We start from the raw sequence: 72,089 nt of genomic DNA, 5'->3' as shown, positions 1-72,089 counted from the left end.
CCCAGCGTATTTCAACACTATCCTTCTGGAACCTACACCGCTGGCTTTTGCCGGGGGTCTCTCTGTTGGCGGACACTCTCTGTGGGAAGAGAACACAATGGCGGGTTGATGGGAATTTCTATTTGGACAAGTGTGACTCTATTAAAATCACACTATGCAGACTCTCACCTTTTCACAGGGCACTTGTGTAATCACATATGTGTTCATTTTGACAAAACGAAAAATGTTCTTCCTTTGTACTTTTCCATTTGGGTGCCCCATGCTGGCTAGTAATGCCAACTTGTAGCAAAGGAAAAGCCCCGAGATAATGTTAAATTCAACGGTACAGTATTTATTTACACCAAGCTTAGTAGTAAACCTTGGTGCTATTTTTTTTTTCTTCATCTTTCTTATAGAATCTAGACTTATTTTGTCTCTATTTTCATAGTCCTTTTTAGACTGTTACTTCAAATCAGTCTTTTCCCTTCTGGATACATTTAATTTCTCCTGCATGGAGCCCATCCCCATGTGGCCACTCAGAAGCCAGGGCAGGCCAAGGGGAGAAGAGCACTGAGTTCGTTTGTAGCATTGGCTTTGAAGCAACGACTTCCAGTGACTATGCTTTCAGGAAGTGTGCACTATACTTCTGGGGGCCCAGTGCCAGTTGAAGAGCTTAAAGACCCAGTTGAAGGTGTCTTGCTAAGTAAGTTTCTGCTTTCCTGGAAAAGCAAGTTTTAAATAGTAAATGATTTTAAAGAAGCTCGTTAGGAAAGGCATATTTTACCTCCTTTTTCTGTCATCGTTATAATAGAGGATTCAATCAAGTTTAATTTATTCAGCCAGGTGCCTATGGACGCTGCCTCGTTTGTTTGGCTTTGTTTTCACAAAATCCCTTGTCAACTATGTTCCCAGCGTCAGTGAGCTAATCCTTCCCCTCTGTCAGATCCATGGTAGACAAAGGCCACTAACACAAAGTCTCCACAATGAGAACGGCAGAGGATCTATTAATCTGTCAGTTGCCTGTGAATTATGGCCGAGATATTTGCCCAACATATGGCACAAGGTTATCACGTTGTAAAAGCCACTCATTTGAAGCCAAACATCCATGCATGCACACAGACACTCATAACTAGTGGATAAAAACATTATGGCCAAGGACAAGTCTTCTTGGGGATTTGAAGCTACCACTAAATAACAGTAGAGTTAATCTATTGGGGGTGTTTTATTTTCTATAGTATAAAAATAAATTTGAGATGAAATAAAATCACAGCAGCTTTCAGGGATAATGTAGATAAACAGCCGCATTTAGTTCTAATCCACAGTTAGGACTGAGGGGCATGGTCCTCTGACAGGAAAGAGTTCTATAACCAGAGTCCATCTCATCCGCGAGGACACTTCAATGGGAAGAAACAATGGGATATCATGGAGGTGGGTGCCACCTGACCTTCAGTCAGGGCCAGGAAATTTAGTTCTCACCTTCGCAGATGCAGAATCTTAATCAGTAGCCCAAACAGGACTCAGATACTAACTCACTAACAAAGCTCAAAGATAGGAATATATAAAAGAGAATGCCACATTATTCATTTCCAATGAAAAATACAACTGCCCAACTTTACAGGTATTGAATCAGCCTAATCAAAGAATTCCCCCCCTGCCAGTAAAAGAGACCCATAGCAGAACATTCCTGTGTGAGCCAAAGCTTACGGTGGGCATGAGCCTTGGGGGACGGTGGTTGCTGGGTAGAGGAGAGAAGTGGCCACAGTGGAGCTGATACAATGGGAGTAGCGTTAACCACTTTCAGAGTCCCGGAATAGGTTTTTTTTGGTTTTGTTTTTGTTTTTGTTTTTGTTTTAATTTTTTTCTTTAACGTTTATTTACTTTTGAGAGAGAGAGAGAGACATAGCGTGAGCGGGGAAGGGTCAGAGAGAGAGAGGGAGACGCAGAATCCGAAGCAGGCTCCGGGCTCCGAGCTGTCAGCCCAGAGCCTGACGTGGGGCTCCAACTCACAAGCTGTGAGATCATGACCTGAGCCGAAGTCGGACGCTCAACCAACTGAGCCACCCAGGCGCCCCCCAGAATTGGTTTTGAACTCCCACGGGGAGTCAGGTATAGTCCAAAGCTGGTCAAAAGGTATAGGGAGGTTTTATGAGAAACTCTATGTGATTCTGACAAAAGGCCATTCAGAGTTAGAAAAGAGGCCCTGTGTTCGCTTCCTGGGGCTATGTAACAAAGTACCACAAACTGGGTGGCTTAAGAAAACACAAATTTATTTTCTCACAATTCTGGAGGCTAGAAATTCAAAATCAGGGCATTGGCAGGGGTGGTTCCTTTTGAGACACGGTGGAACGATCTGTTCCACGCCTCTCTCCTTGCTGCTGGTGACAGGTGGCAATCCTTGGCGTCCCTTGGCTTATAGATGCGTCACTCCAATCTCTGTGCCTCCTTCTTTACACAGTGTTCTCCCTGACCACACTCTAGTCAGGCTCCCAACTTTCTTCTCAACAGGGCCTCAACTTCCCAGTTCCATGTCCTTCTGTGGGTCACCGCATTTTAGCCAGAATTTTCACTCTCAACATCTGATTGGGTCTGTCATCCTCCGTCACACCCCCAGGTGATATCTGCCTCCACTGGGCCACCTGCAGCAAGAATCCTGTTAAGTTAGCCTAGCAAAAAATTCCCTCCTTACCTCTGATGTTTTTTCCTAGTAATTGTCCATCCACTGACCCCCACCCTGCTCCCTGGCTATAAATTCCCACTTTGCCTTGTGTTCCGGGTCAAGATTAATCTCTCTCCTGCCAAAACCCTATTGCAGTGGTCTCTACACCTACTGCCATAATACCCCGGAATGAAATCTCCCTTCCTATTATTAACAAGTATCATGACTAACATTTTCTTATAAGGACACCAGTTATATTAGATTACTGGCTCACACTACTCCAGTGTGACCCCATCTTAACTAATTATATCTGCAATGCCCTTATTTCCAAATAAGATCACGTTTTAATGGGTGCCTGGGTGACTCAGTCACTTAAGCATTGGACTCTCTCTCTCTCTTTTTTTTAGAGACTCTTTTTCGTTTGTTTATTTATTTATTTTGAGAGAAACAGAGCGCAAGTTGGGCAGGGGCAGAGAGAGAGGGAGAGAATCCCAAGTAGACTCTGCACTCAGTACAAAGCCCAATGCAGGGCTCAAACCCACGAAGCTGTCAGATCATGACCTGAGCTGTAAGCAAGAGTCGGACGCTTAACTGACTGAGCCATCCAGGTGCCCCAGAATTGGACTCTTGATCTCAGCTCAGGTCTTGATCTCAGGGTCATGAGTTCACACCCTGTGTTGGGCTGTGTGCTGGGTGTAAAGCCTACTTTAAAAAATGCATTTTGAGGTGCTGGGGGATTAGGACCTCAACATATCTTTTTTTTTTTAAATACACTCCATGCCCAATGTGGGTTTTGAACTCAACAACCCTGAGATCAAGAGTCACATGCTCTACTGACTGAGGCAGCCAGGCACTCCCTAAACATGTCTTTTTCAATTCAACCCATAGCCATTCAACCCATAACAGGAAGCCTCACTGCTGTACACATAAAACATAATGTAATAGACATTCTAATGTCACCTCATACACTTTTTCCCCCTCTTCTGGTAGTATTCCTTGCTCGTTTCCTCCCGTGGGACAGTATTATCGCCCAGCCCTTTACACCTGTGACTCCATACCCCCGGCTGCACAGGACTGAGATGTCACTCAAGCAGGGCAAGTTATGTCCTCCCTCAGATTTTTCTACGTAGAGCTAATAGAGGGAAAGCCCTTACTCTCTGGGATGTGGGGTTTGTGCATGAAACCCCAGACCTGCTGCCCCTATGTCCCCAAATACACGGAGAGAACTTGTCTGCAGGAGGTGAAAATGAAGCCAAGAGGAAGAAAAGAGCTGAGACGAGGGACAGAGAGCCAAGGCCAGATAGCTTAGAGGTTCTTGCTTCTAGCTTTTCCCAGCGCTCAGCCCCAGCTCTTCCAGGGTCACGACACTAATCATGCCCGCTTTGTGTTCGGACAAGTTGGAGTTGGTTCTGTGACTTGGAAGGAAAGGAGTCCTAGGAGATTCATGCAGCATAGTGAAGATAAAAGAGACAGAGCATTAAGGGAACCTTGAGGGCTTTACCTTGTGGGAACCCCCTGAGAGCCCCCAAGGAGGATGACATCCTCCCAGAGGAGCAGTGGGGCTGGGTGGAGAAGAGAAGTGGACTCTGAAAAATACTTGGTGACACTTTGGGGGGCTGAGGCATGTATCTCTATAGAGGAGCCACTCAATCAGGAATTTTGGTGTTAAAGCTCTGCTGGACTTTGTTATGCCCCCGGGGACCTGAAGAGATTTCCATTAGAAATGAGAAGACTATCAAAAGACTAGTTGACATGGAGTGCCTGGCTGTCTCAGTCAGTTGAGCATCCAGCTCTTGGTTTTGGATCAGGTCATGATCTCATGGTTGTGAGACCGAGCCCTGCATTGGGCTACGTGCTGGGCACGGAGTCTGCTTAAGATTCTCTCTCTCCCTCTGCCCCTCACTCATGCATGCACTTTCTCTCTCTCTCTCTCTTTCTAAAAAAAAAAAAAAAAAAAAAAAAAAAAAAAAAATTTGAAAAAACAATGAAAAAGAAAGAAAGAAAAGAAAAAGACTAGTTGACGAGTCTAGAATCCTAGCAAGGTGGACCTACACAAGCTATGTGACATAAATATTTACTGGTTTCAGGCTCTGATGTCTGTTTTCACAGTGTAATATGCCTATCAGGAAGATATTAATTTATTCATCATTCAACAAATATTTATTAAGGGCCTATTATGTTTCAGGTGCATTGTAAGGATGAGTAGTGGTACACAAAAGACGTAATTTCTGCTCCCATGGAGCTTTCAGTCTATGGGGGAACATATATTCAACAACAAATAAATACTCTAGTAAATGTATAACTACCAATTATAGTATTATAAACGAAAGTTATGGGATGAAATTATGAGAGACCTATACTACTTTTTTAAGATTTTATTTTAATTTTTTTAACTGATAATTTATTAAAAAGGTTGATTTAAGTATCTGCAATGGTGACTTCAACCTCGACTCCTGACTCAATACTGATGGAAGTAATCTGTTTGACAATCTCAGAAGGACTGTGCAAATCAATGAGTCGCTTGTGGATCCTCATCTAAAAACGATCCCAAGTCTTAGAACCTTCACCACAAGGAGTTTTGCTTGTAGTGATTCTCAGAATCTTGGTAGGCATCCAAACTGGTCCTTTCACTCTGAGATTCTTTTCTTTTGTGCCTCTGATAAAGTCAACACATACCTTCTCCAAAGATTTTATGTTGTGACTGGTTAGAGTAATTCTAATTCAGTGAATCTCCACCTTTGGTTCCACAGGTGTCTTCCTGGTGTCTTTAAAAGCCATGGCTGCGGCCTGGCTTCCTGACCGACTTGTTCCTTGGCCAGAGTGAACAGCTGTGAGTCAGCAGAGATTTTATTTTTAAGTAATCTCTACACCCAATGTGGGGCTCAAACTCACAACCCTGAGATCAAGAGTCGCATGCTCTACCAATTGGGCGAGCCAGATACCCCAAGAAACCTACTTTACATCAGAAGGTTTAAAAAGGCCTGAGGAGAGAGTATCAAGACTCGCAGGTTGAGTAGAAGTTTGTCAGACAACAAATGTATGGGGAGAGGAATGAAAGGCAAGGCAAGGGAAGGAAAGAGAATTCCATGCAAGGGAAATAGTAGATGCAAAGACCCTATAGCCAGAAAGAGCTTGACTAGAAAGGAAGGCAAAGTATAGCTGAAGTGTAATAAGAGAGGGAAGAGAGTGGCTTGAAAAGAACCCAGAGACATAGACAACAGGCCTATGTAAGGGTTCCAGATTCTATCCTAACTTCCACTATAGGACAGAAAACCTTTCCACAACAGAAAGCCACTGAAAAGCTTTAATTAATGTTCCAAATTATGTTAAAAGAAAAAAAGAATTAATTGAAGAAGGACAAGAGAGAAAAGAGAGAGCAGTTAGGAGGTGATTTGCAGTAGTTCAGAGGAGAGGAGATGGCAGCTTGGAGTAGGTGGTGGTAGAGAGGTCTGGATTTGAGCTACACATGGGAGGTAGAACTGAGGGCACCAGGCCTGGTGTGGGCACAGTCGGTGCTGGAGAGGGAGCCATCAAGAATGACTTTCAGGTTACTGGCCTGAGCTTCAGGCAGTTGGTATTGCCATTAACTGAACTGAGAAATAATGAAGAAGGATGTTGCAAGGAGAAGGGCAAGGAAGATCAAAGAGTGGTTTTGGTTTTAACGTGTTAGGTAGAAGATGCCTGTAGCACTTCCAAGTGGAGATACTAAGTGCCAGTCAGATATGTGAGTCTCCCATGATATATGAAAGATGGGAGCTGGTGGTATATAAATCTGTGAACCACTTGAAAAACAATAGGATGAGACTACCTAAGAAGGGGGCCTAGGGACTGAGATCAGAGGAACTCCTTACACTTAATTGTTTGGTACAAGCCAATGTGTTAACAGTGGAGACTGAAAAGCTACCACCAGGCAGTGGCAGAAACACCAAGAGCGTAGTGCCACAGATTCCAAAAAGAGAATGTTAGAAGGAGCCACTGGTCACATGTATCAGTGGCTGAGAAGTCCAGTAGGATGAGGATGGAAATGTGTATTGGCAAACAGAAGGACTTTCGATGGACCTCATCGAGAGTTTCCCCAATGGAGCCTTGAGGGCATAAGCTAGACTGGATGGGATGAAAAGTGAATGGGAGGTGGGCAATGGAGTCAGAATGGGTAGACAATGCTTTCAAAATCTGTATTTACTGTGGGGAGTAGAACAATGGGACAGAAACTCTAAAGGGAATGTGAGGTCGAGAAGGGCAGATTTAAAGATGGGAGTTACTACCACATATGTGACTACAGATGGGGATAATTTCAATTGAGTAAGGGAATAAGATACAAGAGACTGAAGAGGACACACTCTCCTTCCGGGCTAAGGTGGGCAACATCTACCTCCAGTTTCACTCTACTTTTATTGCTGATCCACAACCTTCCCTCTTCACTGACTCCTTCAGATTGACATAAGAATGCTTCACTTGCATTAATATTTTTCATTTTCTTTATTTAAACTGTGAGTCAGGATCTTCAAAGGAGACAGCATATCTTTACATTCATTCCATTGCATGTTGATTTTATAGTTTAGCTCCTTGGAAAGTATTTCCATCTTTCTTAGGTACTATATTGACAAAAAATGTTCTGTCCCAATGTACCAACTCTATTCCATAGGTGATTGCCTAAGTGGCATGATTGGAATAACCTAGTAAAGTTTATTCTTGCCCCAGAGTATCACTCAGTAAGAATTAATAATAATTAATTTAAGGATAGGACTTACCTTTAAAAATATCTTAATTTCATAGATATTACCTCATTTAATCTTCATAAGATTTGTAAGGTAGATTTTGTTATCTCCATTTAGAAATGAAGAAACTGACACTACGAGATGTTTAGTGATTTGCAAGATTTCAGAGTTAATAAATGGCAGATCTTGGGTAGTCTACACCCAAAGTTTTAAGAAAAGCTCTAGTTGGATCTTTACATATATAGACCTTTACATACATGAGACCTATATAGATCTCATGGACCTTGAGATTGATGTACAAGGTGAGATAATCCACAGATGTTCCGGCCACATTCCTCAGCCCTGAGCCACTAGGAGCAGGAGTAGGGAGGGAAAATGGAAGCAAGAAAGCACAAATCTAAAGTTCAGCTGGCTCAGTCAGAAGAGCCTGTGACTCTTGATCTCAGGGTTTTGAGTTCAAGCCCCATGTTGGGTGTAGGCATTACGTAAATAAATAATTATTTTTTTTTAATCTGCTCTGAAAGGCACTTTCACGTGCCCTGAATTCATCACTTGGGAATCTTTCATGGATCAACTGTCATTTCACATAATTCAGCTCATGTCCTCACAAGTCAAAATGAGACTGAGAAACAACTTGGTTCCTGTGGACAATCAGACTGAACTCATGCATTTATTAACTGCAATTAACCAGGACAGGCTTATGTTATTCCTCTTCTTGTTCCAGCACATAGGGCGGAGGGTAGAATAAAAATCTTCTGCAACTTAATTTTCTGAGAATGGGGTTTGAAGTTGGGATGAGAAAATGGATATGAAACCTCCTTGAAAATGATACCACAACATTGCTGCGTGATGCAGTCTTGGTGGTGTTGGAAGGGATCTGGCAGCTCATTGTACGATCTCAGAGTTAGGACCTTGTGAGCCAGTGACTCTGTCTCCTACAGAAGGTGACGGGGATGTTGTGGCTCCTGCATCCCCCAGCTGCAGAGCTCCACTTGCCAAATGACCCACTCCCTCTTCCACCACACCAAGACGATTCGAACAGAAAGCGGTAAAAACAGCCCGGAGGCCCAAGTTGATTCTTCCTTGTTTGTAGTAAGTGAACAAATGTTTGGGGAAATGTCCACTGTGTAGGTAAGCTGTAGGACGACTCCACACTTAGTGATAGGTAAACCAAGAAGAGGCGTTCCTTTCCCAGGAAATTGCCCTGATAAACTAGACAAAATGAAGGTTTGTAATGCAGCTTGATTAAAGGATCAATATTTGGATTCAAAAGGAGCAGAGTACAATCTCATTTCCATCACTTACTAGCTGTGAGACTTTAACTTCATTTCTCTTAAGTTTATTTTGCTCGGTGATAAGATGGGTATGATAATAATAATGCTTAGCTCACGGGGATAAGTAAAGAGATAAAGCGGATGAAAGGGATGATGTAGATGAAAGGTGCCTGGGGCCTTCCGTAATAGGGGCTAATATCAAACATTAATTCCCTCCCTCCTTCACCCCTAGTTTAGCCACCATCTACAGGTGCAATTTAAACACCCTGAGGAAAGGTTGAGGAATCAAGTGAGGTGTTGAAAACAGTTTCTCCAGAGCGGATAAAGCGCACTGGTCTGGAGAACTGGGACGTAGTGGGTGTACTGGGGGCTTGGTGCCCTTGGGGCTGTAGAAAGCCATATGCTTGCTGGTTTAGTAAGGTTTAGACTAGAGGCCATGAAGCTTGTGTCACCAATCATTTCTGACACATTAAATAAAGTCTGTCATATTGGCTTCTAAGTTCAAGGTTTTAATTCACCTTGGAGGGCAAAGCATTTTGCAGCTCGATTCATTGCCTAGTTGTGTTCTCTTTCCTGAACTCATGTGCTTCTCATTTCTCGGAACCAGTTTATCAAGACTAAAGACTAATGCCTGTGCTGTTAGCTCCTCTGGAGAAAACAAAACCATTAACGATAGTTAACATATTAATTGCAGAAAGAGCTTCTTTAAGTTTCTGTTGGCAACAAGTTACCGGTCTAATAGAGTAAGTGAAGTGCATCCAGACTCAATTGAAAACCTGGCCAGGCAGGATTTTTAATCTTCATACTTCAGGTTTTCGTTATTACAGTTGCCAAAACGCCAAGCTTGTAATTTACAAGTAGTACCCATGTGTCACTTAGAAAGAAACCCAAACCTAAAAATAGAAATGAAACTCAGGAAAACACCAACCCAGATAAATAAATCTTATGTCAAATGTAGAAAGCTTGTAGACCTGTGCTCAAGGTTACACCAATTGTTTAAATTTCAATGGATTAAAGCAAGTGCATTGACCAGTCGGCATGGTGATGCCCAGGGGAACGTGACAATTTTTTTTCATGTTTCAGAAAATCTTTCCACATCATTTCTTGCTTTTTTTTTCTTCTGTCTGATTATTCAGTTCTTCAGTAACAGACTCTTTTTCTATAACAACCAGGTTAATACTTCTATTGGGACTTAATTTTACCTAAAGCATTGCACATACAGGACCAAGGCCATTGACCATCCCCATGTAGACCTTTGTTACCTTGCCACACATTGCATCCCTAACCCCAACTAGTCGTTGGAAATGTGTGTCCCATTGTTAAGGATAGGACAGAAGTGAGATGTATAGTTGTTAACCATTGACTCCAAGCCTAAAATTTTGGACTTCTTTTACTCCCATACCCCAGCCAGTAACCGAATCCTGCTAATATTTTCTTAATCTTTTTTTTTTTTTTTTTTTTTTTTATCCATCCTTCCTTTCTCTGGTGTGATGGTTAGTTTTATGTGTCAACTTGGCTAGGCTGTGGTACCCAGTTATTTAATCAAACACTAATCTAAGTTTGTGTTGCCGTGAAGATATTTTGTAGATGTGGTTAACCTCTACAATCAGTTGACTTAAGTAAAGATTATCTTTGATAATGTGGGTGGACTTCATCCAATCAGGTTAATTAAAAAAAAATTTTTTTTGATGTTTATTTTTGAGAGAGAGAAAGAGTGTAAGTGGGGGGAAGGACAGCGAGAGAGGGAGACACAGAATCTGAAGCAGGCCCCAGGCTCTGAGCTGACACCACTCTCATGAACCTGAGATCATGACCTGAGCTGAAGTTGGACACTTAACTGACTGAATCACACAGGCACCCCTTATCTAATCACTTTAAAGTGTAGGAGAGGGAAAAAATTTTCCCAACCCTCTTAGGGCTTGTATATGGGAGCTGCAAATTAAACTGACAAAAGACAGGTTAACAGGAGGGAAAAAATGGGGTTTAATTACCCACTCGATGTGCATATAGCACAATGATGAGACCTCACTGATGAGTAATTCATAGGAGTGGTTAGAATTTGGGGCTTATATACCATGATGGGGGTGAAGAGGATTGGGAGAAAGGCAGTTATGGGGAAAAAAATGACTTTTTGGAAAGATAAATGTGTTTTCAGAAGAATAAACAGGAGATAATGTTTGTCTCTACAGGTATGAGTAGTCTTTCTGTCTTCTTCAGGGCCATAAAAAATCTCCTCTGTACAAGGGGTTTGTGGTAGGTTTTTATTCACATTTTCCCTTCTGGGAATAGATCTGCCCTGAAGAGGAATTCATGGTAGCTTTTTATTTCCCAAAAGTTGCTGGTGTTAGATAGGGGGAACTCTGAGAAAGCTTTTTCTTTGTCTCTCGAATCTCAAGTATCTTCAGCTTATGATCATCTTTATACCAACTCTAGGATTCCAAATGGGTCCCCACAGAAGACTGTAAGAGCAAAAACTGAAGTTTCCCAGAAAGGAAGTAATTCTGCCTCAAGACTGCAGTGTCAACCGCCACGTAAGTTCTGAGTCTCCAGCCCGCCTGCCCTACAAACTTCAGACTTGTCAGCCCCGCACGTGCTGGGCCAATGCCTTAAAATAACTATCTGTCTCCTTCTCTAAAGGTACATAAGTGAGAGAGAGAGAGAGAGAGAGAGAGAGAGAGGGAAAGAGAGAGGTCTCGGTCCTCTGTCGCTATCATTTCTATCATCTATCTATCTATCTATCATCTGTATCTCATCTCCTATTGCTTCTGTTTCTATGAAGAACCCTGAAAGATACACATTGCCACTATCCTTAGTCAAAGACTATTGGAAACTGATCTAGTCTCTGTATTTGAAGTGTTTCTCTGCTCCAAGTCTTACAAATCAACTTTAAGTTCCTCTTCCTTTGGCTACTCCCCAAAGCCTGCAGGACATGGCCCAACTCACAAAGGAGGTAATCTAGTCACTCAGCATTTTGGTGCACCCTACCGATCCAGCCTCATCTCCCAGCATGATCTTTTGTTCTAGAAAGCTAGTTTCCTGGTTCCTGAGTATGCTATGGACATTGTCATCCTCTCCCTATCTCCATTTTTTATCACCCATTGTCCCATCCCCTCATCTTTGCTTGTACATGTCCTACCATTCTTCTAAGGGCCAGATTTTCTGGCAAATCTTTCACTGCTTGTATTAGTTTCCACTTGATCTTGTAATAAATTACCATAAACATAGTGGCTTAAAACAACACAGATTTATTCTTTTATAGATCTGGAGGTCAGAAGTCAAAAATCAGTTTCTCTGGGCTAAGATCAAGGTGTCAACAGGGCTTATTCTTTCTGGAGGTTCTGAGGAGGAATCTATTAACTTGCCTTTTTCAGCTTCTTGTGGCCACCTATATTCCTTGGCTTGTGGTCCCTTCTTCCATCTTCAAAGTGCATCACTCCAAGCTCTGCTTCTGTTGTTGTCACATGGCCTTCTCACTCTCTCCTATAGTAAAATCTCCTTCTGCCTCTGTCTTATGAGGACACTTGTGATGACACATAGGGCCCAACCAGATAACCCAGAATAATCACTCTGTCTTTTTTTTTTTTTTTAAAGTAAACTCTATTACCAATGTGGGGCCTGAACTCATAACCCCGAGATCAAGAGCCACATGCTTCACTGACTGAACTAGCCAGGCACCCCTAATCTCTCATCTTAAAGTCCATAATTTAATCTCATCTACAAAGTTCCTTTTGCCATATATAGTATCATTCACAGGTTCTTTGGCATAGGATATCTCTGAGGACCATTATTCAGCCTATCTATCCTTTCTACTTCCTTAACTCCAGCCAGCATGGCTGATTGTTGCTGTCTCTCCAACATCCTCCACTTCTTTGTATCCCTGTTTTCTCTCCCATCTAGCCTAGTAACTTATTGTCTCTAGAACTCCTGAATCCTGCCAGAAGGGGAAAATTAGGCAACTACAGATCATCACCACTGCCAATTTATGATGTCCCAACTCAGCTGAATCCTCAATCTCCTCAACAACCCTTTGAAAGCACTCTCTCCACTCCACCCAGTGATGGCTCCCTCACCATTCTTCTCAATCTACTCAAGTACAGGACTTTGGCTCTTACACAGACTAACTGGCTTCCATTTCATGGAGAGAAATCAAGGTCATTAAGCAACAGATACTTGATTTCACCCATTCCTAAACATGTGGCTTCGTTTTCCAGCGTGGCTTCAACCATTCCACAAGTCTCAGAGAGTGAGATATCATTCTCCTGCTGCAGACTCACTCATCCACCTTTGCTCCTGATTCAAGTCCCTGTTGTTTTCCCCAGGACCTTACTTTATCAGACATCCTCTCTCTTTATCTCCAGGTTCTTCTTCTCAACTCACTGGTCCTTGGATGTTAGCCTATGAGCATGATCAAGTTATTCACACACCAAAACAAAACAAAACAAAACAAAGCATATAAACAAAAAGCTTCCCTTGACTTTTCATCCCCCTCTAGCTTCTACTCCTCCTTCCCCTTCTCAGATCAGATCTGATTATCTTATGCTCTAAACCTGTTCATTTCCCAGTTCTTGTGACCATCATTCAAATTAGAAACAGGGGACTTATTCTAGACTTTGTGCTCTCCTTCATATACATCCAGTCAATAACCAAGTACTTGTTTTCCCTCCTTGGAATCTCCCAAATCTTTCCTTTTTTTGTTCATTCCTATCCAGTTATGGCCCTTAACTGAATTTTGCCTAAACTACAGTGTTAAAATCTTAAGTGATCAGCCCGCCTCCAGTCTTATTTCTTTTAATCCATCCTCCACACCGCACCTAGAATTGGATACTTAAAAACATAAATCTAATCATGTCACTCCCCTGCTTAAATGCTTTTAATGGTTCCCATTGCCTACAGCCTAAGTCCAAACTGTTTATTAACATGGCTCACAGGCCCTCCATAACCTGACCAGACTTATTCCCCATAAATCCCAATCATGCACTTGACGCTGTAATAATTCTGCGTGTTCCTTCAACATGGCATGCTTTTTTCCACTTACGGGCTTTTGCTTGTGCTGGTCTGCAGTGTGGAAAGCCCTGCCCATGTTTGCTCACCTGTCAACCTCATATCCATCCTTCCAGATCCACTCAAGCAACATGCTTTCTCTGAACACCAGGCTGGACTAAATGCTCCGGCCTCGTGTGCCCTTAGGACCTTGCACATACTTTATCATGTTATGCTGAAATCTATTAACCTATCTGTTTCCTTACAAACTCCTTAACCTGAGGGCACAGACCATCTGAACTCATATAGTAATAACAGCAAGTATATGTCATGTAATATTGAACTTGTATTACTTTATTTTGAGTGGGTATTTACTTTTTATGTCACTGTTATGTCTCCCTCACGGGGCTGGAAGCCCATTAAGAGTAGGAAGTATATTGTATAACACTGTGTACCCTTACCATATAGCAGATTATATGCATGAAGGTATTTATTAATGATTATTGTGGTGAACGTGATGAAAAATAACTCAAGCATACACTTTGTTGATTGTGGGTCAGCTCTATCATCCCTGTGTAATAACAACAGCCCATTTCTGGCCAAATCTAATTACAACAAATTCCAACAAGATTTCTAAATCCTTATACTGATAGTTAATATAATACATGTAGATTTTTGTTGTTGTTGTTGTCGTTGTTGTAATTATAAAACTGTCTGGCTAAGAGGCAGATATATTAACAAAAATAGTTTCCCTTAGTGGGCAATTCCTCAGGTGAGGAACACCATATTTTATGAGGCATATGTAGTCAGTCCTGTTTGACCACATTCCTGGTGTAGTCCCCTTAAGTCCTTTTCCCCATCCCAGATAAATTCATCCTTTTTCAAATCACTCCCAGCACTAGCTAGTCCTCTTTTGCTATCTTATAAATTCAAGGGAATTTGGAGGAGCCAAGGCAAATTCTTTATTTTTCCACCACAGTACAATCAGCTTTATTAAAGCGTGATATGGATAAAATGAGGATGTCTTTCAAAGGAAAAGAAAGAGCAAAGCCATCATAAAGAGGCAATATGTAACCTGAGGGAATGACCTAAAAGCCTGTTGTCTTCACTCCTTATGGCTGTTTTGGCTGTTTTTATGTTAACATCTAGGGTGTGTTTGAGCACACCTCTTTGCCCCAATTGTTTTACCTTTTATCCTCATACTACACTACTTCCCTTGAGCTTATGCTACCTGATTCTTGCAGTGTCCTCTCTTCACCCAACCACTTGGAGTTGTCTTCCGGTAAAGACAGCTCTGATTCTACATTTGGATTTTAAAAAATCATTAACGATTATGAGTAATTTGACAAAAATTTATTGGATATCTGTTTTTCACAAGGCACTATGAACATTCAAAGATGAATCAGGTGTGGCTGAGCATAGCAGTCCTCAACTCTTGGTGTGAATCAGAATGACCGATGCAGGTTTTTTGTTTTTTTTTTTTTTAACGTTTATTTATTTTTGAGACAGAGAAAGACAGAGCGTGAACGGGGGAGGGTCAGAGAGAGGGAGACACAGAATCCAAAACAGGCTCCAGGCTCCAGGCTCCAGGCTCCAGGCGCCGAGCGCCGAGCTGTCAGCACAGAGCCCGACGTGGGGCTCAAACTCACGGACCGCGAGATTGTGACCTGAGCCAAAGTCAGCTGCTCAACCGACTGAGCCACCCAGGCGCCCCCCCCCCCCAGATGCAGGTTTTAAAACATGCAGTTAACTAGATATCAACTGCAGAAATTCTGATTCAATTGGTTCGTGGTATGAACATTTTTTAAAAGTTCATAGGTATTGTCGATACCGACATTAGACAAGGACACTATAAGTAAAGAAAACTACAGTGAAGCATCCCTTATGAACATTGATGCAAAAATTCTCAACAAAACTCTAGAAAACTAAATTCAGCAGCATATTCAAAAGTATTATGCACCATGATCTAGTGGGGTTTATTCCTGGAATGCAAGGATGGTTCAAAATCGTTTTAAAAAACAAAACAAAGGGGCACCTGGGTGGCTCAGTCAGTTGAGCATCTGACTTCCACTCAGGCCATGATCTCATGGTTCATATGCTCAAGCCCCACATTGGCCTCACTGCTGTTAGCACAGAGCCTGCTTGGGATCCTCTGTTCCCCTCTCTCTTTGCCCCTCTCCCACTTACACACTGTATCTCAAAAATAAACAAACATTTGTTTAAAATAAATAAAGGGACGCCTGGGTGGCTCAGTTGGTTAGGCGACCAACTTTGGCTCAAGTCATGATCTTGCCATTCATGGGTTTGAGCCCCATATCAGGCTCTGCACTGACAGTGTGGAGCTGGGAGCTTGCTTCAGATTCTGTGTCTCCCTCTCTCTCTGCCCCTCCCCTGCTTGAGCACACTCTCATGCTCTCATTCTCTCTCTCTCTCAAAAATAAATAAATATTAACATTTTAAAAATTTATAAATAAATAAATAGCAAAACAAAACACATGATTATCTCAATTGATGCAGAAAAAGCATTTTGATAAAGTTCAACTGTTTTTTTAATGATAAAACACTCAACAAACTAGGAATAGAAGGCAATTACCTCAACATAATGACAGCCATATGTGAAAAACCCACAGTGAGCATCATACTCAATGCAACAAAAGACTGAATGTTTTTCCTCTAAGATCAGGAGCAAGGCAAGGATGCCCCACTTTTGCCATTTCCATTCAACATGGCACGGGAAGATCTAGCTAGAGCAAATAGGCAAGAAAAATAAAAAACATCCAAATTGGAAAGGGAAGAAGTATAATTATCTCTATTTGTAGATATAGGGAAGAAAAAGATTTCCCTTGCCCCTCCTAGGGTTCCTAGCTGCATTTGAAAATTGAATGAACAAAGATTAAGGGGAGAAAGCATACAAACTTATTTGTTATGCAACATGAGAACTTTCATAAGAAGACCCAAAAAAACAGTTAAATCTGAATATTTTATGCTAAGTTTGATGAAGAATGGACAGTCATGAAGAAATATGATAGGTCAAAGAATACACGGTAAGTGTAGTAAACTTAGCAAGGTCTGCTTGTTCAGATTCTTCTTAGCATCTCTTTATCTTTGGAAATAAGGATGTTCCTTTCCTCTGGTAATAGGAATGGCATCTCTCACATGAGAGTTTTATGATCTCTTTCAGGGGAGAAGGATGGGAAGAAGACCAGAGTGACCTTCCTGCTTCTGCCATTCTATCAAATTCCTTTAGCTTGAAATATTCAATGTGCCAAAGTGCCATATTTGGGGCAGTGGGCCTTAAATTTCATCATAGATTATATGATCTTATATGTAGAAAAGTCTCCACAAAAAGAGTTATTTATTAGTTAGAGCTAATAAATGAACTCAGCAAAGCAGCAGTATACAAAGTCAACCTGCAAAAATCAGTTGCATTTCTATACACTAACAATAAACAATCTGAAAAGGAAATTACAAAAATATTTCCACTTATAATAGCATCAAAAAGAAAAAATACTTATCAGGGCACCTACGTGGTTCAGTTGGTTAAGTGTCATACTTCAGCTCAGATCATGATCTCACAGTTTGTGAGTCTGAGCCCTGTATTGGGCTCTCTGCTATCAGCATAGAGCCTGCCTCTGATCCTCTGTCTCCCTCTCTCTGCCCCTCCCCTGCTTGTACATGCATGTGCTTTTTCTTTCTCTTAAAAAAATCAACACTAAAAAAAATAATAAAGTACTCATGAACTAAGTTAATCAGTGAAGTGAAAGACCTGTAATAAAAACTGCAAAACATTGTTGAAAGAAATTAAAGAAGATATAAATAAATAGAAATACATCCCATGTTCATGGATTGGAAGACTTAATATTGTTAAGATGTCAATACTACCAAAGTGATCTACAAATTCAATGCAATCCCGACTAAAATCCCAATTTTTCAGAAATAGAAAAACCCATCCTAAAACTCATCTGAAATCATAAAGGACCCCAAATAGCTAAACCAATCTTGAAACCTTGAAAGCTGAAGGACCCAAATTTCCTGATTCCAAAATTTACTACAAGGTTACAGTAATCAAAACAGTGTAGTACTGGCATAAAGACAGACATATAGACCAGTGAAATAGAAATGACAGCACAGAAATGAACCCTCACGTATTGGGTCAACTGATTTTTGACAAGAGTGTCAAGACCATTCAATAGGAAAATGACAACCTTTACAACAAATGGTGCTGGGAAAACTAGATATCCACATGCAAAAGAATTAAGTTGGACCCTTTCCTAACACCATATGCAGAAAACTCAAAATGGATCAAAAATTTAAATTTAAGAGGCGCCTGGGTGGCTCAGTCAGTTGAGCATCCGACTTCAGCTCAGGTCATGATCTCGCAGTCTGTGAGTTTGAGCCCCGCGTCAGGTCCTGTGCTGACAGCTCAGAGCTTGGAGCCTGCTTCGGATTCTGTGTCTCCCTCTCTCTGCCCCACCCCTGCTCATGCTCTGTCTCTCTCACTGTCAAAAATGAATAAATGTTAAGAAAAATGTTTTTTTAAATTAAATTTAAGACCTAAACCTATAAAACTCTTAGGAAGAAAACATAGGGCAAATCTTCATGACATTGGGTTTAGCAATGGTTTCTTGGCTATGACAAAGAAGGCATAGGCAACAAAAGAAGACATAGGCAAATTGGACTTCATAAAAAATTAAAACATTTTCTGTATCAAAAGACAATATCAACAGAGTAAAAAGGCAACCTTGAGAATAGGAGAAAATATTTGCAAATCATGTATCTGATAAAGGATTAATATAATATATAAGGAATCTCTAAAACTCAGCAACAAAAAACAAACAACCTGATTCTAAAGAATTTAAATAGATATTTTTCCAAAGAAGATACACAGGTGGTCAATAAGCACATGAAAAGATGCTCAGTTTCACTAATCTTCAGGAAAATGCAAATCAAAACTACAATGAGATACCAACTCACATCCATTACAATGGCTACTATCAAAAAGGCAGAAAATAACAAATGTTGGTTAAGACTTGGAGAAATTGGAAATCTCATGCACTGTTGTTGAGATTGTAAAATAATATAGTTGGATAATAGTATAGTCGTTCCTCAAAGAATTAAAAACAGAATTACCATATGGTTTAGCAATTCTACTTTTGGGTGTATACCCCCCAAAATTGAAAACGGGATCTTTTTTTTTTTTTAAGTTTTATTTATTTATTTTGAGAGAGAGTGAGAGATAGAAGAGAGAGAGAAAATGAGTGGGGGAAGGCAAAGAGAGGAGAGAGAATTCCAAGCCAGCTCCACACCAGCAGTACAGAGCTCCACTTGGGGCTTGAACTCACAAACTGTGAGATCATGATCTGAGCTGAAACCAAGAGTTGAATACTTAACCTACTGAGCCACCCAGGTGCCTGGAAAACAGGGTCTTGAAGAGATAGTTGTATACCATCTTCATAGCAGCACTCTTCACAATTGCTAAAACACAAAGCAACCCAAATATCTGTTGATAAGCTAAATGTGGTATATACATACAATAGAATATTGTTCAGCCTTACAAAGGAAGAAAAATTTCACATATTCTACAACATGAATGAACTTTGAGGATATTACACATGTTAAATAAGGCAGTCACAAAAAGATAAATACTGTATGATTCTACTTGCATGAGATACCTAGAGTAGTCAAAATCATAGAGACAGAAAATAGAATGGTGGTTCCCAGGGGCTGGGGGGAGGGGAGAATGGAAAGTTATTTGTCAATGGGTTGAGTTTCAGTTTTACAACACAAAAAGAGTTACAGAGATTGATAGTGATGATTTGTACAACATAATAAAGGTATTTATTATCATTCAATTGTACACTTACAAGCATTAACATAACACTCGTTATGTTATATGTATTTTGCCACAATAAAAATATTGGCAAAAAGAACTTCACAGGTGATTTTCATGCCCTCCAAGGACTAAAACTATTAGACTTAATTCTCATCATATAGAGATCCAGGCTGCACACGAATCACTGAAATATAAAGCAGAAATTGATGTGTGTCTTAAGATGTACTGGCAACATATTAGAGGAATTGAGAGGAGGAAAATACTATTTTCTGTTAATGGAATCCGGGCAAAGTCCATAGAAGAGTACAGGACAATGAATCTGGAATTCGAACTCAAAAGACCCGGTTTCCTTGCACCTCCACCACTTACTATGACATGTGACACTGATTAAGCCTCATAACTGCTCAGGCCCATTTTCTCATCAGTAAATGAGGAGGACTGACATCTATGTCACAGGATTATCATGAAGACTTTAAACAATGAAGAGAGATGAAACATGCACAAAGAGTGATACTAGATCAGAGCTGGCAATCAATAAATGATAATTATGTCTGAACCTGAGCTGGCATTGAGTCAGGCCTTGAAGGATGGGTAGGATTTAAACATTCAGAGATGAGGGGGGAAGAGAATTTGGATAGAAAAAATAAAGAGCATTTATGGCCTGTATGGTTTTATAGCTATTTATATGCACACATCATAAAAAATATTTTGGAAGCTTTAAAGCCAAACAGGATATGGCTCTTGAGTTCAAGAAGCTAACAGTTACCTCAGTAATTTGTCAAACTAATATAGGCACTTTTTCTTTTTTCTTTTTTTAATTTTTAATGTTTATTTTTGAGAGAGAGAGAGAGAGAGACAGAGAGAGACAGAGAGACAGAGTGCCAAGTGCGGGAGAGGCAGAGAGAGGGGGAGGCACAGAATCCAAAGCAGACTGAGCAGTCAGCACAGAGCCCGATGTAGGGCTCAAACCCATGAACTGCAAAATCGTGACCTGAGCCCAAGTCAGATGCTTAACCGACTGAGCCATCCAGGGATCCCAACACTTTTTCTTTTCATATTCCTAATGTGCTACATGTGTTTTAATAGGTGTTTTTCTACCTTAACATTTTACATTATAAAAGTAATTGATGCTCATAAAAGTCCAAAAAGGAAAAAGTTATATAAAAATAATATAAAATAAAAAATACATAAAATAAAAATCACTCCTCCCACTTTCTTTCTAATTTCTGTCTTCAGAGGTAACTGTGATTAACATTGTGGTATGTCTCCAATCATTTTTTATGCATGTACAAACACATGACATCTATATCTATAAATGTCTCTATATATGTACATGTATATACATATACACTCTATATATTCTTTTTTGGTCTTCAAATGAAATCATACTTAGCCTACTGTTCTGGAAATTTCTTTTTATCCACATAACAGAGTGTTAATATCTTTCTATGCCAGTATGTATAAAGCAACCTCATTCTATGTAATAGCAGCATAGAATTCCATTTTATGAATGTTCCCTCATTAATTTAACCAGTCCTCTATTGATGCATTTGGATTATTTCCATTGCAAATAATACTGGAATGAATAACTTTTTTTTAATGTTTATTTAATTTTGAGAGAGAAAGAGACAGAGAGAAAGGGACAGAGCATGAATAGGGGAGGGTCAGAGAGAGAGGGAGACACAGAATCAGAAGCAGGCTTCAGGCTCCGAGCCGTCAGCACAGAACCGGTCGCAGCCCAAACCCATGAACCTTAAGATCACAACCTGAATCTCATGGTTCATGAGTTCAAGGCCCTCAGAGGCTCTGTGCTGACGGCTCGGAGACTGATGCCTGCTTCAGATTCTGTCTCCCTCTTTCTCTGCTCCTCCCCCACTCACACTCTGTCTCTGTCTCAAAAATAAATTCACATTTAAAAATTAAAAAAAAAAAAAAAAAAGAGCTGGATACCCAACAAACTGGGCCACCCAGGCACCCCTGCATTCTATTTATTTTTTTTATTTTTTATTTTTTAAAGTTTTTATTTATCTTTGAGACAGAGACAGAGCATGAGCGGGGGAGGGGCAGAGAGAGAGGGAGACACAGAATCTGAAGCAAGCTCCAGGCTCTGAGCTGTCAGCACAGAGCCTGACGCGGGGCTTGAACTCACAGACTGTGAGATCATGACCTGAGCTGAAGTTGGATGCTTAACTGACTGAGCCACCCAGGCGCCCCTCTATTTTTTTAATTTTATTTTGAGATACAGAGAGAGAGGGAGAGAGAAAGAATTCCAAGCAGGCTCCATACTGTCAGTGCTGAGCCAGATGCGGGACTCAAACTCACAAATTGTGAGATCACGACCTGAGCCAAAACCAAGAGTCAGACGCTTAACAGAGCCACCCAGGCACCCCAAGAATTCAAATTCTTAAAAATATATATTAAAATTTTTAAAATTAACTATAAGCAAAATATTAAATTCTTCTAGATTCCTGGATGTTTTGTTCCCAAAGCTCTTAGAAATGGCAGCCCAGCATGTTTCTCTGACTTTCTGTACCATGTGTCTGCTTTCTCTCTTACCTGTTGATGATGTGGCATGCTGACCTTCAGTAATGATTTAAATTATTAGAACAGAGGTTTTCCCAGGAAGTGGACTCTATGGCAGGAGGATCAATTTCTTATTGACATTTAGAAAAACAAATTTTCATAGAAGAAAAATATATTGATTAAACTGATTGCAATCTAATCATGTAGTATTCGACTCTTGAATACTTTTGGCATGCAACTGCTTCTAACTCAGTGTAGGTACTTCCAAATCCATAGGGCTTAAACATGATTTCTCTTGGTCTCCAATACCTGACACTTGCTTTTTCCTTTAACAGGATTCATGTATGACTTTTATTCAATCACAGACATGACTCTTGTAATCATGTCTTTCCCCACCACCCCAAGTACCATCTCTAAGAACTTATTCCTGATATTGCCCCTGGTTCAGTACTCTTTCCACTCTCCAATTCTCCATCTTAATCCTGATGATAATTCAACTTTACTTCCTCAAAGACACTTTTTCTCACTTCCAGTTTAGATCAGATTCTCTTGCCATACATGATAGGCTCACAGTACTTTTTTTCCTTTTATTTCTCACAGTTCATAATTATATTTGTGTGGTTATTTGGAAAGGCTGCCTCCCACATTCCATGAGCGACAGTTTCTGGTTTCTGCATTAGCTTATCATTTTATTGTCAGAGACTGATATTTAGTAGAGACTCAGTATTTGTTGAATGAATGAATGAATGAATGAAGTCCAAGCTCAAATCCCATCCTCTCCAAAAAGACATTCCTAACCTCTACAGCCACAGTGATAAATCCCTCTCATGATTTTGAGGCACTTATTGATGGTACCACTCATTTTCCCCATGAAATCATAGATTCATAGAGTTCTATAGGAATTTAGAGGTAGCAATCTTTATATTGTAAATAATGCAATTCATTGAAATAAAATTTTTGCTTTTATTTTTGTGAATACCATCATTAGTGATGGAGGGTTGACTTCTGAAATATTTTGAACAATCTTTGGATTATTTGTATGTGTAGAGATTTTTTCTCATGTTTAGCACAAATCTGTTTTGTGATTTTCACAACAAATTTGGTTCCTAGGCATAAACAAATGAGATCATTCGTTCTTCTAAAGATGGTCCTTCAGATAGTCAAAGATTGCTCTCTTGCACAATCAAAACACAACTCCTCCTTCAATTATTGCTATTATGCTGTGGTTTTCAGCCTCTTTCATCAGCCTGATTTATTCTCTTATGAATTTATTCGAGTTTGTCAATGTCCTTCTTAAAATAAAATTAATTTTGTTACCAGTAATTTTATTTTTTCAAAGGTTGCTATTCAAATGTCATGAGATAGTATAAGACTTTAAAATGTCTATAAATTTAGAGGTTCCTTTTTCTAAAAATAAATTTGTGACAATTCGTTAGGTCTTTAAGTTCAAAAATTTGAAAAGTTAATTTTAATTAAGTAACAGACACCTTTTCCTAGAAGCTGTCAAATGGTTGTTGGAAGATTGCTTAGATCACATAACCAGTTCTATTCTTATAGCTTAAAATTATCTGACTTGCTCTGACCACTTGCTAGTTGAACTTAAAAAGATTTTAAACAAATAAGTAACCAAATACTGTGCTTGTTTTGGTGTGAGGAAAAAATTTAGTCCTATGGCTATTATCTGCTAAGGAACCAAACCCAAGGTTTAATAATAATAATCAGCTCTTTCTTGCGCTCAACAAAATGTTTTGATGTGGTTGGTACCAGCCTCTGATGAGGGTATTAGCCTTCATTTGAAAAACAATCATTAGTTGGAGTTAGCATTAGAAACGTTACTAAATTGCTGATAATATCCGTCATTACCAGGTAAAAATTGACATTTTCAGTCCCTTACATATGATTTATCATCAATGCAAAGAATATTATAAGAAATTGTAAAGTTGCTCGATAGTTAAGTCTCAAAAGAAGGCAATAAATGTTACCAAAGAAAAAGTAGCAAATAGAATGATACAGAAATAAGTCAGAAGAGGTAAGGAGGGCTTGAGCTCCTCTACTTCTGAAATGGTTTTACTATCTGGCACATAGTTATGATCTTTAAATGTTTGCTAAATGAATAAAAATGTTCAGGCACTAGGGATAATTCTACAGTGGGGACAATATACTATAAGGAAGGTGGCTGGCTTAACCAGAGTATCTGGTAACTTATTTTCAATTTCAATTTTTCTATATTTTCAGTTTCATTATTTTTGAGAACTCAGTGTGAGTTTAACATAGTACTATAGTCGTTAAAAAAATACTCAAATACTTTTTAACATTGTGTAATTCAATCTAGTATAATCCAAATTTATGTATTATATTTTTCACTAGTTACTTTTAATATAAAAAAAAGAAGGAAGAGAAAAAGTTTTAAACGTTCAAAGATGGGATGTTCCTTGAATAAATTGCGCTAGAGCCATATGTACAAATTTGTAGAAATTAATTTATTGACGTAAAAAGATGTTCATGATATTGAGTAAAGAAGAACTAGTTACAAAATAATATTTAAGGAATAACAACAAAATACACAAGAGTGAGAGACTGGAAGGGGATACAGTAACATGTCAGACAGCTCTGGGTAGTGGTTTTTTATTTCTTTTCCTTTTTCTCTTTCTTCCTTTCCTCATTTCTCTCCTTTCCTTCCTTCCTTCCTTCCTTCCTTCCTTCCTTCCTTCCTTCCTTCCTTCCTTCCTCCTTTCCTTTCCTTTCCTTTCCTTTCCTTTCCTTTCCTTTCCTTTCCTTTCCTTTCCTTTCCTTTTGTTCCTTCCTCCTGCTCTCTCTCTTTCTTTCTTTTGAAAAATTCACTTGGGCTATTTATATAACAGTATTTTAAAGTAGCCCATAAATGAGCTCTTGGCCCAGGATAGAGACAGCCATAACAACATGTTCAAGTAACAAAATGAACAAAAGAACCTTTGGAATGCACCTGGTTGTTAAAAAATAACATGTTCTTTTCCTTTTTTTTTTTTTTAAGATTCTAAGAAACTCAACTTTTTCTTTAAGGACTTTTTTGCTACCTTTCCTACAAAAACTACCAGATTACTTCTTGACCTCTACTTTGAGACCTCTACTTTGAGGAAGTCTTGCTGTACAATATTGACTTAGTAGCTCTGATGCTTACAGGTACTTTTTTACCTGAACATTATATCCTAAATACTGTAATTCCTGTATTGCTTACACATTTAAATCTATTCCATCCCTGAATTACAGTATATATTCTTTACATAAACTTTCAAGAGAAAAGGCATTCATGATACAATTTTATATTATCTGTCTATATAAAATATATGGATATATCCTATAAGCAATAATTGAAGTTTGAAAAATATTATCACACTTGCAATTTTCATACTTGCAAAGAGCATGTGCTAATTTGAAATTATTTTCAGAAGATCTGTCATAAACCAAATAAGTACGTGAGACAACCCAGGACAACTTCCTAAAATTTTCTTCAAAACGAAGGTAGGTGTTTATGTTGCGGGTCCAACTTGTTACCAATGAAAGCCTAGCAACAGCTAGTAAGCCTACTCCATTTTATTTATTATGATAGGAACAGGCGTCATAGACATCATGTTAATTGAGGTGAGCACTATAACTTCCAAACTCATTTTAGGTTAAATACAAAAATTCTACACTAAAGTAAAGCTGTTTTGATTTGAGATAAATCTATAATAAATTTGGAAATGTCCATGTGTTTATTACTTTACAAGCAATTATTCAGAGTCCGTTATCTGCTGTGCTCTGTTTTAGGCACTGGAGTACAAAAATGAATGTAGTATAAAATTCTTGCCCTGAGGGAGCTCACATTTTAGTGAGGGTGTTGTTTTTTTCTCTTTTGCAGGTATTTAATATATGGTTTTCATATACAGATACAGAAATATTGTGTTACAGGACCCAAAGAAAAAGAAGAAACATTAGTTGCAGACTCTAGAAGTGGGTTTGTCCTGCATGTATTATGAATTGGTTGTTGAATTAAATTAGTGGTTCAGAAGTATCTATTTAAATCCATATTGTTGACATTACAGTGAAAGCAGTGAAACTTGTCAGCAGATGATTAAGTTTTATGGTTGATGTCCACACTTTTGTAGCTTGGGAACAATATCAAGTTTCTGGGAAAAACATCCTTCCTCTCTCCCCACCCTCCCTCTATCATATTAAATCAGGGTCTCAGCCTATTGGTGTTAGTTGTATTCTCCAAATAAAGATGTATCAAAATCATTCTTTTTTCATTTTCCACTTTATATGAGAAGAGTTACTTCAGGTTTTTTTTTTTTTTCTTTCCTCCTGGGACAGGAAGCGTTTAGATTGTTGGTTTATTATATATTCCACCAGGGAAAATCTGCACTTCCTTGGCTACTTTTTCCCTTCCCAAGACCACCAGTTAGTGGTATTATTTCTGGTTGAATGGAACACCCTTTACAAGCAGCTGGAGGAGGTGTGCATGTTCCTAGATTACTGGCTTTCCACTGACTAGTCTTTTAGGAAAGCTACACTGTTCCCACGGAAATTAACAACCATTCAACTCGGACTGGGTTGAAATCTTAAGGCCAAAGTTGGGGGGGGGGTGGGAAATTGGATCTTTATGGGTTGGGTTACTGCTTGAGGAGGGCAGGCGGGAGTTTGTGAATGGATAAAATGTCAAAATGGGACTTTATTAAACGACTCATTAAAACTGCACGAAAAATGAGCCTCCTCTGGTCCCAAAGGATTAAAAAAAAAAAGCTTCAAAAACCCAACTTCAAACAAAATTTAGGAAATGTAGGAGGCATAAATTCCATCTGGGTGCTTGCAAGACCACCTCCCATGTCGCCTCAAGCCAAAAACTGGGCATAGGTGTGAGAATTTTGCAAAAACAGCTTCCAAAACTATTTTTCGATGCGAAATGGTGCGCCCCAAGAACTTCAGGGTGGAAAGCAAGTCAAGCAGCCGAACGTTCTCCCTAGACTGCTAACCTTTCCGCCTTTCCCACCCCGCCACTCCCCCTTCGCCGCAGCCTCCAGCCAGGGGGCGTTTGTTTACGTGACGTCAGCCGTAGTAAGCAGTCCCCGCCCCCGTTTCCCTCTGGCCGCCTCGTTTCCCGCGCCGCGGCGCTTCTCCCCTTAAAAGGACAATAGAGGCCCCGGGAGCGCGCGCGGCCGCCGGGCCTTCTCCCCTCCCAGCCCTCAACGCGCGCGCGCCCGTATGCAAATAAGTTCGATTCAGGAGAATTTTGCACCAGGAGACGCGCGTGCGCAGAGGGAAAGCGGAATCTACACCTTCCCGGCCAGCGGTAGCAACTGCAGAACTGCAGGAGACAATCTTTCTAGACAAGGCAGTTGAGGAGGAGGGAGCGATTAGAAGGGGGGGGGGGCTGGCTTGGCGTGCACTCCAGACCTCGGGAACGTTATTGTGCGTGGAACGGCTGATTTTGGAAGGTGAGTGACTCTAACCAGTACTCTGGTGCAAAACTGTCTCACGAGGCTTTGATTTCAGAGTGTTTTTTTTTTTCTCTTTTCACCTCCCCCCCACCCCCCAGTCCTTCCACACACACAAGCACACATACGCACGCACAGGAAGTTTTGTCTTGGAGATGGCATTGCTGGGAGCAATGTTCTCGTGATCTTCAGACCCCGGGTTCTTTTGTATACATGTTTAGTTTGCCTTTTCTAATTGGGTAGGGTAGTGGAGGCAAACCGAAAGTCTTGGGGTGGGGGAAGTGAGTGGAGGCTGCAAACGACTGAGGAGTCGCCGGAGTTGAGGGATCCACGTTGAAGGTGACAATGACTTTTCTTAGCCGTAGTGTTCTCTGGCGAAAAGGAGGCGGGTGGCTGGAAGGCCCAAGAGGAAAACGACTTGCTGGCAATCGCGAAGGGGCCCCGGGCCGGTGCATCCGCGTGGGCGCGCGCCTCGGGAGTGGTCGGGCGCCGTGGTTGAACCTCGTGGTTTAGTTTCGTTGCAGCCCCCCTGCGCCTGTTTGAGAAGGGTGGACAATGAGCGCCGTAGGCTCGGAAACTTAAGTTGCCGTCTACTTGCGAGCTGGCGGGCGTGAGAGGGTTTAAATCGGCCTTTTGGGTCAGCGCCGGGGGTGGCCGGAGTGCACGCGGCGTGGCGTTGTTTGCCGAACTCCGGAGGGATGCGGATGCGACAATGAGAGCAACACGCGGCCGCTCTGAAGCAGCCCGGCTCCCAAACGCCTCCCCCCCCCCCACCCCCCGGACCGCGCCCAGGCAGCGCGGGGGGCCAGTGTGTCTGTGGAGCCTCAAGTTTTGCTCGCAATTTAGTCACCTGTAGCGTAGATGTGGGCGCCACGGTGAGGGCTTTCTGAGGCGACTGTGTGCGGCTTAAGATGGCCAGTCATAGCCAAGTTGACTTGGGGATGGAGGCAACGGCGTTGTCTGCGCCGAAGGAGTGAGAGAACTCCGGAGGGCACTGCTTTTTGTGCTCTACATGACAGACCACGTGCTTGGGGCTGCGACCCTGGTTTTCGCCGGAGGTCTGTGTGAGTGTCCAGATCCGGGCCGGCAGCGAGATGCGGGCGCTGTCGGGGCCGGCCGGCAGGACAATGTGATTTGCTGATGATGGCGTCTTGCCAGTTTAAAAAGCAGAGTGAAAGTCGCCAACTCTCCGCTGATGCGGGGCGGGCAATCGGCGTTTCTCATCAAGGACACTGCAAAACTTTGATTAAATGGGCCTGCTGCTGAGGGGAGGACGGGGGGAGAGGCTCCGGACTCTCGGGGCGCGGGGTCTGGACCTCTCCCCGGGGTGATCGTCAAGTGTCTCGCCTCTGAGAAACAATCCGACATCCCTGATGCTGCACGTAGGCAGCGCCCGGCTGGACAGAAAACAAAGAGCTGCATGTGCCCGTGCGGGCCCCGCCGGCGCTCGGGGCGGCCGCCGGGCGGAGGGCCGTGTGGGCCGGGCCCCCCTAACTTCGGGCGAGTTTCGAGAGGGGCTTTTGTCCCTCAGCCCCTCGCAGGGAAACTTTGGCGGCCGTGCTCGCATGAGGTGCCATGCTGGTGCGCGGAGAGGCGGCGTGCTCCGCGCTCCGGGCGGGCGGGGAGGCGGCTGCCTCGGGGCCCCCGCGCTTCAGCACGGGCGTCGAGGGCCGCGACAGCCGAGGGGCCGGGAGAGCGTGGCCCCGACTTCTTGGCCCGTTACCCGTGGTCCGGAGTTTGTGTCTGGGAGGTCTGTGGATTCGCCTTTGAAGTCGAACTGTTGCCATGTTTGAATTACGTCAGGGCAAAGCCATGAGGAGGAACAAGCCCCGGCAGCGCGGCGTGCGGGAGGCGCGGCCTGCGGGAGGCGCCGGGCGGGCGGGCGTGCGCGGGGGCCCGTTGTTCCGGCGCAGGTGAGGGAGGAGGCGGCGAGGGACGCGGGTCACCTCCTGCCGCCCTCGCCCAGGCGAGCGGCTCTCCGCAGGAACTTTCTTTCCGACCCAAGTTGTTCTATTTACCAACAAACCCACCGGGGAGCGTTTCTATTTGCTGCCGTGGTGCCTCTCTCGGCCGTCATCGCTTGCCCGAGGGGGAAGCGCGTTGGGGGGGGGGAGCGGCGAGGGCCGCAGGAGGACTGGGGAGAGGCATTTTGCTGCTTTCGTGGAAGCCGGCGCATGCGGCGAGCACCCCCCAAACCCTCGTAGCCGAGCCGTGGCTCGCGCTTTCAGGGGACCCAGCCCCGACGACACACGAAAAAACCACCGTGGGGAAGTTTCGGGGCTCCCCGTTGTCCTACAAAGGGAAGTGAGGACTGTGGCTGAATTGTGCGTGCCGCTGTTTTCTTTGTGTGTTTACGTGTGGGAGGGGGATCCGGGAGGGGCGAGGTTTGTTTTGGTAGCGGGTGGGGTTGGTTTATTGGGGTGGGAGGGCGGTGCAGAGTTTGTTCTGGTAACGAGACCTAGTAGATTTCTTTGTTTTTATTTTCTCCGTCTAACCTTAGGTAACTACAGACAACTGGGAAGACTAGGAATTAGTGACTAGAACAACACGGATCCTGTGCGAGACAGTTTTACCCCAGCAATACTCCCCCTGCCCCCACACCTCGGGTTGTCCTAAGGAAGATTAAAAAGAAAAAAACTTTTTTCTTTTTAATTTTAGTAATTAAAAATATGAGTTTGACCTTGTCATTAGAAGTACACTGAAAGCACCTGTTTTTGTACTGGAGTTTGCCAGACTTGAAAAGCCTTTTAATAATGTATGTCGCAAAACCGAACACGTTTTTTTAGTTGCTCAATCTAAATTAAATTAAAGTCTGGGAGTTTGTTTCCGTAGGAGTTGGAGAAAAGCCTGATGGCATTTAAAATATTTATATAATGATTTGGGGAAGGGGAAAATCGCCCCTTTGCCCTAAAGGTATGCCGGCTCAATGTTTGGTGATTGTTCACTGCTTTATCTTAGGATGACCTTGAAGAAGCTAGCACGTGGAGAATTGGGCCTTGGAGATTTTATATGGGGGTTGGGAAGGAAGCTGCGGGGGGGGGGGGCGGTGACAGGGTAAAAGGCTGGATGTCCCTGCTAGCTTCTTCCTAGTTCCTATAAACTGGGGTTGACCTTCTGGTTACCCCTCTTAGATTTTCTTTTCAAGCCAATCTTTTTTTTTTTTTTTTTTTTTTTTTTTTTGGTATGTGGCCCCAGGCATAGCTCAAAAATTATGCTGGTTTGACACATGGATGCTTCTTTGGTATTTGGGGTTTGCCTGCAGTCTAGACATCCGATAAGCAGCACTGTATCTGCTGCTGCTTTCCAGATTTCTCCTGCATTTGGATCATGTTTAAGGGTTAGAATCTAAAAGTGGTCGTTACCAGAAAATAGTATCTTTAGATGCCACACCCAGACCAAAAATCTGTACAGATTGTGCTTCTCATTGTTTTGTTACTAAACAGACATGTTTCTCCCATGTTTTGGTGACCAAAGTACAAATACTTCAAGGCAACTTTTAATACTGTAGTAACAGTACATATCTGCAGTGGATAGAAAGAACATGTCAAGAAAGTGAAAAACTTTGTATGGCTTTCCCTTTGGGCATTTATTTCTCTGTGATTATTTAAGATGCATAAGAGATGTTTTGTAAGCACACTAAGATTCGTTCATTTGTTTTTCTTAATCAGTATTTTATACCTGGGTTTACAGCTAGAATTTCAATATCCTGGGAAATTTCAAATACAATAGAGCTTAATTTTTGTTTTAAATATCACATGATATGTGCAACGGAGATTTGGTTTATCAAGGTGAATGAGTTGAGAGTGGGAAAGACCAATAGACAAGGTCTACTGTTTTCCTTCTTGCATTACTTTTTGCGGGAGTTTGGTGATGAAAAGTTCAATAGGTAGTATATTTTAGAACCCTGGTGGGCAGCAGGCCTCAAGACTGCTGTTGCATAGTTTTCTTAACTGTAGATCTGGAACCTGGATGGCTCGTTTTTTTTCCCCCGAGTTGTAACGAGGCCCTAGAAAAAGCTGGCTCATGGGGCTCAGACTCTAGCAGATTTATGTGAAAAAGCAATTTGATAATGATTTTCCATGTAAAATCAGTTTTTCACCGGTGAAAGCTTAAGCTTAATTTGAAATCTAAACCAACTTCATAAGCTTTATTAGGACAAGTTAGTTAATTTACCATGCCAACACATAGTAGGTTGCTTCAAAAATACAACTTTTTTTCTTCCTTACTGGTGCTGGGAATATAATTGGCTGAGAAAGAAGGGAACACCTTCGTTGAAGTACTAGTTAGTTTGGAAGTCTTGAGTTAAAATGCCTAGGTTGCAAGGCTGTGCTCATGTTAAATAAGTCACTTTGTGGTCATCTGCAAAATAGCAATACCTACTTCATAAGGTTGTAAATAATTAAGCAGGTAATATGCTTGGTAAATACTGGCTGTTCTCACAACTTGGGAATAGACATTTTACAGGAGACAAAACTGAGGCCTGGGGCCAGTGACATTGCTGGGGGAAATATTCAGTAAATGTTGAGTGGAAAGAATGAGTATCTTTGGCCCTCTTCCCCACCTTCAGAAACTGGTTCTGGGAAGACATTATTCTGATTCAACCATTTTACATCAAAAACTTGTGGAAATGGAGAGGATGCCGTTTTCTGTTTTCCTGATTTCTCTTGTCCACAAGAGACCTGGATTTCCCATACTTAATTTTGACTCTGGGAGGTTATAAATTGAAAATATTTCATTGTCTTTTAGCTCTTCAGTTTCTGTTTTAGTTGAGTCTGCAACTAAGATTTTCTGTATTATGGAAATGATCTGGGAATGCATCTAGTCCAAGAGAAGGCAGTTTGTTTTCAAGGGAGGTTTTCTTTTTGCACCAGAAGTACGAAAGTTGCAGTTAATCTAAAATGATGCGTTTCTAGCTTTGTATTGTTTCCACCTATTATAAGTTTGATTTGTTTTAATGTTATTTTAATTTGGTTCATGTTAATGTATGGTGAGTTTAAACAGCTCTCGTTTTGAGATTTATTTTGCCCCTGATCTTTTCCTCCCCACCACATACTTTCTTCAAATAAGCAATAAGTATTTTTCTACCAGTTGTTATGAAAGCATTGAGTTATTTATTATTAATCTTCTCTAATTAAAGTAATTCACTTGGTTTACATTTCCTGTAAAGCTTTGAACCTCACAATTTTTTTTATACAAAAGTCTCTAGACTAAATGTTAAAGAAAAATGACTCCATTAAATTAAAAACACTAGTTTTTAAATACACCTCTTTATTGTGGACACTGTTTCCCATTCTGTGCATTAAATATACTATTCAGATCTGTTTTGCCTATCCCAGTCTTCAGGTATTAACAAATTCTGCCAGTGTCTGTATACCATGTACAGTCAGCACCTGGTTGTAATATAAGACTTAGTTCCTGCCTTGCAACAGTTTACCATTGAGTAGAGGAGATAATAGAGCAAACAAGTATGTGAAAATCTTGTGTTAGGTGTTACAATACACATATAGACAGATTTTGTTAAAAATTGTTAATTCCTGAGTTAAGGGGATGAGGGAGAAACCATCTCAGGTAAAACAACCTGAGTAGAGATGTGGCTAGTTAATAAAGTTCTTTTGACAATCCTGGAATATCAGGATTCCAAGTTCGGAGCAGCTGGTAGGCAGGGCCAGATCCTGAAAAGCTTTGCATTTCTTGCCAAGAAGTTTAGATATTATCCTGAAGCCCATGTTGATACTTTGGAAGAGATGATTGTTTGAGCTTTAGGAAGGGATCCCCTGTTTGAAGGTTCTGAGGAAGTCGGTTATGAGGCTCCAGCACCACGATGAAGGACAAATAGGCAGCAGGGACAGAAGGGACATGCACCCGAGAAGTGAAGGAAGAAACAGAATTTTTAAGGATTTCATAGTGGACATGTTGAGGGTCATGCAGAAGATGAGAAGGGAGAGCCCAGTTGACTTCCAGATTTTTTGTGTGACTGTATATGTGATGACCAAGGTTAGGTGAACACTGGAGGAACATGTTTGGGAGAGAAGATTATGTAATTAATTTAGAGTGTTTAAAGGTTGGGACTTGCCAGTCCTTGTGTTGGTGCTTTACAGATCGTACTCAGAAGAGTTGGGATTTATCCTTATTTTATAGGTGAGGAAATGGAAGGGTCAGACAGCTTAAGGAAATTTTCTGCGGTTTGGGTCAGACCAGATATGTATGGCTACACTCCCTTTCTTAATATTTTTCTCAAGTTCAGAAAGGAGAACAGCTTCACAGAACGAATATAGTCCAATTTCATGATGTTAAAATCTCCTAGAAAAGACCCAGGTTTCTCTTCGCATAAACCGGAACTTAAAGCCTTCAGAAATCAGGATTCTACCCTTAGTTTAATTTGTTGGACATATCCTGGGATAGTGTTTATATATTTTTAAAAAATGTTTATTTATTTATTTTGAGAGAGAGAGAGAGAGAGAGAGAGAGAGAGAGAGAGTGTGAGTGTGGGAGAGGTAGAGAGACAGGAAGGGAGAATCCCAAGCAGGCCCCGTGCTGTCAGTGAAGAGCCTGATGCGGGGATTGATTCCACGAACTGTGAAATCATGACCTGAGCCGAAATCAATAATTGGACACCTAACTGACTGAGCCACCCTGGTGCCTTGAGTTTATATTTCTGTGTGTAAGTCTTTTAAGTTCAAGGGAATAAGTGGTATATAGACACTGGTGTTTTCATATTCTTGATTCACAGCATCCCTGGAAAGTGGAAGTGAGATTTCACCCTAATATTGCAGAGGGGCAAATAAAATTAGAAGTGACTTCCTAGTCAGTTGTAAAGACAAATGCAGAATTAGACTCCCAACTTGACTCATTATAGTGCTTTTTTCACCAGACTCAACAGTAGTTACATTTCTTAACTGATTATTTGCTTAATCATCTAAGAGAAGATTAATACTATCTCCCCAACCTTTACAGTTTTTTCATCCACCGGAATCACTCTTAATCTAGAATCGGCATACCCAGTGTTTTTTCACACTATCAAAATGGGAGGACCTAGTATTTTTTTACACTGTCTGAAACTCCAGAGACCTGGATTTGTGATTTTTTTTTTTATTTTTAACCTATGCTATTTCAGTTGAAGACTTTATTTCTGAGTTTGACCTCTTTCCTGTAGGATGAGTTCTACATTCTTCTGCTAAGTGTGGGTTTCGTAGACAGCCATAATAAATACTTTACCGTATAATTTCTCAGAGACTAGGTGCATTTTTGGAGAAGCCATTGGCAAACAGGTGGGGTCTACCATCCTTTCTCAGTTTTCCTCTAGGCAAGTTAAAATTTGTCCCTTAAAAGTGAGTAAAGTAAATTCAGAACTTCTGATGCTGGGATGTGGACTAGTGTCTGGAAACAGGTAAGAGGAAATAATCGTGTTCAATAGCTCCATGACTTTCCTTAAGCGCTGATGACACAGGTCTTATTGTTAGGGCACATTGCAACCAAGTGGCCTAGCAGCAGAACACAAAACACACTTAGTCCTGGTTGACTCTTTATGTGAAGTGTTGCTCCAGTTACACTGTTAGTGTTTACTGGATCCTGTACTTACAGGTGATTAAAGATAGCATACCACTGACTAAAAATGGTGTCGCGGGTGGCATTAAAAATTACAGCAACTAAGGGTTGCTCATAACTTTTGATCATGGGTGTTTTTTCGTGTTTATATCTCTTCCTTTCCCATCATCCTGTCATTTAAAGTTCAGCTCTAAAGAAATGCCATCTCCTTCACTTCAAAGTTGTCTTTGGTTGCTTGGTTCCTTTTGTCTTTGTTCACTGCTGCTTCCTTCCCACTTTACAAATCTTTTGCTTGTCTCTTTGCAGCTTCCTTCCCATTCTACTCTATGTCTATTCTGTACTCTCTGCTGTGGACTATGTTTCCCACTGGGTATCTCTCCATCTGTATGTCTTTGAGGAAGTTTGTTTAAGCTCTCTGAGCTGTTTCAGCTACTACCACTTTGGTTAAGTCAAGGTGTGCGATGATAACTAAGGTTTTGGGGCATGGTGCTAGAAGGGAGTAGTAAAGTGAAAGTAATCTTCATTCTTGCTTCCCTCAGAGGCAACCACTAGTTATTCGTTTTTAAAAATATATTTTAGAAAGTCAGTTTATGTACTTAAAGTCCCATTTAAAAAACCCATTATGGGATTGTACTGTATAGTTGTTACTCAACTTGCTTACTATTACAGACAAGATATCTTGGATAGTTCCCATGCTGCACATGTTACATATCTATTGCATTCTTTTTTCTTTTTTTAACTTTTTTTAAATGTTTATTTTTGAGAGAGGCAGAGACAGAGACAGAGCACAAGTGGGGGAGGGGCACAGAGAGAGGGAGACACAGAATCCAAAGCAGACTCCAGGCTCTGAGCTGTCAGCACAGAGCCCGACGCGGGGCTCGAACCCACCGACCGTGAGATCATGACCTGAACCGAAGTCGGACGCTTAACCGACTGAGCCACCCAGGCGCCCCTTGCGTTTTGAGTTTTGAAAGGTATTTTTGAAAGTAAGAAAAACTTTACATCCTGAAAGGAATCTAGAAAGTGGAATTGGGAAGTTATATTTAGGAGGAACTATTGGTGTCCTTCAAAGTGTACCAAAAAAGGTGAGCCTATTGGATGTTGTATTTATCATAACAAAATAAATCTGTTTTCCTTGATGTTAAATTATCACCCTTGTAAGATTTAAAAGATAAGACAATACTCTGCAGAATTAAGTTCTTCACCTCCCTGTCTCCAATTCCATATTTAAAAGGGTACTTAAAAACTTTAAAATTTGCATTTTACTACTCTTCATACTGTTTCCTTGTTAAAAAAAGTTTTATTTATTTACGTAATCTCTACACCCAACATGGGGCTCGAACTCCTGACCCTATGATCAAGAGTTGCACGCTCTTCTGACTGAGCCACTCAGGTCCCCCTCTTGATACTGTTTCCTGATTAAAGTCAGGCTTAAAGTGAATTTAGTGTTGTTAAAAGATCATCTTTAAACTTAGAATTAAAGGGGCACCTGGGTGGCTCAGTCGGTTAAGCGTCCGACTTCGGCTCAGGTCATGATCTCGCCGTCTGTGAGTTCAAGCCCCACGTCAGGCTCTGTGCTGACCGCTCAGAGCCTGGAGCTTGTTTCAGATTCTGTGTCTCCCTCTCTCTCTGACCCTCCCCCGTTCATGCTCTGTCTCTCTCTGTCTCAAAAATAAATAAACGTTAAAAAAAAAATTAAAAAAAAAAGAAAACATGTTTAAAAAAAATAAATAAACTTAGAATTAAATATTATACCTTCAATATTAGCTATTGCTGTGAAGATTCGTTTTGTTTCCATTTATATTACATTGCACTTAGTAAACCTATGTGTGTTGAATTAAGTGTAAAATATATCATCCCTGCTCTTTGGCTTCATAATCTCTTTAGAATTGGTCCTTTTTTTTCTCCTTTATCATTTTTTTAAAATATATATTGTCAAATTGGTTTCCAAAAAATATGCGACGCTTCACAAATTTGCGTGTCATCCTTGTGCAGGGCCCGTGCTAATCTTCTCTGTATTGTTCCAGTTTTAGTATATGTGCTGCCGAATCACACTAGAATTGGTCCTTTCGATGGGGCTGCTGGCTGGCTCAGTCAATTGGCAAGAGCATGAGTTCAAGCCCCCCATGTAGGGCCTACAGATTACTTTATAAAAAAATAAAGAATAGATTTGCTCCTTTTTTTTTTTTAAACAGTTTGCCCCCACACTTTCCTTGTTTTAACACTAAGGTTGCATTCCCCATCCTTTCGTTAATTTGATCATTAGATTTATATGAAATGTACAGCTTTAAAGTGAAAAAAAAACCCAACCAATTAATCATATTTTAGAATTAATTATTGCATTTTCAAAAATTCACTTTTTGTTGTCTATGTTACAATATTTGCCCATATAATTACAGTTATTTCTCTTCTAGTTTTTGCTGACTTAACAATTTAATCTTGTTAACTTTGGGAGATTGAATTAATTTGGACAGAACAGTAATTTAGCTGGTTGATTCGTGTTTGTTACAGTTTTTTTTTTAATATTGAGAGTGTGCATGCAAGCAGGAGAGGGGGCAGAGAATCCCAAGCAGGCTCTGCCCTGTCAGTGCACAGCCCCATGATGTGGATCTTGAACCCACAAACCATGAGATCATGATCTGAGTTGAAATCAGGAGTCAGATGCTTACCTGATTGAGCCACCCAGGTGCCCCTGACTGTTTTTTAAAATTTGTGGTTGTTTGCTGATAGCAGCCAAAGAAATAATGTTAATGAAAGTGCCTTGTAAAACATGAAATGTTGTATAAACAACTTTTTTTAAAAAACAGCTTTTTAAAAAAGTTGAATCAGCACGTTTATTGAGTACCTACTAAGTGACTGGCATTATTCTAGATGTTGAGGTTGCAAAGATATATAAAGACAGGAGAATTCGTAACCCAGTCTGTTTTCATTTCTGTTTTTAAAGTTTATTCATTTATTTTGAGAGAGACAGAGACACAGGGTAGAATCCGAAGCAGGCTCTGAACTGTCAGCACAGAGCCTGATTTGGGGCTCAAACCCATGAACCCATGAGATCATGACCTGAGCTGAAACCCACGAGTCAGACACCCAACTGAGCTACCCAGGTGCCCTAGTCTATTTTCTTTTCTTTCTTTTCATCTTTTCTTATTAATTAATTAATTTAGAGAGATTAGGTCTTTTTTTAAAGATTTTTTATTTTTATCATTATTTTTAATATAATTCATTGTCAAATTGGCTTCCATACAACACCCAGTGCTCATCCTAACAAGTGCCCTCCTCAGTGCCATCACCCATTTTCCCTCTCCCCCACCCCCCTATCCACCCTCAGTTTCTTCTCTGTATTTAAGAGTCTCTTGTGGTTTGCCTCCCTCCCTCTCTGTTTATAACTTTCTTTCCCCTTCCCTTCCCCCATGGATTTCTGTTAAGTTTCTCAAGACACACATGAGTGAAAACTTATGATATCTGTCCTTCTCTTATTGACTTAATTCACTCAGCATAATACCTTCCAGTTCCATCCGCATTGCTGCAAATAGCATGATTTCATTCTTTCTCATTGCCAAGTAAAATTCCTTTGTATATATAAACCACATCTTTATCATCCATTCATCAGTTGATGGACATTTAGGATCTTTCCATAATTTGGCTGTTGTTGAAAGTGCTGCTACAAACTTTGGGGTACATATGCTGTTGTGTATCAGCACTCCTGTATTCCTTGGGTAAATTCCTAGTAGTGCTATTGCTGGGTCATAGGGTAGTTCTATTTTTAACTTTTTGAGGAACCTTCATACTGTTTTCCAGAGCAACTGCCCCAGTTTGCATTCCCACTGGCAGTGCAAGAGGGTTCCCATTTCTCCACAACCTCCATCCTCACCCGCTAGAGACTTTTTTTTTTAATGTTTATTTATTTTTGAGAGAGAGAGTCCTAGAGTGAGTGGGGGAGAGGCATAGCGAGAGGGAGACACAGAATCCAAAGCAGGATCCATGCTCTGAGCTGTCAGCACAGAGCCCAGTGTAGGGCTTAAACTCAAAAACCTTGAAATCATGACCTGAGTTGAAGTCAGATGCTTAACTGACTGAGCCATCTAGGCATCCCTATTTTCATTTTTAAAAACAAGCTTACTGAGATATAATTCACACACTGTAAAATTCACTTTTAAAGTATGCAATTCAGTGGTTTTTAGTATACTTACAGAGTTTTGCATCCATCACCATTATCTAATTTTAGAAGACAAATGGCAGTTTTTAATAATCATTTTAAGTCTTTACTCATTTTTGGCTCTATCTCAAAACTTAATTTTCTTCTGTTTTCCCCACATGCTTAAGAGTGAGATTGTATGTGTCCACTCTCTTCTATAATTATTCATCAATTAGGGAGCAGATGGTAATAACTTCCTTCTATTAAAACTGCTGAATTAGGGGCGCCTGGGTGGCTCATTTGGTTAAGAGTCTAACTTCGGCTCAGGGCATGATCTCGCAGTTCGTGGGTTGGAGCCTGGCGTTGGGCTCTGTGCTGACAGCTCAGAGCCTGGAGCCTGCTTCGGATTCTTTGTAACCCTCCCTCTCTGCCCCTCCCCCACTTGTGCTCTGCTCAGTCTCTCTCAGAAATAAACAAACATTAAAAAAATTTTTTTTAAACTGCTGAATTAATGTGACGCCTATGAGAATAGATAAAAAAATCACAAATAGGGGCACCTGGGTGGCTCAGTCCATTAGGCGTCTGACTTTGGCTCAGGTCATGATCTTGTGGTCCCTGAGTTCGAGCCCCGCATGGGGCTCTGTGCTGACAGCTCAGAGCCTGGAGCCTGTTTCAGATTCTGTGTCTCCCTCTCTTCTCTGGCCCTCCCCTGTTCATGTTCTGTCTCTGCCTCAAACATAAATAAACATTAAAAAAAAATTTTTTTTTAAAGTCACAAATACTTTAACAGTTTACAGTGTCATTTGAACAAATAAATTGTTCTGGAGGAATCATTTAATATTGTACCTCTGTGGAACTAGGAAAGTATTCTGAAGAACCACCAGGTTTGTTGAAATAACGAAATCCCAAGTTTAAAATCAAATTGTGTCTTGCTTGCTTACCTACCTCCTTCTCTATATAAAAAGTAAGTTAGGGGGTGCCTGGGTGCCTGAGTTGGTTATGTGTCTGACTCTTGTCTTTGGTTCAGGTCATGTTCTCACAGTACGTGAGTTTGAGCCCCACATCAGGCTCTGCTGACAGCACGGATTCTGCTCGGGATTCTGTCTTCCTCTCTCTGCCCCTCCCTGCTCATGCTCTCTCTCTCAAAAATAAACATTAAAAACATACTAAAAATCACTTGCTTTCAGAGTCATTTTGTGCCCTTAATTTTCCTCTGGAGATTAGGTAGGGGTTTTTCTTGTTTGTTAGTTTTTAACACATGTAGGTCTATAGATTCTGTGAAAATGCTTTCATTAGTCTCTGGGCTCCGCAAAGCTCAAAATGGTTAAACACCAACCACTGCTTAACTGGGTTGCTGTAAACAAAGCCCAAAATGAAACCCCTGTGTATTTGCTGCAGATTCCCAGGTGCCTCTTGAGTGCAGGAATAAGCTCAGAAAAGGTTTAATAAGTTTATTAAGTAATCATCCATTAAAAGGTTCATATGCTACTTGTGTGTTGCATCAGGGCAAGTGCCTTGCACCTTACTGCATTTAACACTGCTTGGAAGAGTGTGGACCTAGGATTTAGACCACTTTCAGATATTTAAGCTGAATTTTATTAGGACGAACGTAAGGTCACAGAGCTGTATAAAGGATCAGTCAGAAGATACCAGGCTATTTTATTTTGCCTGGTATGTAAAGACGAATATTATTAAATCTGAAGAATGGGATGTCTTGCAGGGCTGTTGGGTAAGTTTTGTGGAGATCCCCACCAACAAAGAAATCATACTGAAGGGGCTCTTGGGCTCAGGTCGTGATCTCCTGGATCGGGAGTTTGAGTACTGATGGTGCCAAGCCTGCTTTTGATTCTTGCTCTCTCTCCCTCTCTGCCCTTCCCCCCCGCCCCTCAAAAATAAATAAACTAAAAAAAAAAAAAGTATTAAAGTAAATTTAAAAAAAATCATATTGAAGATGAACACTTGATTCACAATAGCTGATTATAAAAAGGAAAGCCTCAGTATTTAGCTATAACCCTAACATTTCTTAGGGTTACGATTAACCCAAGCATAATGACTGGCACAAACTGGTTTCTTGGTCAATCCAGGCAGTAGTTCCTACCTGAATGCTGTGTTTTTTTGTTTTGTTTTTCAAATACTGTTTGGTTTTGTTGGCATGTTTATTTGTGGAAAGGGTAGGGGATTGTGAGGGGAGAGATAGGAATCTATCTGTTGTAATAGGATTTGGTCTGTGTATTAATGGAATGAACTGGACTTTCTTGCTGTACTTCCTTTGTCCTTGCTGAGAAGGGAGGCTGAAGTTTTCTAGAGTCATTGATGAAGCTGTAAGAGGAAGTGTGGACTTTTGACCTTCTTGATGGTAATGGAGAATGTTAGGGGAGTTTGGGGAGCCCCCATATTAGTGCGAGGACTGGAAAGAGTTATGGAACATTTTGGCCTCAAAACAGGAATATACAAATTGAAGCAATAACTTCTACTTTTCTACCACTTTTTTTTTTTTAATTTGTATTAATTATCCTGTGTCATTTGACATTATTTTTTTCCAAAGCAACACATAACCATTTTCGTTTATCACTTGGGTTTATTTGAAAAAAAACAAACAAACAAACAAACAAACAAAAGCTGTTTCATTTCACAGGCCTCCCCACACCTTTTCCTACTATGGAGTATATTCATTATTTTTTTTTCTCTCAAAATCAAGTTCCCAAGTACTCCATTGAACAAAAATAATCAACTAAGAATATTTTCTTGTTTTAACAATTCTTAAATTGAAGAAACTTTAACCTTAATTTTTGAAATGCATCAGTGGACTTCTGCCCCACCCATCTCCCTTCTTTGCCTGCTTCTCTCACCAACAAAAACATTAAAGAACACTTGATAAACAATAGCCCTTGTTTAAAATGAAAGCTTCAGTGTTTAGCTGATTGTTTGCTAATAAAATATTTTCTTAAAAACAAATCAAAAGTCCTTGCCCATATTTCAGAATTCCTCCATCTCAGAGAGACATACACACAGCCTGGATATTACATTATTTCTCTGAATTGCTTTCATAAGTACTTACTCTGGTATACTAACCAGAACTGAGGTGAAATGGGATCAGATGAGAGATCATCCAGAGTACTAAAGTTTTTGTCTTACTCCTGTATTTCAGTGTATTTCTAAAAGAACTTTAAAAGGATAGTGTTCTGTGGTTATAACTCCTAACGCTATAAGCACCAATCTAATTGGTATTAGTAACTTATTGATGATGTATGTGATGCTTTTATGATGATTTTTAGTTGGATCCTTACATACACTTGTCCATTGGGGTTTAGTTTGTATATCCATTGCCTTTTTATTCCCTCTCTTAGTCCAGATGTTCTGGTGAAAATGGCCCTTGGTTTGGATTTTTTTTTTTTTTAATATTTTTAATTTATTTTTGAGAGAGAGAGTGGAGGAGGGGCAGAAAAAGAGGGGCCAGGGACAGAGGATCCAGAGCGGGCTCTGCACTGACAATAGGGAGCCCATGTGAGACTCACTCCAACTCATGAACCATGAGGTCATGACCTGAGCCGAAGTCGGATGCTCAACCGACTGAGCCACCAAAGTACCCCCAGTTTGGATATTCTAAATTTCTTCTAAGGCGTGTATTTACTGCCAAATACATTTTTTTTATATGTCTAGCTCTAGGACTGTTTCTTCCTTCCTTGCATGATGTTGAGGTTTTTTTGTTTTTTGTTTTTTGTTTTTTTTTTTTTTGATCATGAGAATCAATAGTTTATCTCACCCTACATTTCTTGGATATCTGCCTCACTGCTCAGGCACAGGACTTCATAGAAGAGCTCTAAAAACCTCTGTAACAACTGAGCAGACCAATGGTCAGGAAATATGAGCTCGTTTTTAATCCATTTTAATGATTTTATAAAATTATTATTCTTAAATCCTGACTTTGGATTTTTGTGAATTTTACATCCTCCTTTCAGTCAACTTGCCAGCTTAGAACTTCTCTTTATCACAGAAGAAATCCCCTCTAAACTTCCCATAGGGCAAGGTATTATGGGTTGACGACTATTGAGCTACTTGTGTGCTTAATGTCAAATAGTGGTCAAATGCTCAAAACTTCCCCAGCTGGGAATCATTTCAGTGTAAAGGTGCAGAATAGAAAGGGGGTGCCTTACTTTACATTTTAGGATGTGCCCTTTGTTGTGCATGATTCCATCATTTTATAGTGGGGAGACTTTGTTACATTTTTTGCTTAAAAAGTTGATTTTTAAAAATGCCTCCCTCCCCTCAGTTTTAGAATGAGTGTGGCCAGGAGGGTAGAAGGAGGTGTGATAGAGACCGACCTTGTTAAAAAACTGAGTTATTTTTTGTGTTTTATACACTTGCCGGGGTAGTGCCAAGAATGGAGGGAGATCCAGGAGGACTTCCCCACAGCCCTTCTGTCTGGCTTGGTCATGTAATACCAAGTTGCCAGGGTTGGGGTGGAGCAGACAACTCTCTTTTAATGGTTTCTTGTTATAGCCCTCATAAAGCTGTGTCAATTCCCCTGGCTTTACAGACTATTGCCCAGAAGAAAAGATGTTTGGTTTTCACAAGCCAAAGATGTACCGAAGTATAGAGGGCTGCTGTATTTGCAGAGCTAAGTCCTCCAGTTCTCGATTCACTGACAGTAAACGCTATGAAAAGGACTTCCAGAGCTGTTTTGGGTAAGATCATCTGATGTTTTTATCATTCTTAGAGTGAAAAAGATCATAGCTTACGGAAATCCTTCCAGGCGAGGCAGGCAATTGGAGCAATGTGCTAATAAATTAAAATCACTTACATTCTCATCTAGGCTATTTTAAGGTTCTTGCTTTTAAAACAAATCAATACTGACAGCCTACCCTTTTCCAGATTATAAGGAACTACAAATTGTGAAGCCCCTTGTAGTTATAATCAAACTCTTTTGTTTTTAACATCAAGATATAAAAGACTTTTAAGAAATTACTCTTATTCTCTCTTATACTAGTTGTCCTCTGGTAGTTTTCTGTTCTTTGCATTGTTTTTCTAAATTATGGAAATGTATTTTAACCCATCCTGCTGAGGATGCTAATAAGACTTAATGTTCTGCCCTGAGATCTGTCAGGGTACATTTCATTTTATAATTTTGTTCTTTATTTATCTTTTGACAATAAACCTGCTTAGTAAAGTGGAATTTACTTTCCAACAAATACTTGGATAAAATAGTTCATGTTGAACCATTTCCCATGTTAGAAGTAATTTTTACCACTTTGTTTCTCTTATCAAAATACTTGTTGATTACTTATTGTTAATCCTGTATTTTGTGCTTATTTTGAAGGTTGTCAAAAGAGTTTCTTTTTAAATTTTTTTAAATTACATTTTTAAATTACATTTTTTTAAATTACATTTGTCACTTAATGTCTTCATTTCCAATGGTATACATGATAAAAGTTACCAGTATTTTTCTGTATGTATTTATAATACAGGAAAAGTGTAGTAATGAAAGTTCTTCAAAGATATAATTTATAAAGAGCTTGGTTGACTAGTGTTACAGATTTCTTCCCCTTATGCAGATATAATCATTTTTTAAAAATTACAGTGCCTCTTGGGTTTTGTGTGTTGTAAAACCAGAATATCATGACACATTATTTTATGTAAAGAGTGGCGTTTTGTTGCTTATGGAAATATCTACACACTTCAGAAAAGATTAAGTGGACAACCTTGTTTTAAACCATAGTGACCAGGATCTCCTCTAGGTCTTAAATTTTATTATTATTTTATTTTAAAATGACCAAATTGCAGTACATAGAATTGGTTCATTGGATCTAGGAGTTAATTATATTTCTAAAATGTACTATAGAAACTATGTAACTGTATCATCCAGGACAATTAGCAATAGCATCTATAAACTGTAATTGGATTTTTTTTTCCAGAAGAAATACACTCGCATGAATTCTTAAATATAAATGAGTCTAATAAAAGTTTGATTGTTTTCTTACTAGGTTGCATGAGACTCGTTCAGGAGACATCTGTAATGCCTGTGTCCTGCTTGTGAAAAGATGGAAGAAATTGCCAGCAGGATCAAAAAAAAACTGGAATCATGTTAGTTCATCTTTTGTCTTTCTCAGTTATACCTCTATTACATTTATTTGTTTTGAGAGAGAGAGAGAGAGAGGGAGAGAGAGAATCCTAAGCAGGCTCTGCACTAACAGACGCAGTGTTCAATCCCATGAACCGTGAGATCATGACTTAAACTGAAATCAAGATTTGGGTGCTTAACTGACTGAGCCACCTGAGTGCCCAGATAACTTCTATTACATTTAAAGTAACATTAGTTTTCTCCCAATTTAGGAAGTAGTATGTTCCTCAGATGGAAAGGTGAAAAGAATAAAGAAAAACACAAGTTGCTGCTCAGATATAATTACTTAACATTTTGGCATGTTTAGAAGCAAAATTTTGAGTAGTGTATCATTTCCCTAAGGCTGTATCCAGTATCCCCATTTTAGAGATTCACAGTGTACATTTCATGTATTTCCTAAGGTTAATTAGACATGGATCCTTTTTTCATCTCAGGGGAACATTTATCCTAATTCCTGGAGGTAGTATAATGAGCACATAGGATTTAGCACCAGAACTGGATTTGAATCCTGCCTTACTAGTTGCAAATTTTGGGCAAGTTCCATTTACTTATAAAATGGAAACATAGTAGCTATCCCACAGAGCTGTTGTGAGAACTGAATGAGATTTATATATAAAATATAACACATAGTGATCAGTTATGTGGAAGCTATTCTTACTCTGTATATTTAAATCTAGTTGAGATTGTAGTGATATGTAAATGTATATTCTGTTTGCCTTTTGTCATTGGTTTTCAGTGATCAGAACAGCACTGTTAAGTCTTATGCTAGCTTTTAAAACATGGCATTTATACAAAATACTTGTTTTTAAGCCAGCATGCATTTATTCTTTATCTTTTTTCCCCCTAACACTAGTATTAGCCTTACATTTTCCTTTGGTTACTGTGTTACATTATTTTGATAGGTTTTCGTGGGTCTGTTAATTTATAAAAAGGGAATTTTCTTTAATAGTTTGTCTGGAGAAGTTGAAAATTGTGATTTTGAAGGTGATGACAACCTTTTTAAGGGTGCAAATCTGCAAATAGTAAATGTGAATAAATTTGTAAGAAATAGTACCGTGTAGGTCTAGACCAATGGCCATGGTAGACTATGGGAGAACATGCCATTGCCATCATATAAATGACCTTAGGGATTAAAGTGTATGGTGAAAAGAACATAAAGCATAGTTGTGAAAACGTTAATTTGAGTCTTGTATCCCTCTCTACCCATTCTTGCCCACTTACTAGTTTAGTGAAATAAGGCAAAAGATAATTTCTTGTTTTCTTTCACCCTAAATTGGAGTTAACAAATAGTCCCCTTACTGCTTTGTAGTGAAAGTAAACTCAAAAGTGTATGAAAGGGGAGCCTGGGTGGCTTAGTTGGTTAAGCATCTGACTCCTGGTTTTGGCTCAGGTCATGATCTCACCATTTGTGGGTTCAAGCCCTGCCTCTGGCATAGCACCGACAGTGTGACAGCGTAGAGCCTGCTTGGGATTCTGTCTCTGCCCCTCCTGGGAACGTGTGTCTACTCTCTATTTAAAAAAAAAAAAAAAAAAGTATGAAAGCTTTTTGCAGACTGTAAAACACTGTCTGATAGAAATGTTAGTTGTTGTAAGTCTTGATTTTCTTTAACCTTTTGGGTCATTCTTACCACATATAAATCTATTTAAATTTTTTGTACAGTATATTGTTACTATTGCCTGCTTTGAAGAAAAAAACCCTACGAGATAAATTATTCTTTAATACCATGTGATGATTAAAAGTGCACATGGGCTCTCAAACACTCTTAAGTAGAAAACTGCTTCTCAATTTAGGCTCCTTCAAATAGGCATTTGTCTGAACTAAAGGAATACAAGAGGTGTCATTTTTTAAGTGGTATTAAATATTCAGTATTTTCTTCCAGGTGGTAGATGCAAGGGCAGGACCCAGTCTGAAGACAACATTGAAACCAAAGAAAGTGAAAACTTTATCTGGAAACAGGATAAAAAGCAACCAGATCAGTAAACTACAGAAGGAATTCAAACGTCACAGTAAGTTTGAGGTTTTGATATTGAAACAAGAGTAGTTAAGAATAGTTGTTTGGTTTTTATTTTTACCTGGGGGTGGCATATGGTATGTATAGATTTTTAAAGTTATTTTCTTTAAAGTGTTGCAAGGCATTGTCAACATGGTAGAGATATTTCTATGAAATCTTTTAAAATTTTTAATGTTTATTTTGTTTTATTTTTAATGTTTATTTTTGAGAGAGAGCATGAAGGGGAGGAGAGGGGCAGAGAGAGGGGGACACAGAATTTGAAGGAAGCTCCAGGCTCTGAGCTGTCAGCACAGAGCCCGACATGAGGCTCAAACCCACCAACTGAGAGATCATGACCTGAGCTAAGCTGGGTGCTTAACTGACTGAGCCACCCAGGTGCCCCTTGAAACTCTATCTTTAGTCCTAATGACATAAAAGTAATTTGACTAGCTGACCACTTCTTCAGATTGTATGGAGATCGCTCTGACCACTCTGATCTGTTTATTGACATGTTAAGTTCTAGAAGATGAATTTTTCAAGCTTGTTTACTTGATTTTTATGCATAAGGAAATAGAGGTCTGGAGATGTGCAGAAAGGTATGTAAATAATATTAGTGGACAGTCTGAGACTAAAGCCCAGGTTTTCTGGAAAGTAACTTTAGAAATCATAACTTACATATTGCGGTAAAGCTAGCCTCAGGAGTTTCAGGTTTCTGGGACAGTGTGTGTTGTGTGGAGTGATGGAATGGGAAAGGAATGATAAATTAATATCAGGTTCATCTACTCTTAAAGGAAGTTGTTGAGGGGGAGAGCACCTGTAGTGGTACTTCTGTATTTCGGAATTTAGATTTCAGCTTTTGAAAAGGCATTGCAGTGCATATAATGTTGTTTGTTATATGTAACACAATGAGGGGAGGGTTTCTGAGGCAAAACAACTGAAATCAAACGCATTAGTATTTCTGTCGTAGAAATGTAGTCATATTCACAAAGGTGGAATAAATAAAACTTGCATGGGCTAGTCAGGTTTGGCTACCCTAATGTTATAGTTCATGTCAGGCCAGATTTTGTGGCCAAATGGGTTAGGAATAGACTCTGTTTTCAGAGCTTTTTCAAAACTGTAGATGAGGTTGTGGACTGGTCAGAGAGTTTTCAGGATTATAAAAACAATTTGTAGGACGCTGTTAGACAAAATATCATCAATGCTTGTTTTAGAAAAATGGTAAAAGAGAGTTAAATACACTGATAAAGTAGAGTGAGGAAAGGAAAACTGTCATCTCTTGGGACATTTTGGTAGATGTACCAAGCATTTTACACACATAGTTATCTCAGTAATTTGTTTTAGAGATTAGGATAGGAAGTAGAGTGGTGATTTAACCTTGAGTCAGGTTACTTAGTAAAGATGATAGAGATGAGTTTGACCTCAGGTTTGTCTAGCTTCAAAGCTGTTTGCTCTTTCTGCAACACCACCCTGCTCCTTGAGGTAGTATATAACCAGTGCCCACGACTCTGAAGCCTTTGCAGATCATCTGCTAATTTTCTGCTCTTTTAAGTAGGTGTTACCAGTCCATAGTTATTCTGATGATATGTTTAATCTTCTACTAAAATATTTTAATACTTTATAGTAAAATATTTAGGTGATATGAAATAGGTATGTATTTTAACTATACATGTTCTTTAAAAGTTTTTTTCAAGTTTTTCTTTACATTCCAGTTAACAAACAGTGTAATAATAGTTTCAGGTGGAGAATTCAGTGATTGATCACTTACGTACAGTACCCGCTGCTCATCACAACAAGTGTCCTCCATTAACCCTCAGTTTGTTCTCTATAGTTGAGTCTTTTTATTTTCCCTATGTTCATGTTTTGTTTCTTAAATTCCACATGAGTGAAATTACATGGTATTTGTCTTTCTCTGACTTACTCATTAGGCATAATCCTCTCTAGCTCCATCTACTTCATTGGAAACCTTTTTCTTTTTGAATCTCCTTTTTAATGGCTGTGTAGTATTCCATTGCAGACACTCCCCACCCCCACATCTTTATCCATTCATCTATATAGATGGACATTTGGGTTGCTTCCATATCTTGGCTATTGTAAGTAACGCAGCAGTAAACACAGGGTGCATATATCTTATCAAAAAATTAGGGTAATAATATGATCAAATAATCATTCTATTTTTAATTTTTTTTTGAAATTTATTTATTTATTTTATTTTTAAAAATTTACATCCAAATTTGTTAGCATATAGTGCAACAATGATTTCAGGAGTAGATTCCTTAGTGCCCCTTACCCATTTAGCCCATCCTTCCTCCCACACCCCCTCCAGTAACCCTCTGTTTGTTCTCCATATTTATGAGTCTCTTCTGTTTTGTCCCCCTGCCTGTTTTTATATTATTTTTGTTTCCCTTCCCTTATGTTCATCTGTTTTGTCTCTTACAGTCCTCATATGAGTGAAGTCATATGATATTTGTCTTTCTCTAATTTCACTTAGCATAATACCCTCTAGTTCCATCCACGTAGTTGCAAATGGCAAGATTTCATTCTTTTTGGTTGCCGAGTAATACTCCATTTTATGTATATATACCACATCTTCTTTATCCATTCATCCATTGATGGACATTTGGGCTCTTTCCATACTTTGGATATTGTTGATAGTGCTGATATAAACAGTGGGGGGCATGTGCCCCTTCGAAACAGCGCACCTGTATCCCTTGGATAAATACTTAGCAGTGCAATTGCTGGGTTGTAGGGTAGTTCTATTTTTAGTTTTTTGAGGAACCTCCATACTGTTTTCAACAGTAGTTGCACCAGTTTGCATTCCTACCAACAATGTATGAGGGTTCCTTTTTCTCCACATCCTTGCCAACACTTACTTCTTGTCCTTTTTTATCTTTTTTGGATAAATGTCTATTAACATCCTCTACCCATTTTGTAACTGGATTGTTTATACATGTTCCTTTCTTAACCAGCTATCACCAGGGGAAAAGAAAAAGACTGAGCCAACCCTCCATTCTCACTAAGTGTTTTAATGAACATTTGAGAAATAGTAATTTTCTTCTACCGCTTGAAGGTTAGAGGAATTGATTATTCATATGTATGTTCTTAGCTCCTCCCTTTAATTATGGGAAAAGTGAAACCTGACTAAATTTCACCTTACCTAAGGGAATATGTCCAGTGTAATTTTAGATTTTTATTATAAAGCTGTGTTGTGGAAGGAGGGATTGGAGACTGAAGATAAATCCCTTTGAAAAAGGTGTGTGGGCTTTGGAGGCTTAGACTGAAACTGGGTTTTCCCATGTGCATTGTGAATTGCTAGCACCTGTGTGCAGCACAACAGTTTTGATATACTTCAATTTTTATATACATCACCCACTAAATGGTGTCCCTGTCTCTTGTTATATATTTGCTTCCCTGCATCCTGCATTTACCTGACTTTTTTCCTGAGATATTCTTTCCTTTGGGTGGTGTACTGCAAAGGCATTAGACCTAGAGCTTGAAGATCAGGATTTGAGTTACCGTTCATGAAATTTAACTTAACATAGAACCATAATTTTCTTATCCGAGAAAAGGGGATAATCAACTAAAAAGATTTTGTAAAACAAAACAAATTCCTGTATAAATGTTACTTTCTTCTTTTTGTCATTCTTCCTAAAATCTACAATGAATTCTTGTTGCTATGGAATAAAGCTGAAAATCCCTAGTGAGTCTTTGGAGGTCCTATTTTAGGCAAAGAATATTTGGGCTGAGTCCATTCCCTTCCTGTGCATAGTGTGTTCTGCTTCCACTACCCCATGCTTAGCTAATTACTCTTCTGTGCCTTTTCAAATCCCACAATTTTTAAGATTTTAAAAATTGTGGTTCTTTGAAGAATTTCCAGGCCTGCGTTCCAGAAGAGTTTTCTTCCTAACTGCTTTTTATATAGTTATATTCTAGTGTCTCAAGTGTTAGATTAAACCATAAGAAACGGCCATTTTTATAGGTAGAAAATGATCTAATAACTGCTGCTTCAAATGTTCCATAGCTATTAAGCACTTCCTTGGATAGTGAGTTTTCTTCTCCAGCATAGAGCTGACTGCTGCTGCTGCTAATTGTTTGGGAAGCCTTTTAAACATTCCAATAATGTTCAACATTCTTTAAAGCCTGCTATTCTTGAGGATTTTATATGTAAAATTTTGTTAATACAAAGCATTCTACGGTCTATTCGTAGGTTTTCTTTGGTCTATTTCTTCCCATGTAGAGTATGACATGGGGTTTGAGGTCTAGTAGATAAGTACTTAATAAATACTTAATTGCTTCTTTGAATTGGAGGGTTGCTCTATCCACCTATCCTGGGGGCGGGTGGTGTGTGTGTGTGTGTGTGTGTGTGTGTGGCGGGGGGGGGGGGGTGGTAATCTCAACCCCTATTTGTGATACTGCTGTCACTGTAGAATAGCAGTTTGATAGCCTTAGAGCATGGTGACCATCCACTAAAAGACTCATTTTCTGGCTAGTAAATTTATATGGAGTCTTCTAAGGGCAAAAGTACTAAATCATGTTTAATGTTTAGCTTGTATCTGATGAATTGCCTTTATTCCTTATTAAATCAGGATATGTTGTTTTCCCTTTATCGGTAGGGTGTTGTTTTTGGTTGCTTTTAAGATTTTTTCCTTTATCTTTAGTTTTCAGAAATTTAATTATCAATGTGTCTTGGCATTGATTTCTTTGAGTATATCCTGTTTGGGGTTTGCTCAGCTTCTTGAATCTCTCTATAGGTTTGTCTCTTGCCAAATTTGGCAAGTTTTCAGCCATTATATTTCCTTGAGTATATTTTCACCTCCGCCCTCTTTCTTATTCCAGGACTGCAATGACACGAATGTAGATTTTTTTGTCATAGTCCCAGAGGTCTCTAAGGCTCTATTCATTTGTTTTCTCTGTGTTGTTCAGGTTGGGTAATTTCTGTTGTTCTTTCTTCCAGTTCATTGATTGTTTCCTCTGTCCCCTCCATTCTGCTGTTGAGCTCCATCCACTGAGCTTTTTATTGCATTTTTTTTTCTTTTTTTTTTCGCAGCTCAAATTTCAGTTCCACTTGGTTCTTCTTTATAACTTTTATTTATTTTTTTAAATTGAGACGTGTTTGGGGGGCCTGGGTGGCTCGGTTGGTTAAGCGTCTGACTTGAGCTCAGGTCATGATCTTGCGGTCCGTGAGTTCAAGCCCTGTGTTGGGCTCTGTGCTGACAGGTCAGAGCCTGGAGATTCTATGTCTCCCTCTCTCTCTCTGCTCTCTCCCACGCTTGCTCTCTCTCTCTCTCTCTCTCTCTCTCTCTCTCTCAAAAATAAATATTAAAAAAAATAAATACATTGAGACCTATTCGCTGATAATATTTTTGTTTCAGGCATGTTCATAATGGCTCACTAAAGCATTTTTGTCATGATTATGTTAACATCTTTGTTAGATCATTCTAACATCTCTGTCCTCTTGGTGTTAACATCTACTTCCTTTTTCACTCAGTTTGAGATTTTGGTTCTAGATTTGAGGGACTTTTTTTTTTAATTGAAACTTGGATTTTTAAAAATTATGTTATGGATCTTCTTTAAAACTTTGGTTTTACTGTCTTTTTTTGGACACCCTTTTATCAGGGGCAATGAGACAGAGGCATCACTTTGTCACTGTGTGGTGGTGTTAAAAGGTTCCCCAGTTAACACCTGAGGTGGGAGGAGCTCCTCATTGCTGTGGGATGGGGGTGGGAGTTGAAGTTCCCACATGGTGGGGATACTCATTTGTGGTGGGCCATGGCTAAAGTCCTGACTTCTCAACAGACAACAGACACCCTGGTGGATGTGTTGGTGCTTTGTAACAGTCTTAGGAGGATGGAAATCTTAGGCTCCCCACTTGGCCTCTGCTGGAGTGGGTGGGATTGCGGCCTCTGTTTTCTGTGGTGTTTGGCTGGAGTAGAGTGATTATTACTCTGATAAAATTATTACTCTGATAAAAGTTTCCTGTCTTGCTTAGGCTGCCACTTTTCTGCCCCTTTGACTGGAGAGCAGGGTTTTGTTGGTTTTTTTTCTTTCTTTTTTTTTTTTTTTTTTTTTGTCTATACCCATCGGTATTTCTGTGCTGCTGGCTTCTCTAGCTCGAAGACTGGATTTATGAGGCAAAAAAAGAAAACCCATAAAAACTAGAGAACGCACCACCATGTCCTTCCTTAGGTCAAGCTCTCTCTTAGCCGTTGCCAACTTTCAGAGTCATTAGGTTTGTTTTATATGCAATATCCTGGGTTTTTAGTTGTACTTATTTATTAGCAGGAGGAATGGGGAAAGGTATGTCTACTCCTATCTTCCTGGAAGCTTACGGCCTCATTTTCTTTTTAGAAACACTTGTACAAATATCTTCAAATATCAGTAGTGAATAGAAAATAAATTCTTTTTTTCTTTCTACTAACTCACAGTTTTTTATGCTGAGCCTTAGTTACATATAATGAAATTAAATTATAATTTTTTTTCCCTCTTTATTGCAGATTCTGATGCTCACAGTACCACCTCAAGTGCCTCCCCAGCTCAGTCTCCTTGTTATAGTAACCAGTCAGATGATGGCTCAGATACAGAGATGGCTTCTGGCTCTAACAGAACGCCAGTTTTTTCCTTTTTAGATCTCACGTACTGGAAAAGGTAAAAGCAACAAAATATCTCTCTAACCAGCAAACCTTCTTAATTACAGGCGATGGTTTCCCACTTCCTTAGCAGTTAAATGGCATTTGGCACACAGCTGGTAGCACACATGGTTGGAGGTGGATAAGCAAGAATTGAGCCGAGAGCTGTGATTTATGTGCTTTTCCTATTAAAATTGATTTAAAATAAAAATCATGTTAGGGAATGTATGTTTCCTGTAATGGAGTAGACTGGGTATTCTTTCTGACCAACTCTCACTGAAAAAAGTAAAAGCTAGAAATACATATTTTTAAGTCTTTAAAAGTAGCATTGATAAGTGAGCAAATTAGTAAGGCATAATCAGAGACCAGACCAAATGCTAAGTAAATGTGGAACCCCAAAGTCGAAAAGAGGTAGTAGATTTGGAAAGAGAAAAACAGCTAAGGATTTTATTTTCTGTTTCACAGATTCGAGAAGACTAACAAATTAAAAGTGAGATTTAATAAGCATTTATTTTATGATAGAATTCACGCATAGATGATTATATGAAACTATGGAACATGAAAGACAAAATAGTTCTTTAACAGTGAGAAAATAAAGACTATTTTCAAAGGAACAGCACTAAAAGCTGAGTTCTCAGTATGGACAAAGGAAGCCAAAAAATAATAGATTAATATCTTCAGTGGGCCAAGAGGTAGTAACTCTCAACCTAGAATTATATATATGTGTAGCAAAAATATCCTTTGGGGGGGTGTGCTTGGCTGGCTCGTGGGAAGAGCATGTGACTCTTGATCTTGAGGTATGGAGTTTGATCCCCACATTGGGTGTAGAGATTACTTAAACAAACTTACCTTTTATGAACAAGGGCATAAGACTTTGACTAGGAAAAAGGTTGAGAATTTGTCATCAGACCGACCCTAAATAACAAAGTTCTACAGGCAGAAAAAGAGATCCTAGATTAAAATTCTGAGAAGGATAGATAAAGTAGCAAATATTTAGGTAAATTTAAACAAATTGCTTAAAATAATAATAGTTGTGGGGGTAAAAACAGAGTTACGAAACAGTAGCATATAAATCAAGGGAATAAAAGGGATAGGAGTTAAGGTATCCTAACATCCTTTGCCTTGTCAAATATAAATATGTTGAATAACTTTGGGACTTGAGTAACTGTGTCCCCACTCATAGAATTAAATAAAAAGAGTGAATACCTCCAGAGTCAAGAAGGGAAGGGCAGAAAATGTAAAAATATGCTTAAAAATATACCTAGCAAAACAAAATGGAAATAGAAACCATGGGTCCAAGAAGACAGTAGAATAAAAATTAGAAAATCTTTATAACTAAAAAAATAACTGAAAAATACCACAAATCAAAACATGGTATGAAATTAAAAAGAATTGGAGGAAAAATTAATGCTTTCAATGCTTAGAAAAGAAAAAACTAAAAATTTGTGAAATGATAAGCATTCAGTTTAAAGATAATGAAGCCCAGTACAAAGAAAAATAAAAGCAATGAAGTCCTAAAGATACAAGCAGAAATAAATGGAGTAGAAAACTGGTAAGCAATGAACAGGATCTGTAAAGCTAAGAGTTGGATCTTGAAAAAGACCTGACCAAAAAAATTAGTAGAGATGAAGCAGATAAAAAGAGATCATATTCATAAGCACCTTAGACAAAACAGGGAGATTTATCTATAATTAAGACAAATGTAAAAGACAGTAGGACATTAAAACAACTGTATGCTAGTAAATTTGAACATACAGATGAAGTGGATACATTAGTAGAAGAAGACAGTTTTCCAAAACTGTCTCAAGACAAAATAGAAAACCTGTATAGTGTTACAATAGAGAAGTTGATTCAGTGGCCAAAGTCTTCTCTCCAAAAATCCCAGGCTCATCTTAGGCACGTTCTCCCAAACAATCCAGAAACACATGATTCTGATCTTGCATAATGTTTTCAGATTATGAATAAAAGAGGGCATAGGCCCTAAGCATTCTCTGAGGCTAATATATATAACTTTGATACCAAAAGAGTATATCATGACCAGATTGGATTTATTCTAGGGGTGTAAGATTGCTTTAAACATTAAAAGTCAACTGATAGAATTTGCCACACTGACAGTTTGTAAAGGAAGGAAAAAAATGCCTGTCATCTTAGCAGTACTTTGAAGATGTTTGATATATTTGAATGTTCTTTCAAGGTTTAAAATAAAACCTTTAGTAAATAGGGATAGAAGGGAACCGCATTAATAAATAATTGGCATTTTCGAAGAAACATGAACATATTTCAATTCCTATATACCAGCCACATAACTTAGAAGAAAAAAATGTTAGACGCACATTGATGTGTACAGCATGTTTATGGTAGCAAAAGTCCCATCAAAAGGAGTGTGAATAAATTCACATGGTGGAATACTATACACAAAACGAAATAAAACTTTGACAATGGGTCTGAACCTCAATTAATGTTGAGAAAATTGCAGCAGTAGAGTATGATTCCATACATGTGTTTCTTTTAAATAGGAGATAGTTGAGCAATATATGAAGAGATGTAGACTTGTTTTAAAACTGTGAAGTGTAAAGCAAAAAGGCCCTGATAGGCTTAAATTGAAGTTGGAGTGAATGAGATTGGGCAGGATGGGACTGGAGAGAAACATACAGGGGGACTTCACAGGAAATGATTATTCCCTTAGAGTATGTGATCCGTGGGTGTTTGGTAGTCATTTTTAATGCCTATTTGTATATTTGAAACAGTTTACAACTTCAGGAGCAGCCTCTGAAACTGCTGTCTCTCAGAATGATCCCCACACCTTAATCTTTGATAAGGTTCCAGTGTGGAATTTAAGGGACCTGGGTAATTCCCATTACCCAGTTAATTGGGATCTCTCTAGGAGCCTTTCAGTTGGAATGTGGTAAGACTGTAAAAGTAGAACCTTTTGATCATGTTGTACTAGTTATAATTATGTAGATTTTTTCTTTTTCTTTTTTTTTTTTTTTGTTTCCTTGTATTGCTAGTTTTCTACCTTATTAATATATTCCTCTCCCATTTTTTTCTTTTAGACAGAAAATATGTTGTGGGATTATCTATAAAGGCCGTTTTGGAGAAGTTCTCATTGACACACATCTATTCAAGCCTTGCTGCAGCAATAAGAAAGCAGCTGCTGAGAAGCCGGAGGAGCAGGGGCCAGAGCCTCTGCCCATCTCCACTCAGGAGTGGTGACTGAGGTTTAGGTAGAAGGGGAACAAAAAAACGATTTAAATTTTGGAAAGAAAACAAAGCAACAAAACCCTCCTATTTTTAACTTGGATACCTGCTATTCTGCCAAAAGACACTTTCTAGAATAGTTTTGAATGAGTTGTTATTTCTCCTCCAGTTCCACAAACTCTGAAGCCAGTGTCTAGCTTACTAAAAGAAAAAAAGTGTACATAATATTTAAGATGCTGAGTATTTCATAGGAAAGCTGAATGCTGCTGTAAAGTGCTCTTTAAGTCTTTTTTTTTTTTTTTTTAATCCCCTTCTAATGAATGAATCTAGGGGAATTTCAGGGGACAGAGATGGGATTTGTTGTATGATAAACATATGTAGTTTTAGTCTTTCTATATTGAGAAGCAGTGGTTGGGGCATTTTAAAGATGGCTGGCTATACTTGTTTTCCTTCATGATAATAAATTTGTCATAACTCAGTAACGTGGACTTGCCCCAAGAGGTAGTTGTTAATAATTTAAGGTCTTGCCAAGGTTCTGATGATTCAAACCTGTACTACTGAATATTAAGCAGGACAGACTAAGCTCTCTGGTGCAAATGCCTTGAAGGAGTAGTTTCTAAACATACAGAGAGGTAACTTGAGTGTATATGTTGCATCCTCTGTCACCTCCCTCCATATTCATTTTTGATAAAGATTTTAATCTATATTGAAACTTCTAAAGCAGAATCAAAGCTCCTCTGGGGAAATGTCAAGTTTTAGGATGAGCAATCCTAAATGAAGAGAACCAAAGCATTACCACATGGTAGAGATCACATTCTATTAAAAATGTTAAATTATCTTTAAAAATGTACAAGTCTTCAGGATGGCACACACAAAAAAACAAAGGTTAATGCTTCTTGGGGCACATTTCTTAGAGGGCTTGCTTAGTGTGTAAATAATTGACTTTTGTTTGTGTTACATGACTGGTGACTTCATTGAAAATCTGCGCAATTCAGTTTTAGCTCTGGATTACTTCAGTTGACCTTTGTGAAGGTTTTGTCTGTGTAGAGTGGTTGTTTGACTGGTTTTAACCTATTAGGGTTTGGGGTTTTTTTTTTTGTTTTGTTTTTTTTCCACTCTATATTAAAGTAAAATTCTAAAAGAAAAGAGGTGTGTGTTAATGCTGAGTGGGCTGGTTTAGGTTTGACTTCTTTTAGTCAGGCTTTGTGAACATTGAGATGATAGATGATGCATCCTGAACACGGAGCTCTTCGATTCCAAAATCTTCATTTGAAGCCTTTTTACTTGAACCCAAACCAAAGTACTGTCATTGCCTCTTTTTTTAAACGTTCAGGAATAACCTATCACCGGTTCAGACTTCTCATAATTAGGGAGGATCATTTGCCTACCTTATAATAACATGACTCAGTGCTTATTTTTAAAACTGGATTTTAAAAATTAGTATAAATAACAGTAAGGAGTGAGCCACTTTTTACGGGCACCATATAGTTTTATAATTCTTAATCTAAACTTAAAATTTTATATTTCTTCCTTATGGCAAAAACTACAAGCCACCATGTGCACAGATTACACCGTGAGTTGGGTTGGCTCTCCCACAGCCTCTGAGGTGAATTACAAGAGTCCCAGCCATTATCATCTTCTTCCTGTTGTTTCGAAATGGTTTTTTTTTTTTTTGTACATTTTGGCTACAGTATTGGTGGTAGAATATACTATAATATGGATCATCTCTACTTCTGTATTTATTTATTTATTACTAGACCTCAACCACAGCCTTCTTTTTCCCCTTCCACCTCTTTGCCTGTAGGATGTACTGTATGTAGTCATGCACTTTGTATTAATATATTAGAAATCTACAGATCTGTTTTGTACTTTTTATACTGTTGGATACTTATAATCAAAACTTTTACTAGGGTATTGAATAAATTTAGTCTTACTAGAAAATAAAAGAAGATGTTTTGTGGCTTTGTTGAAAAGGTGTTCTTAGGTAAGAATGTTTTTGACCTTCACAGATACGCAGTTTTAACCCTTTCGTATTATAACAAGCCCTGAGAGAAAAAGGCCTCTTTACCGAGAGATACTTTAAAATAAAAGACGTTTTAATTGACATGCCCAATAATTGACCTAGTAGATAAGATGATTTTAACAATGAAGGATAAAGACTCTTCAATGGTTGGTTGGTTGATTTCGTTTCTATTTTATTTTAACTTAATTTTATTACTTTTTAAATGTTTCCAGTGTTTTAAGGTCTGTGTTGTGGTTTTATTATTACTGTCTATGGGCATAGTGGGAATCGTCATTGAGACTTTAAAGAAATTATAAAAATTGGTTATAGGGAAAGCTGGATTTGGGCATTGGGGTCAGACCTGGTCTCTGATGTCTGGCTTTGCCCCTTTATTAGCCATTTGAGTCTCTTTGCATTTGTGAGCCTCCAAACTTCTGTAAAATCATTTACTTTCCAGAATTACTTACTTTATAGAATTATGAGGAATCTAAAGGGATGTATGTAATCCATATCAAAGTTTTAAAAACAGATTGCTTATTAGTTGGGAAAAGTGGATCCTGTGGGCCAAACTTTCTGTACTATCGTTAGGGCTTAAATTTGCTTTGGGATCTTGCAGATGATTTGCCAGTACCTAATTTAGTTAACGGTGAAGTTACCAAGTTACCCTGAAGTTAAGCTCAGGTTGTCAGCAGCACCTGTGTCCTGTGGCTTTAGGATGGAGAGTTCAGATTCCTTATTGGCTGTAGGGCCCCTTGGCTCATTACCACCTGGGTTCTCCTGACTTGGCCGCTTGGTGCATGGAGCCAGCAGGTCTCCAGAGCCAGTTTGCTGGTGAGTCGGAGTGTCCTCAGGTCCTTCCCACATTCTAAAGAGGGTTACACAATGAACACCATGAGGTGGGGTGTGGGGCCCATGAGGGACATCTTAGAGTGTTGCCTGCAACAGCACCTCATTTTCTTTTCTAACTTGAAATTGGGCCTCTTTGCCCTACATTACAAGTGCTTTCTGTAGCAAGTACAAAAAAAAAAAAAAGTTCCCCTACGGTGGGTCAGGCACTTTTAAACATTGTTTAAACAACTTTGCAAAGTTTAGAAAAAAAACACAAACCTGTTCACAGGTGAGTAAGTAGAGGTGCAAGAAGGTCATGTAACTTAAATAAAATCAACTTTCCTGATTCCAAAGCCTTTGCTGTCTGAATCGGCCCCCGTCTCTGCTGTCTTAACCTGCATTTGGAGGTGGTCACCTTGCTCTCTTGAAGGATGAAAATGGGAGGCAAGTTTTACCCTGGCTGAGAGGTTAGCTGTTAACTGTCTAAATCAGTTGTTCAAGTTTTGTTTCTTAATTTTGATGTTGTGCCTATTAATACACTGTCTTTTTGTGTAGAAAATAGTCTTCAGGCAGTTTAGTGAAACAACTGGATATTCTAAAAATAAATGAAGGTGTCCAAAGCTAACTGCTTGCTCTGCAGGGAAGAATGGAAGGTACCCAGGGAGCCTCTTGATCCATCGTCCCTATGACAGCTTCCTAATGTTCCAGATTTAGCATCGTGGTACTTCTGGCAGTCATTTTGTGTGATGTTCAGTGAACTGGGAAAGGGGGGAAAAAGCCAAATTGGATCAAAGATAATTTCACAGACTCATGTTCTCAAAGGGATCTGAGGGTTCTAACAGTTTCTCGAGCTGTGGAGTTTGGTTACTCATTGTGATCATGAGAATGCTTTAGGTTTCAGATATCTTGCACCCTGGTTAGAAACTGCTTGTTACTGTATGCTGGGTTAGGGAGTCTTGGACATACATAGTTGCAGGCTTTAGTCTGAAAGAGCCTAATCTTTCAGTTTAGAGAACTGAAGAGATTTTGGCAAAGCCTGTCCTTTTGTCTCAGTGCTTGAAAGGGGAAAAATCATTTACTCCATTGTAGAACTTCAGTTCTCTATACTTAACAGCTTACTAGCTTTAACATTATCCATGGTTTTTGCTTCTGCATTTTTGTAATGACAAGAAAGAGTGGTGGTTTTTTAAAAAAACGTTTTTTTTAAGTTTATTTACTCATTTTGAGAGAGACATCATGAGTGAGGGAGGGGCAGGGAGAGAGGAAGAGAGAGAGAGAGAGAGAGAGAGAATCAATCCCAAGCAGGCTGCACACTGTCAGGACAGAGCCTGATGTGGGGCTCGAACTCACAAAACCGTGAGATTGTGACCTGAGCTGAAACTGAGAGTCAAGTGCTTAACTGACTGAGCCACCCAGGTGCCCCAAGAGTATTTTTTTTTAAATATGAAATTTATTTCCATACAAGGAGTGGTTGTTTTAAATATCAAAAATTAAGTCTCAAAAATCTCAAGATTACTCAGCAAGTAATTGGTATGATTAAAATAGGAGCCTGAACAATTATGCATCCCTCCCCGCCTTTAAGGTAACAAGTGTATTCTTTACCTACAACTGCCTTTATAATCCACTCCATTGTTGGTTCTGTCCGCACCACTCCAGGGATCACTGATGGCTTTCCCATGGGGAATTCTCCAAAGCCCTCATTTTTTTCATCCAGCCTCTCAACAGCACTTGATTTAATGGATACGTTCTTTTTTGAAACATTCTTGGCTAACAACTACAGCTTCTACATTCTCCTACCTCGGATGCTCAACTGGCCAGGGTCATCTTCAGCCCTCTTCCCAGACCATCTCCATTCCTACAATCCCATGCACTATGTAAAATATGCAGGCATCTTCCAAGTCTATCTCCAGAGCTTTTTGTCAATCAGGGTGCTGGCAGGAAATAGATGACTTACTGCAATTGGATAATTTAAGGAAACTTTAGTAAAGGGACTTTACAAAACTGTGTGCACAGGGTAAGGAAACCCCAGGGGGGAATGCAGTTCTTAGGCCCGGTTGCACTGGGACTGGTAATGGTGCTGTTACCACCTTTAGGTCTGAAAGGTTGAGGGGGAGGAGTGGTAAATGGAACCAGGAGATGGGCTGTATAGAAAGGGTGTGAGGTTGTGGAAGGCACCAGGAATAAATACATAACAGGAGCACAATACATATTTATTGGTTATAATTTTGTAGTTTCAGAAGTCGTTCATAGAGTTGAGTTTATGCTATTGGTCTTGATGAATATCAAGAATTTAAAATATATTTAAACTTGAAAGGGCCATACAAGAGGATAGCCTCTCCCTAGATCCACCAGTTGTTAACGTTTTACCACATGTATTTTATCTAATTTGTCTTGCTGAATCATTTGAAAGTAAGTTGTGACAAAACGGCACTTCCTCCCTGTATACTTATTCATCTCCTGTATTCATCTCCTTGAAATAAGAATTTTATACATGAAGCCACAATGCCATTGCTCCACTGGAGACAATTAACAATAAGTGAATAACATCTAACATAGATTTGTAGGAGATAAATTGCCCCTGTTGTTCCAGAAAATCTTATTAAACTTTTTCCTCATCCAGGATCTAGCCAATGAGGTTTTTGTATACATTTTAATCTGCTAAGTCCTCTGCGTTCCCCCCGCCCCCCACCACGACAATGAACTTTTTGAAGCGTCCAAATCCATTCTACAATGTCCCATATCCTGGATATTTTTCTGACTTTTTTAGTAGATTTGGGTTATACTTTTTGGTAGGAGTATAACAGGCTGTGTGGTTATCTCTTACTGTGTCATGAAGATGTACACAGTGTTAACTTGGCACTGTTTGGTGATGCTAAGATTGATCATTTGGTTAAGATGACTGCCAGATTTTTCCATTTTAATGTACATTTTTTTTCCTTTTGTAAATGAGCAGTCTGTGGGGTGGTACTGTGAGTTTTTTATTCAGTGTTTATTTCTGAGAAAGTACGTGTCACTAGTGGGAAAGGGGCAGAGAGAGAGGGAAGACGGGATTCAAAGTGGGCTCTGTGCAGACAGCAGAGAGCCCCATGTGGGGCTCAACCACACGAGCCATGAAGTCATGCGTGACCTGAGTAGAAACCTTGACCTTAATCGACTGAGCCACCCAGGCACCCCTCTACTGTGAGACTTAAAAAAAAATTTTTTTTTTTAAGTTTATTTTTGAAAGAGAAAGCGCTAGTTGGGGAGGGACAGAGAGAGGGAGAGAGAATCCCAAGCAAGCTCCGAGCCACCAGTACAAAGCACCACACAGGCTCGAACCCACAGAATTGTGAGATCATGACCTGAGCCAAAACCAAGAGTCGGGTGCCTAACCAGCTGAGCCACCCAGGTGCCTGGAGACGTTTCACACAAACTTTCAAGTATTCATTGAGCACCTATGTCCCAAGACCCTATTAAATATCCTAAATAGTTCCTTACACTTGAGAAGTCATGCAATCCTTAAGTCCTTTGAGGATCTTAGCTCACTGAAGGTGTTGTGCTTATTCTTGCCCTTAGTTGCATTTAACTTTTATTTTCTTGGTTTTTCTGTGGTTTTCATTCAGAAGTAAAGATGTGCATGGTGTGTAGGGGCTATGTTTGGCACACGAGCTTATTAGAGGCTGAAGACTTGAATTCAAATCTTGATTTTGGTGCTTTCTGGCTATAGGATCTCAGATCATTTCTCTGAGCTCATTTCCTCCTCTGTAAATTGGAGGAAATATAGCAGAATTTCAGTAAGAATAATTCAGTAAGAGAATGCATCATAAAAGTCCTGGCCTCATGTACAGTGGAAGGTTTGTGCCATCATTTGTTATTTTAATCTTTGAGGTCTAAGTGGATACAATAGGAATGAAAACTTTTTATCATCTATAGTTATGGTGAACACAGGAAAGGTCTTAAACATTGCACATGAAGACACCTACCCCTTCAAAAAAAAATCTCTATAAAGCTTTCTTAAGTTTCAGTGCTTTAAGGAGAAAATGTATTCGCTACAAGATGATTATGCTTTGGCAGCCCATGAATCCCAGGATTGGGAAAGTGTATAGAGGGCATGAAGTGGTGCCAGATACACAGTAATTAAGCTGTGCAAAAGTGTGCTGAAATGCAGGGAGTGGCCAAGATAGGCTCTCGGGATGATTTTTGAAGGGTAAAATTTGGCTGTGTTTAACAGTGGGACCAATTCATAAAACATGCTGAAATAATACGGCATACCTCTTAGCCTCGAGGCCCAAATCTGAACAGTTTAAGCCAGGCCAATTGCCTGCTTCCACTAGCCTCGCCTGCTGGAATAACTCCAAGGGAGTACCATTCACATTGTAACCAAAATGCTGCCCTCTTCCCCTGGTTACTCTGCTGCCCAAGACCATGGCACTGGAGTGCAGAATTTCAGAGCTGCTTTAAGCTCCTGCAGCTCGAGACTCTGCTTCTTAAAACTGCATTAGACAGATGTCAGATTTCTTTGTAATCTTTTCTTTCTTTTCCAAATAAGCCAGTGATGAGGGAGGAAGGCAGTAGGGAGGTGTTTGGCTGTTTCTAGAGCATCCTGGGGGTGTCAGACTGTCAATTGGTAGAAGGAAGAAACCTGTCATAGTTAAAAATTATAATTTTCGGGGCACCTGGGTGGCTCGGTTGGTTAAGCATCCGACTTCGGCTCAGGTCATGGTCTCACGGTCCGTGAGTTCGAGCCCCGCGTCAGGCTCTGTGCTGACAGCTCAGAGCCTGGAGCCTGTTTCAGATTCTGTGTCTCCCTCTCTCTCTGCCCCTCCCCTGTTCATGCTCTGTCTCTCTCTGTCTCAAAAATAAATAAACGTTAAAAAAAATTATAATTTTCATTTTTTTTTCTGAAGCACTAAAGCCATTCCTATATCCCTACTAAACTATGAATTATTGAGGAGGCTGCCATATAGAACTGCCAGGAAGAACTAAGCCCTTTACTATTATTTTAACCAGCTTTCCTATCCTGGCCATATAGCTCCCCTTATTTATTATATCAAGGTCCATGGGGTGATGCTAGTCACACATAATACTCTGAGGATGTTTTAGGATCATCCAGTTTTGTATGCTCATTTTACAAATGAAGAAATTTGCCTGTGGCACCTGGGTCACTCAGGTTGAGTGTGTGACTTTGGCTCAGATCATGATCTCACAGTTCATGGGTTCGAGCCCCGTGTCGGGCTTTGTGCTGACAGCTCGGAGCTTGGAGCCTGCTTCAGATTCCATGTCTCCCTCTCTGCCCGTCCCCTGCTCACACTCTCCTCTCAAAAATAAACATTGTTAAAAGAAAAAAAGAAATTTGCCTAATGGTCACCAATGTAGTTAGTTATTGGAACTAAGACTGGAGTTAATCCATTACATCATCCATAGCTAAGTAGTCACTCCAGGTTAAATATAAGCCTTAGTAAGATTTAAAATGTTTGAAGAATCTATTTGTAGATTCTAGATCTATTTTACCAAGACAGTTTTTTTTTTTAATGTTTATTTATTTTGAGAGAGGGGCAGGAAGGGGCAGAGAGAGAGAGAGAGAGAGAGAGAGAGAGAATCCCAAGCAGGCTCTGTGCCACCTAGGTGTCCCACCCAAGACAATTTTCATCTTTAATAAGAACTCAAAGCCAGCCCTACTGCAATTAATTTTAAATTATTATAAGGGAGAAAGAAAGTATTCTCCTTCTCTACATGTCTTTATCCTAGAAGACTGCCATTTCTATTTTTGTCTCATTCTTTTTTGTATTGATGTATAGTTGACATGCAGTGTAGTGGTTTCAGGTGTACAACACAAGGATTCGATATTTACAAAGATTGCAAAATGATCACCACAGTAAGTCTAGGTAACATCTGTCACCCTTCATAGTTACAAGAATTTTTTTCTTCTGATAAATTTTAATATGTGTTATGTTTTATGGTATACATAATATCAGCACAGTGCTACATGTGCGTAATATGTAAAAATGAAACAGGTACATACTCATTTTTTTTACTAATGAAAACTAAAAAGATGAGAAAGGTTTAGGGAGTTGTGTGCTTCTCTACGTGTATTACGTGTCAATAAGAAGTTTAAAAGTATTTGAAGATGAGTGCTCTGGAAACCATAGAGCCATGGAAGGTTGGGGGTGAGGGCTGTTTATTTTCAAGTCCAAGAGATACTTTTCATGAAAGTAGGTTTGTGGACCTTTCCTAGATTTGAGGAAGGAGGAATGACAGTTGCCAGAACTGTTTTATAATACATGCTTATCAAATGGTTGTTTCTTCTCCCTTCCCTTTATCACATAGAATTGTGTGTTTTTCAGAATGGGACATCCTGCAGGAGTAAAGTTATTAAGCATACCGTCTCATCGGTGGAAAGGAAACAAAAGCCTGGCCTTACTTGGGGACTTCTAGTTTCTGCCTTTGCCATTCAATTGGATACCTACAATTCTTAGCCCCAGATTATTTTTTCTTAATCATGTTGAAACGTTGTAAAAATTAGTGGGAATGACCAAACTGGCTTATTCATTCATTTAGGCCAGAACAGAAAAAAAAAAATTGCTACTTGCAGAAGTTTTTAAGGAAGGTTGAGAGTGAAGGGTAGAAATAAGTTATTTAGATTTAGCAGTTGTAAAAATGAAGGTCTACGGCTGCCCTAATATGACAGGTATAGAAAAATATGAGGGAATAGTAGAAAGAGGTTCTCCTGGAATAGAATCAAGTCAGAATATTTTGGGAGAAATTATTAGTGGATGATAGAAACCAAGAGTGCTGTTTCAAGGAAACTGAATGTGATTCCGTAATCAATAAAATAGATGTTGCAACGTGTCCGAAATTTATATTCAATCATCTATTTAACAAATAAGTAATAAGCTCTTATTCCGTGCAGATGCTGAACTAGACTCTGGGAATATTGTGTATTGCACAGTATTCCTGCTCTCAAGTGCCTCACAGTCTTGGAAACTAGACAGTAAGAAATATTAAGACAGGGATTAGTACAGGATGCTATAGTAGCCACATGGGAAGGGTTTCTAAACCAGTCCCACTGTTTTAGAGGAAAGTATTAAGTTACCATGGAACATTTTGTGCCAGGCCCTGTGCTAAGCACTTTTAAAAATCACACTGGCTCTGGGGCACCTGGCTGGCTCAGTGGGAAGAGCATGTGACTCTTGATCACGGGGTTGTGAGTTCAAGCCCACATGGGGTGTAGAGATTACTTAAAAAAAAAAAAAAAAAAAAAAAAAACCACAATAATCACACTGGCTTTTATTTTTTTTTTAAAGTTTATTTATCTTTTTTAGTAATCTCTACACCCAACATGGGGCTTGAACTCACGACCCAGAGATCAAGAGTTACATGTCTTCCCTCTGAGCCAGCCAGCCAGGCACCCCTAAAAATCACACTGGATTTTATTCTATTTTTAATGTTTATTTATTTTTGAGAGAGAGAGAGAGAGAGAGACAGACTGCAAGCAGGGGAGGGGCAGAGAGAGAGAGAGGGAGACACAGAATCTGAAGCAGGATCCGGGCTCTGAGCTGTTGGCACAGAGCCCGATGCAGGGCTTGAACTCACGAACTCTGAGATCATGACCTGAGCTGAAGTCGGATGCTTACCCAACTGAGCCACTCGAGCCCTCGCACTGGCTTTTAAATTCTACTGTTATCCTCATTTTACAGATGAGAAAACAGAGGCTCGGAAAGGCCAACTGGTAAGAAACCATTTCGATGCCAATACCAAAAATTCTGTAAGTAGAAATCTGAAAAACTAAAAAATAATTTGAAAAGCTTTTATAGAGAAAAGAAACATGTTAACCCCCCCAAATTTAAGCTTCCTTAGGTACATTTATTTTCAAACTTTTCATCAAAGTAAAATACCTGAAAAGAAGGGCACTGTCTTAAATGTAAAGCTCAATGACTTTTGATAACTGAGCACACCGTGTAACTTGTGTCCAGTTTAAGAAACATAGCATTACCAGTTTTTCAGAATCCCCCTGTGCTCCTTCCTAGACTGATTAATTTTGCCTGTTTTTGTACTTTATATGAATGGAATTGGATAGCACGTATTCTTTTCTATCTGGCTTTTTTTGCTAAACCTTGTTTGTGAGATTCATCTATGATGTTGCAATAGTTTTAGATCATTCATTTTCCTCGCAGTGTAATACTTCATCATCTGAATGTACATTAACTTTTTCTTAGATAGCTGGGTAGCTTTGATGAACATTGCAGTACGTGTCTTCTAGTGAACATATAGATGCACTTCTGTTGGGTATATAGTAGGAGTGGAATTAATGTATCATACAATATGCATATGTTCACCTTTCAGAGATATTGGCAAATGCTTTCCCTAGGTGTGTATGCCATTTTGTACTCCACCAGCAGTGTGTGAGTATTCCATTTGTTCCATATCCTTGCCAACAATTGGTATTTAGCATCTTATCATTTTAGTCATTCTGGCCACATGTTAGCTTTAATCGACATATCCTTGATGACTGATGAGCACTTTTCAGATGTGTTTTGGACATTCGTATATCCTCTAATGACATATCTGCAATGTCTTCTCTTTTTCTATTTGATTGTCTTTTTAAAAATTGATTTGTAAGAGTTGTGTGTGTGTACATATAGGTATTGCAAATATTTTCTACCACTCTGTAGGTTGCCTTTTAGATCTCTTAATGGTTTCTTTCGAATGTTCTTAATTTAATTCGTGTAGGGAGGTGTGCCTGGCTTGGTCAGTTCCAGGTTTAGAGGAACTGAGACCTAAGAACTATTGAGTTTTGTTTTTTTTTTTAAAGTTTTTATTTTTATTTATTTTGAGAGACACAGGGAGAGAGAGAGCAAGCGGAGGAGAAGCAGAGAGAGGGAGACAGAATCCCAAGCAGGCTCCACACTATCAGCACAGAGCCTGACGTGGGGCTCGAACCCATGAACCATGAAATCATGACTTGAGCCAAAGTCAAAGAGTCAGACCATTAACTGACTGAGCCACCCAGGTAGAACTGTTGAGGTTTGTTTTGTTGTTATTGTTTTTTGTTTTGTTTTGTTTTCTGTGGGTTTTTTTTGAACTGTTGACTTTTTTTCAAGAATTAAAAAAAATATTTTTTTTTTTAACATTTTATTTATTTTTGAGACAGAGAGAGACAGAGCATGAATGGGGGAGGGGCAGAGAGAGAGGGAGACACAGAATCGGAAGCAGGCTCCAGGCTCTGAGCCATCAGCCCAGAGCCCGACGCGGGGCTCAAACTCACGGACCGCGAGATCGTGACCTGGCTGAAGTCGGATGCTTAACCGACTGAGCCACCCAGGCGCCCCAAGAATTTTGTTTTTAATGTTTATTTATTTTTGAGAGAGAGAGACACAGAGTGTGAGCAGGGAGGGACAGAGAGAGAAGGAAACCCAGAATCTGAAGCAGGCTCCAGGCTCTGAGCTATTAGCACAGAGCCCGATGTGGGGCTCGAACTCACAAACCTCAAGATCATGACCCGAAGTTGGACACTTAACTGACTGAGTCACCCAGGTGTCTCGTGTTGAGTTTTTATAGTAATTCCAAATTCTTTCAAATACATAACTAGGGTAGGAATATTGTGGGTTTTTCCCCCACCTTTACTGAGGTATAATTGACAAGTAGCATTGTAAGATATTTAAAATAGACAATGTTAGGGGCGCCTGGGTGGCTCAGTCGGTTAAGCAGCCAACTTCAGCTCAGGTCAGGATCTCACGGTCCGCGAGTTCAGCCCCGCGTCGGGCTCTGGGCTGACGGCTCGGAGCCTGGAGCCTGCTTCCGATTCTGTGTCTCCCTCTCTCTCTGCCCCTCCCCCGTTCATGCTCTGTCTCTCTCTGTCTCAAAAATAAATAAAACGTTAAAAAAAAATTAAAAAAAAATAAAATAGACAATGTTATATATATATATATGTATATACATATATACATACATTATACATTATATAAAAGTGTTTTATATAGTATATATATTTATATTATATATTATATATTTATATATTGTATATATCATATATATTATATATATTATTTACATATATATTATATATTTTATATATATATAAAGGACTCCCCAATTGATTAATTAACATAGATCATCTTCATTTTAATACAAACTACTTTATCATCTTTTTCTTTCATGGTTATTTTGTTCAAGTCCTGTTTGAGAAATCTTTGCTACAAGGTATCCTGTGAAATGCACATTATATGTAATGGAAAAGGAGGCTTGCCATTGATAGGAAGTAGGGGGAAAACTGTATCACGTGGAGTGGTCTCTCTCCAGTCAAAGGAGGTCAAAAAGCAGCACTGCTTGGGATTTAAAGGGTCTGAAGTGAAGCTGCAAAGTGCACTCTACAGAAAATACTGCCCACTTGACCCTTGTGCATATTCCCAGTATTAGCCTCGCCAGACGGCTTAGAGAACCAAGCTGCTTGATTTTTACTCATCTGAAGAAGAGAGCTTTTAGACCTTAACTATGTTTATTTTTAAACTATAAAAAAAATGTTTGTTTATTTTTGAGTGGGGAGAAGGGGAGAAAGAGAATCTGAAGTGGGCTCTGTGCTGAGAGCAGAGAGCCCGATGTGGGGCTCGAACTCACGACCCATGAGATCATGACCTGAGAGAAAGTCAGATGCTTAACCGACTGAGCCATCCAGGCGCCCTAACCTTAACTTTGTTTAAAGCCCACATTTTAGTTATTTATTTTTTCACATTGTGAGAGAACTCAGTTATTACTTGGTTAGATACAGGTTTCTACTTTTGTTGATTTAAAAATATATATGTATGTATTAGGTGCATAAGTTCACATGGTTTTTCTTGACTGCCGATATTCTCCTCAGGTTATGTAGGGTGCAACTGGTGTGTTGAACATTACTGTCCTTCCCTCTGAACAAATAACCAGAGCTACAAAGCCAAGCTGTATTCTCATTGTAAAGATAATGGAAGAACATTTTTATTTTTACTTTTTTTTTTTTAATGTTTGCTCATTTTGAGAGAGGGAGAATCAATCCCAAGCAGGCTCCGTGCTGTCAGTACAGAGCCCAACCTGGAACTTTATCTCAGGAACTGCGAGATCATGACTTGAGTTGAGATCAGGGTGGGACGCTTCACTGACTGAGCCCCCAAACAACATTTTAAAAAACAAACTAAAAAAATGACTTGTCAATCCAACTGTCCGTTCCCAACCCCAGCTTCCAATGGCCTTGTCTTTGTCCTCGGCTGCAGAGCTCCCAATCTAGTCCTGTTCTTTCCCAGTGGCTGTTTATGTTTCCCTGCTACATAAGCCATTTTCCACATGAGCATGTGGCAGAAGAGCTACAGCAGCTTTTCCCCTATGGTTTTATCTTTTTTTACCCAACATCTTTTTTTATCTGACATTTACCCAACCCAAATGTCACCCAAATATTATTCAGCCGTAAAAAGGAATGAGGCACGCCATGACTCCTATGGCGCTGAAGTGCCACAACCTGCATGAATCTTGAAACGTGTTGCTAAGTGAAAGAAGCCAGGCACAAAGTGCTACATATAGCATAATTCCATTTGTATGAAATGTCCAGGATGGGTAAACCCATAGAGACAGTAAGTAGATTAGTGGTCGCCAGGGGATGGGGGAGAGGGGAATTGGAAGTGACTGTGAATAGTATGGGGGTTCTTTTTGGGGTGATGGGGATGCTCTGGAACTGTGGTGACGGTTGCACAATCTTGTGAAGTGTACATCTTATCTTAACACAGTTATAATGGTAAATTTTATTCGTGAATTTTATCTCAAAAAATTTACGAGAAAATTTGGCTACAAGGATGTTCACTAGTTTTTTTCACTAGTTACTTTTAATATAACAAAAGAAGGAAGAGAAAAAGTTTTAAACGTTCAACGATGGGATGTTCTTTGAATACATTGTGCTAGAGCCATATGTACAAATTTGTAGAAATTAATTTATTGACGTAAAAAGATGTTCATGATATTGAGTAAGGAAGAGCTAGTTACAAAATAATATTTAAGGAATAACAACAAAATACACAAGAGTGAGACTGGAAGGGGTTACAGTAACATGTCAGACAGCTCTGGGTAGTGGTTTTTTTATTTCTTTTCCTTTTTCCCTTCCTTCCTTCCTTCCTTCCTTCCTTCCTTCCTTCCTTCCTTCCCTCCCTCCCTCCCTCGCTCCCTCCCTCCCTCCTAGTATTCTCTGATTTTTCCACAATAAACTTAGGATGTATTTTTGTTGTTGTTTTGTTTTTATGTTT

At 39.5% G+C, this 72,089-nt stretch overlaps 1 protein-coding gene, 1 non-coding gene and 1 pseudogene across 5 annotated transcripts; 1 reads left to right on the top strand and 2 right to left on the bottom strand.

Annotated features, from left to right (window-relative positions):
• Positions 1-5,053: 5,053 nt before the first annotated feature.
• On the bottom strand, positions 5,054-5,413 carry LOC106977424 (40S ribosomal protein S20-like; annotated as a pseudogene).
• Positions 5,414-27,225: 21,812 nt separating this feature from the next.
• Positions 27,226-62,445, top strand: SINHCAF (SIN3-HDAC complex associated factor). 4 transcript variants are annotated; one of them, XM_015074952.3, is made up of 6 exons: positions 27,226-27,413; positions 43,631-43,778; positions 45,075-45,174; positions 47,092-47,218; positions 53,694-53,844; positions 56,879-62,445. In XM_015074952.3, exons 2-6 carry the CDS (start codon positions 43,651-43,653, stop codon positions 57,036-57,038), a joined length of 666 nt encoding a protein of 221 aa, XP_014930438.1. In that variant the 5' UTR covers positions 27,226-27,413; positions 43,631-43,650; the 3' UTR covers positions 57,039-62,445. The 4 variants fall into 4 exon arrangements, with proteins under 4 accessions (XP_014930438.1, XP_014930439.1, XP_053082086.1 ...); XM_015074953.3 differs by lacking the exon at positions 27,226-27,413 and adding an exon at positions 27,518-27,752; XM_053226111.1 differs by lacking the exon at positions 27,226-27,413 and adding an exon at positions 29,018-29,163.
• Positions 36,909-37,013, bottom strand: LOC113593107 (U6 spliceosomal RNA). The gene has a single exon (XR_003413167.1). It is a non-coding gene; the product is annotated as a U6 spliceosomal RNA (small nuclear RNA).
• Positions 62,446-72,089: the final 9,644 nt, after the last annotated feature.

This window comes from Acinonyx jubatus, chromosome B4 (assembly GCF_027475565.1).
Source record: "Acinonyx jubatus isolate Ajub_Pintada_27869175 chromosome B4, VMU_Ajub_asm_v1.0, whole genome shotgun sequence".
In the NCBI taxonomy this organism is placed as follows: domain Eukaryota; kingdom Metazoa; phylum Chordata; class Mammalia; order Carnivora; family Felidae; genus Acinonyx; species Acinonyx jubatus.
This window is presented reverse-complemented; position numbering and strand designations above follow the sequence as displayed.

Coding starts and splice junctions, on each gene's coding strand:
- SINHCAF (XM_015074952.3), top strand. CDS start 43,651: ATGTTTGGTTTTCACAAGCCAAAGATGTACCGAAGTATAGAGGGCTGC. Junction 43,779..45,074: donor GACTTCCAGAGCTGTTTTGG/GTAAGATCATCT, acceptor TTTTCTTACTAG/GTTGCATGAGACTCGTTCAG. Junction 45,175..47,091: donor CAAAAAAAAACTGGAATCAT/GTTAGTTCATCT, acceptor ATTTTCTTCCAG/GTGGTAGATGCAAGGGCAGG.